This window comes from Dipodomys merriami, unplaced genomic scaffold, assembly GCF_024711535.1.
Source record: "Dipodomys merriami isolate MVZ:Mamm:240054 unplaced genomic scaffold, mDipMer1.0.p SCAF_1, whole genome shotgun sequence".
NCBI lineage: Eukaryota > Metazoa > Chordata > Mammalia > Rodentia > Heteromyidae > Dipodomys > Dipodomys merriami.
Genome location: NW_027202270.1, coordinates 7,817,375 through 7,878,322, shown reverse-complemented (window position 1 = coordinate 7,878,322; position 60,948 = coordinate 7,817,375). Strand labels below are relative to the sequence as shown.

General features: G+C 46.3%; 1 protein-coding gene across 1 annotated transcript; it reads right to left on the bottom strand.

The window, feature by feature from the left end:
- Positions 1-5,072: 5,072 nt before the first annotated feature.
- Positions 5,073-40,745, bottom strand: Slc16a14 (solute carrier family 16 member 14). Its single transcript, XM_070015404.1, has 5 exons — positions 40,232-40,745; positions 33,376-33,647; positions 23,781-23,924; positions 13,785-14,741; positions 5,073-8,624 (listed from the first exon to the last, which is right to left on the bottom strand). Exons 2-5 carry the CDS (start codon positions 33,632-33,634, stop codon positions 8,473-8,475), a joined length of 1,512 nt encoding a protein of 503 aa, XP_069871505.1. The 5' UTR covers positions 33,635-33,647; positions 40,232-40,745; the 3' UTR covers positions 5,073-8,472.
- Positions 40,746-60,948: the final 20,203 nt, after the last annotated feature.

The window sequence follows — 60,948 nt, the reverse complement described above, 5'->3', positions numbered from 1 at the left end:
ACCTGTAATGCTAACTTCACAGGAGGCTGAAAGTGGGAGGGCCACAGTTGGAGGCCAGCCCAGGCATAAAGTTCATGAGACCCCCTTCTCAACCAATTATGTGCAGTGGCACATAATTGTCTCACCTAGCAATATAGGGGGTTGAGATCTGGAGGACCATGGTTCTAGACCAGCCAAGGAAAAAAAGTTTACATTACAGGTGGCTTACACCTATATAATCCTAGCTACTCAGAAGGCTGAGATCTAAGGATCCCAGTTGGAAGCAAAGCCCAGGCAGGAAGGCACATGAGACTCTTTATCTCCAATTAATCACTAAAAAGCCAGAAGTGGAGCTGTGGTGCAAGTGGTAGAGCTCTAGCCTTGAACATAAAAGCCCAGGCCCTGAGATCAATCCCCAGGATCCACACACACACACACACACACACACACACACACACACACACACACACACAAATTTGCATCATTCCATCCCAATGGTAGAACCTGGATGGGAAGGGGGAGGTGGCACACACTCATCACCCCCCTCCCCCCCCCCAGTGATGGAAAGTGTAAAATAGGAGGATCAAGGTCAAGATCTAGGAAAAAAATGAGACCTTATCTTAAAATAGTTCAAAATAGTATATACTGGAGGCATGGTTCAATGAGACAGTACTGCCTAGTTAAGTGCCCCCAAGTGCAAATCCTCATGTGGAAGAAAAAAGATAGATAGATAGATAGATAGATAGATAGATAGATAGATAGATAGATAGATAGACAGACAGATAAAGACAGACAGATAGATAGACAGATATAGAGGTAGCTAGATATTTGTATCTTTTTTTTTTTTTTTTTTTGCCAGTTGTGGGGCCTGAACCCTGGGCCTGGGCACTGTCCCTGAGCGTCTTTTGCTCAAGGCTAGCATTCTATCACCTGAGCCACAGTGTCCACTTCCAACTTTTTTCTGTTTATGTGGTACTAAGGAATCAAAGCCAGGGCTTCATGCATGTTAAGCAAGCACTCTACCACTAAGCCACATTCCCAGCCCTAGATCTTGATATGTATATAGATATATACCAGAGTGAGAGTCCACGGTTAATTCAGCCAAAATCACATTACTACATCAGCTGTTATGTGGCCTATTTCAGTACCTTACTAACTTATTATTTTGTCAGAATTCATACAGTATCATGGACCTAACGTTGTGTCTGTCAGCAGCAGCCTTGGGTAGAAAGGCTTTGCCCTTTCTCTGCTGCCTTCTTTGCCATGTGCTCCTAGGCCCTCATTCCAGCAACAGCACACGTGGGCTGTGCTCACTGTGCCTCTTGACAGCTCTCGTGTGGATGGATAAATCTGCTTGTTTATGATGGATGTAACATTTCAGTGTGAAATGTCACAGCATTTTAGAACCTTGCCCATTCTCATCTTTTTGGTCTACTGTATTTCTACTGTTACCATTTATCATTGAAATTGTAAAAAATAAAATATCAATTTTTTCTGATGGTTCATATATATATGATTGTAAGGACAATGGATTTATTACAGTATTTTTAGTTTCTAGTGCTCAGAATCATGTGTGCATGCTAGGCAAACACTCTATCACTGGGCCTATGCCCCTAGCCCCAAAATATTGACAACAGCAAATGTAAATAGTTATAGACTGAAAAATATTTTGCATAGTGTCAGCTTTTACTACTTTTTTTGTCTTGACAGGGTTGACATAACCCATGTATTACACTTCTAACGTAGAATCAAACTGTTTATTTTACTTGGCCCAAGAAGTTAGGCTGAAATGATCACTTTTAGAAGGGGCAGAAGCAGGGACCAACAATACCCTAGGTTCCATGTGTTTGTTTGGTGAGTCCCCTGAGACGGTGCACACTGGGTCTCATAAAACAATCGTTCCACAAACATGAAACAAGCACACTAGTTTTGTGCTCTACATTTTAGTGTAGGTCATCTTCAGTTTGTATTAACAAAATACAGTCTGAGTGGAGAGCCAAGCTTTCCCACCCTGGCAGTTTATTTTTCTTTTCAAATGATAGGTCTTACCATTTACCCAGGCAGGTCTCAAACTGCTGGGCTCAAGGGATTTTTTTTCCTGGTAGCTTAAGAGATCTTCCAAGTACCTGGGACAAAAAAATATATGTCACTATGCCTGACTCCAGCCTTTCAACTCTGAAGCACTGGTTTCATAGTTGCATGTAAAAAATATAGAGGGAGGGCTGGAAATGTGGCTTAGTGGTAGAGTGCTTGCCTAGTGTGCATGAAGCCCTGGGTTTGATTCCTCAGTACCACATACACAGAAAAAGCTGTGGCTCAAATGGTAGAGTGCTAGCCTTGAGCCAAAAGAAGCTCAAGAACAGTGCCCAGTTCAAGCCCCAAGATGGCATATATATGTACTAAGTGACATCCCTTTGCAGAAACACTGCACCTTAGGTTACAGGCTTATCAATATGGATGAAGTCATTGTACAAAGTGTAACACCTCAGCTTCACATTTCTTCTTCTTCATCCTCTTCCTCCTCCTCTTCCCCCTCCTCCTCCTCCTTTTCTTTCTCCTTCTTCTAGTATGGGCCAGGGCACTGTTCCTTAGCTTTTTCTCTCAAGGCTGGTAATCTACCACTTGAGTCACATCTGCACTTCTAGATTTTTGATGGTTACCTGGAAATAAAAGTCTCATGGAATTTCCTGCCCAGGCTGACTTTGAGCCATGATCCTTGGATCTCAACTTCTTGAGTAGCTAAGGTTACAGGAGTAAGCCCCAAGCCCCCAGCCCCCAGCTCTATTTTCTCTTGAAAAGCAATTGTCCCGAGACTGGGGTGCCACTTGGAGCTCTTGGGGTTAGGAGCTACAGAGGACTTCATTTCCTGCTAATCATGTTCTCAGGAACATAGTTCACCACTAGGGAAAGTTATTTTAGTTGGAAAATCTGCTCTGCCTACTCAAAAGTTCTTAGAGGCATAGACTTATGTTCATAGACTGAGTTGAAGTAACCTTAGAGAGGCTAAGAGCAGCTTCCATCTGTTGTCTGCTCTATGCCTTGAAAGCAACAGGTAGTAACCATTTTACTCTGTACTGCATTCTGTAAGAATGTAAAATGTAAAAATACTTTTATTTTTATTTCAGATTTTGGCAGTTGGAACTCAAGGCCTCATATTCATTACACAGGCACTCGAAGCCTGCTCCACTTACGGCTTTTTGCTGGTCAACTGGAGATAAGAGGCTTGCAGCAGACTTTTCTGCCAGGTTGGCTTTGAACCACAATCCTCAGATCTCAGCCTCCTGAGTAGCTGGGATTATAGGCATGAGCCATTGGTGGCCATTTTTGAAAAATGTCTTTGTATCTTTACTATTACCACAGCAGTTTCATTGCAAAAGGTTCCAACTAAAATTTAGCTTTGTTATTATAGCCACTCTTCGGTGGATGTGGCCCAGCTTTGCTTCTGCACACATCATATGAGCAGTCAGGGACACTGGCACCACCTGCCTGCCCTAGGCTTCAGTTCCAATGCTTTGATCAGAAAACTGCAGACAAAGGTGAATGACTTATATAAATGAAGTATGAACCACTGTGAGCACCCTATAGATAATAATGGACCACAGTCCTACACGAAAGGAAATAATGTGAGTCAGAGTGAATAGTGGAATATTTTGCTTGAATATGCTGAGTGAATCTCCAATGTTATGCATATCAGTTGAGCCAGGCATGAATGTGCATGCCTGTAATCCCAGCCTCTATGAAGCTAAGGCAGGAAGATTGCAAGTTTGAAGGCAGCCTCAAACTTTACAAAGTGAGGCTGTGTCTCAAAAATAAATAAATAAATAAATTGCCAGGCACCAGTGGCTCACATCTGTAATCCTAGCTACTCAGGAGGTTGAAATCTAAGGATTGCGGTTCAAAGCCAGCCTGCCTGGGTAGAAAAGCCCCTGTGAGACTCTTATCTCCAAATTAACCACTCAAAAACCGGAAGTAGAGCTCTGGCTCAAAGTGGTTGAGAGCTAGCCTTGAGTGAAAGAGCTTAGGGACAGTGGCTAGGCCTTGAATTCAAGCCCCACAACTGACAAAAAAGAATTAGGAAGTGGAGCTGTGGCTCAAGTGGTGGAGTGCTCACCTTGAGCTGAAGAGCTGAGGGACAGCGCCCAGGTCCAGAGTTCAAGCCCCAGGATTGGCAAAAAGAAAAAAAATTAAATTGCTAAAGTTACTTAAAAGGCAGATTTGTTGGTCCTAACCTCTATAAGGTTCCAACTCACTAAGGAGGCCCAGGTAGCTACAATTAAAATAATTCTGGATGCAAATTTTAAATTGACATTTTATTAAATAAATTTTGATTTAATTTCAATTAAGATTATATGCATAAAGACACAAAATCCACCCCATCTACCAATTTTTCTCCAGAGCCAACCACTGTTAATTTTCTTATTTCTCAGAAGTCTTCTATTACACACAAACCTGTATTATCAATCACAGAAACCATCAGATTTATATTATATATATTGATCTATTGCTAGTATCCATAGATGATCTCTCACTTGAGCCATGCTTCCAGCCCAGCTTTTTGCTCTTTTTTTTTTTTTTTGGTGCTGGTCCTGGGACTTGAACACCCTGAGCTTTTGTGCTCAAGGCTAGCACTATACCACTTGAGCCACAGCTCCATTTCTGGCTTTTTGGTGGTTAATTGGGAGATAAGATTTTCAGACTTTCCTGCCCGAGCTGGCTTAACTACAATCTTCAGATTTCAGCCTCCTGAGCAGCTAGGATTACAGGCATGATGCACTGGCACATGACCATATTCTTTTCTTTTTAGAACAATATATTCGAAACTGTGTTCTAATTCCACATAGAATTGATCTTTTGTTTTTCTTTTTCAAAGTAATGTCATAAATTCCACAGTATGGAGGTTGGAGGTATGACTTAAATGGTTGAATGCTTGCGTAGCAATCAGAAGGCCCTGAGTTCAAACCCAGAACCACTAATAAAAATATCTATCTATCTGATTGCAGATAAAATAATTAATAATCACTACAATTTAGGAGTATTCCCTTTACAGTCCCTCCCCAAATATTTTTTTCCTATACAAAAACTCATTGATCATCTTTAAAGAGGACAAACTTTATTTAGTTATATTTAAATAAAAATCATTTGAGTCTAGGAAGAGCCACCTCTAAAGCACATGATATAAACATACAACTAAGCCTTTGAAAGTATGTCCGGAGCTTTGCGGATAAGAACAAAAACAGGAAACTTTTATTCTCCTTTGTATTATTGTCCTGATGGTGACACAAATACTACAAGCAATCTTTGTCCCATGGGGGCCTCGATTCCAAAGCCACTACTGCCAAAAACACAGGACGCCAGAAAACAACTGTACAAACAGGACATGAGCATGTGTAACATGCACATAATTAAAGCTAGGTCATTAGATCAAAAGAATTTCTGATGTATAATGAGAGTGGACTAGCCAAGTGAATCGGCTCTAGCACCTCAAAACATTCAACAATTAAGTGGTGCAGTCGGACAAATGAGTATAATGAAGCAAAATGTTTGCTTGGTGTCATCCAATCATCATCCTACATATACACAGCATTGCTTTAGCACTTAAGATCATGGGCTAAAACAAATGGAGTATGGCATGTAGTTTATCTTCTGTAATAATGCACAGGCAATTCTCAAATTATTGGAGCTAATATCAAGTATAATATGTGTGTGCCAGTACTGGGACTTGAACTCAGGGCCTAGATGCTAACTGTCCCTTAGCTTTTCTGCTGAAGGTTGGTGCTTTACCATTTGAGTTATAACTGCCCTTCTGGCCTTTAGTAATTAATAGGAGCTAAGAGGCTTATGGATTTGTCTGCCTGGGATAGTTTTGAACCATGCTTCTTAGATTTCAGCCTCCTGAGCAGCTATGGTTACAGGTGAGAGCCACTAGTACCCAGCTCTGGTGTATTTATTAGAAGTGTTTTCATTTCTCTGTCCTGTTAGCTGCTTCTTATTGTTATTTGGGTGCAGTTTTCATTGTCCCTGTACCCCATTAGACTTTAGAGAGTATTGGAGAAGTAGCCAAAGAAAATTTGTTCTTTCAATCCTTTTTCAGCAGCCAGGGTGAACTCAGAGTGGAACTAAACTGCTGACTGAACAACACTTGAAGGGTTTGGGAATGTGGCTTAGTGGTATGCTTGCCTAGCATGCATGAAGCCCTGGGTTTGATTCCTCAGTACCACATACACAGAAATAGCCAGAAGTGGTGCTGTGGCTCAAGTGGTAGAGTACTAGCCTTGAGTGAAAGAAGCTCAGGGGCAGGGCCCAGGCCCTGAATTCAATCCCCAGGACTGGAAAAAAAAAAAGAAAGAAAGAAAAAAGGAAAAGGAAAAAGAAAAGAAAGAATACTTGTGATTCGAATTTCTAAGAGCGTCGCAGCTTCTGATTATCAAGGATAAATGAGATTATGCCTCGTTCATTTTTAGATACATTTGGCCCATCAACACCGCCAGTGATACTAAGAGATTTATTCTGTGTGATGAGCAGATTTGGAGTATCCATTTCTTGTGTGGTGGTGCTAAGGATAGAACCCAGGGTCTTGGCACATGCTGAGCTTTACTACTCAGCTCTGCTTCTCACCCCATAAATAGAAATTTGCCTAATTTAAGATGTGTATAAACAACTACAGTAGCCAGAAATTTCAAAATGCTTCTGAGAAGAATATTCTGCAGTCTGAAAAGTGTTTGGCTTAGAAAAATAGACTTCTCAGATAAAGACAGGTATATATAGGTCGCAGACAGAGGAAATCGATGAAGAGAACTATTTTTAAAGTCTTGCTGAGCTCAGGCAACTGACTGATCTATATAACAGAAGACACTAGAGATGGGCCATGTACCACCAGTGCCCTAGTGTCCCCTGCAGACAGCCAGACCAAAGGAGTCCTCTCACTGCCTTCATAAGTTTAGCAACACTCTTTAGAAATAACTTAGCCACCAACTTCATATGTTATATGAGGTGGCAGAGTTCTCTATTATACTGATTGGGCAGGAGAAATAATTTTTTTTTTTTTGGTCGGTCGTGGGGCTTGAACTCTGGGCCTGAGCGCTGTCCCTCAGCTCTTCAGCTCAAGGCGAGCGCTCTACCACTTGAGCTACAGTGCCACTTCCGGTTTTCTGGTGGTTTATTGGAGATAGGAGTCTCACGGTCTCTCCTGCCCGGGCTGGCTTTGAACCGCGATCCTCAGATCTCAGCCTCCTGAGTAGCTAGGATTACAGGCGTGAGCCACCAGCGCCCGGCTAGGAGAAATAATTTAAAGACACAGGCCAACAATATGAATAGAAGTGTTTGAATTATAGCCCTTGATTGAATGGTTGTGGGTAAAATACAGGTGGGAAACTCATGATTCATGTTAACTTTATGAAAGAGAGAGAGAGAGAGAGAGAGAGAGAGAGAGAGAATGTGTGTCTGTGTGACAGTAGTGGGGCTTGAACTCACAGCCTCATGCTCTTACTTAGCTTTTTCTGCTCAAGGCTGGCACTCTACCACTTGAGCCACAGCCCCATTTGCCAGTATTTTGCTGGTTATTTGGAGATAAGAGTCTCTCAGATTTGTCTGCCAGGAATGGCTTCAAACCATAATCCTCAGCCTCATGAGTGGCCAGGATTACAGGCGTGAGCTACTAGAGCCCAGCTCATTAAAATTTTTGTTGGTTGTGGGGCTTCAACTCAGGGTCTGGGTGCTGTCCCTGAGCCTCTTTTGCTCAAGGCTAGCACTCTACCACTTGGAGCCACAGCTCCACTTCCGGTTTTCTGGTGGTTTATTGGAGTTAAGAGTCTTGCAGACTTTCCTTCCAGTGCTGGCTTTGAACCATGATCCTCAGATCTCAGCCTCCTTAGTAGCTAGGATTGACAGGCGTGAGCTACCAGTGCCTGGCTGAAGTCATCTTTTGTGACTGGATAATTGAATTGCAATTGATAGCCGATGCTGTCTCTCCCTAACTGCAGAATGCTTTCATAAAAAATATAGACCACGTTTCTTGAATTGCACTAAATTAGATTGTTTTGAAATTAAAGCCTGCCTTTGTTCTATATGGAATATCAGCAACTCCCTGTAATAATTGATTTCGGAAAAGCAGTCATATTCTGTGTGCTTGAAACCCAGTTCTCACTGCATTTTGTGGAAACATGCAGTTTTGTTTCTTTTGCCTGTTGGGTTTGAAAGCTTCCGTTCTCTGTGTGTTTGTAGCTCCTAGCCTAGTCCCAGTGGAGGATGAAAGAGAATGGTTCCCACAAGCGCATCCGTATCAGTTATTTAACAGGCTATAAACACAGTCATCTCTAAAACTTAATGTGGTCCCTGATACGTGGCCCAGCACTGCCACTTACAGCTTCGGCCATCACAGCGGCTCTTAAAAGTGACCCAGCCCAATCCTACAAACCAACCCCATATGGTCAGTCTCCTGACGAGGTAGGTAGGCGTGCAACTAATGAAATCAGAGATGAAATGCATATGGGACTCTCACACGTGTGCGTTGTCTATGTGTTTTCTTCTGGATTGTTCTATAATTCGAATACACGGTTGGATGAGTAAAAAGAGTATTCCTATCATGTAAAGCAATCCACATATATAGAAGGAAAAGTCGTATTTTTGGGTGATGTCGTAGATCCACCCTATAAAACAAAAGAAAATATAATCAGTGTAAGTAGCTGCCCAAACTCAGGAACACAAAGTAAAGATTTGCAAATAGTTCTTTTTTTCTTTTTTTCCTTTTTTAATTTTTTTTTGGGGGGTCTGGTCATGGGGCCTGAACTCTGGGCCTGGGCGCTGTCCCTCAGCTCTTCAGCTCAAGGCTAGCGCTCTACCACTTGAGCCATAGCGCCACTTCTGGCTTTTTTTTTTAAATCTTCTTATGTGGTGCTGAGGAATCGAACCCAGGGCCTCATGCATGCAAGGCAAGCGCTCTACCACTGAGCCACCTTCCCAGCCCCAGTTCTTTTTTTCTTTATTAATTTATTCTTTAATGTTTATTATGACACTTGGGCTTGATCTCTGTGCCTGATATTCTTGCTTGGCTTTTTCCACTCAAGACTCTACCATTTGAGCTACAGTTCTTTTGCCTTTCTACTGGCTAACTGGAGATAAGAGTCTCACAGATTTGTCTGTCAGAGCTGGCTTTGAACTGCAGTCCTCAGATCTTAGCTTCCTGAGTAGCTAGGATGGAAGGCGTGAACCACAGGTGCCAATTGGGCCATTGGGCATCTCCGGAGACATCTGCAGAAGTGGTGACCTGGCTCCATGTCCTGGTTAACCAAGCTGCACAAAAGCAGCAGTGAAAGCTAAATCCAGTGCCTCTGCTTCTCTCTCCCTCTCCCTCTCTCTCCCCCTTCTCTTTCTCGGTTATTGTTATTGGTTGTAGAGCTTGAACTCAGGGCCTGGGCACTGTCATTGAGTTTTTCTGCTCAAGGCTACTGCTCTAATACTCTGAGCCACAGCTCCACGTCCAGTTTTCTGGTGGTTAATTGGAGATAAGAGTCCCACAGACTTTCCTGCCCAAGATGGCTTTGAACCATGATCCCCGGATCTCAGCCTCCTAGGATGACAGGCATGAGCCATAGGCACCTGGCACTGCTGCTGCTGCCTCCTCCCCGTCCCCCCTCCTCCTCTTCCTCCTCCTCTTCTCCTTCTTTTCTTCTTAACAGTATAAACAACAAAACCTTCACGACTTGTATGTGTGTGTGTTTGTATTTGTGTGTGTGCACGCGCGTGCACGCACATGCACTAGTCCTGGGACTTGAACTTAGGGCCTAGGCACTATCCTTGAGCTTTCTGGCTCAAGGCTAACAGGACCACTTGAGCCACAGCTCCATTTATGGCTTTTTGGTGGTTAATTGGAGATGAGTCTCACAGACTTGCCTCGGCTGGTTTGGAACCACGTTCCTCAGATCTCAACCTTCTGAGTTGCTAGGATTATAGACATGAGACACCAACACCTGGACTTTAGAACTTTTAAAAAGATATTTCTAGTATATATCAAAGAGACTGGAAAAAGACAGTTAAATTTCATTCATTCTGAAGTATCTGAGCATCACATAGGTTCTACAATGAACTAAAATTTCCAAGTTTGATAAAAATTCACATTTACAGTTATAAATCTGTATTTATGGGGTGCCCTGTAATGGCATATATTTGTGCATTGTATAATGTTTAAACCAGATATATTTATGTTCTCAAGCACTATTTCTCTCTGATAAAATTTTTCAAAATCCTTTTTTGGCCCTTTCAAATGTACAGCATTTCATTGTCTATAGTTACCCTGCCCTGCAGGTGCACACCAGAATTTGTTGGTCCTACCTAATTGAAACCTTTCTCCAAATATCAATGCTTAATCTTTAAAATGTTATGCTGGATATGGTAGCTCACACCAGTGACCCTAGCAACTCAGGTATAAAGTTCTTGGTTCAAGGCCAGTTCATGCAAAAGCAAGAGACATTATTTGAAAAATAAACAAAAAGCAAACAAAGATTGGGGGTGTGGTTTAAGTGATAGAGCACTTTTTGTTGAGTGCAAAGCCCTGCATTCAGTCTCCACTACCCTCCCCTGCAAAAAATAAAATAAAATTGAAACTCTAAATTGCCAGATACAGAACTAAATGCTGTTATCAGTTCTTTTCAAATGAAGCTTTAACATAAGAATCGAACACATTTATATACATTAGTTTTATATACCAATAAGAAAAAAAAATTCTTGTCAAGTTCATGTTTTCTTGCGACTTTGTAAAATGTATTTCAATTTCAGTGGTATTAAAACGTAGTTCTCAACAACTATGAAACACTTTTTATTTACTTGAGTGACTAATTCTGAGTCAGTCTCTTGTTACAGTTCCCAGATAGCCAAGTATGAAAACTGACAAGACTAAGCTACAGACAAGAATTTCAATTAGGGTAAAATATAAATGCTAAAGACTACGTGTAGTGAGTGGCTCATGCCTGTAATCTCATCTACTCAGGAGGCAGAGGTCAAGGGATCAAAGTTTGTCTCAGTGCCAGCTTTGGGTGGAAAAAAAAAACAAAAACAAGCAAGAGTATAATGACCTGTGTTCAAAGCTCCAGTACTGGCACACACACAAAAATTAGTTTCTCATTAGTCTTTTCATCCCTGACAAAAGTTGACGCTGTCATTCAAGAGTTAAGGTCCTTGTGAGAGTCAACAGTAGTTTTAGAGTCACAAATGCTGACAGTTAAAGTAGCTTGACTATTATTAGTGCTGCTTCACGTTGTATTGGGAAATTGGATGGAATCCCACATGGCTGGCAAAGCCCAGACTGCATTTGGTGCAGTCTGTTGCACTTTCCTTTGAAGTGGTGCTCAGAGCTCAGGGCTCTATGAAGTGGTCTGGTCTCCCTCCCTGATCTGGCCTCACCCAGCCACAGGAGACATTTCATGCAGCTTCAAAAGAATTCCTTGCCTGCTGGTAGCGGCTCACGCCTGTAATCCTAGCTCCTTAGGAGGCTGAGATCTGAGAATCACAATTTGAAGCTAAGAGCAGAAAGCCCATGAGACTCTGGTCTTCAAGTAACCAGCAAAAAGCCAGAATTAGAGCTGTGGCTCAAGTGGTAGAGTGCTAACCTTGAGCACTAACCTTGGGACAATGCCCAGACCCCCTGAGTTCAAGCCTCAGGACCAGTACAAATAAAATAAAAATAAAGAATTCTTCTGTGTTCCCTCCCTCTCTTAGGGGGTCCCTGCTTGGAGAATGCCCTAGATCTCCTTCTCATCACCTACCCCTTATCTTTTCTCTCCAAAACAGAAAAATGTCTTTAAAATATATAAGGGCCTTAAACTAAATTGTATTTTTTCTTTAAATCTCGCATCTGAAAGAGCAGTAGGGTAAACATGACTGAGTAAACTGCATATGTGTATGCAGAAACCTGCTGAGCCCCAGAAATGGGCAAGTGAATAGATGGCAATAAAAATAAAATTAACACTGTACCTTTTCCCTGAAAGTGCAAGCATTAGTGAAACCATCACCACCTGCCCCAAGCCTTAAATAACTCACGTCAATTTTTTTGTGGTGGTTATTGCCACTCCTAGGGCTTAAACTCAAGGCCTGGGCACTGTGCTCAGGCTGGCACTCTACCACTTGAGCCATAGCTCTACTTTCTGGCTTTTTGGTGGTTAATTGGTGATGAGACTCTCACAGACTTTCCTGCCTGGGCCAGCTTCAAATCATGACCCTCAAATCGCAGCCTTGTGAGTAGTTGGGATTAAAGGCATGAGACAGGTGCCCAGCACCACGTGCACTTTCTTTCCAACAATATAGTAGACGTTCTGTCCAGCTCGTCTGGAACTGCAATCCTCCCCAGTTCAGCCTCTCATAGAGCTAGAATGACAGGCACACACCCCTGTGCCCAGGCTGGCCTTGAACTGCAGTCTTCCCATCTCAGCCTCCTAACAGTTGTGATTATCACTGTGAGCCACCAGTGTCTAGCTTGAGAAGTGGAAGCTTTTTCATGTGTGGTGAAATGTGCATACCTAGCTCCTGACAGGAAACACGAATTGTTATTGATTAGGTAGTTGACTTCATGCAAATAGAAGAGACAGGTATGGATTTTGGCCAGCCCAAATCCAAAATTTGGCAGAATTTTGCTAGACTATAAATTGGAAGCATGTAAAAAACTATGTGCTATTATTACATCTTTAAGGGAGAGGTACATGCCCAGCAACAGTATAGCGTAAATTAGATGGAGAAGTTCATGTTGCTAAATGATATTATTCAATTGTATATTCTTCTAAATGGAAATGTGTGATTGTCTGACATAGTACTGAATGGTATGATTTTTCAATGGCAGAAGAACCTTTCTGAAAAATGAGGCCACACCTACTTCTGAACGTACTTATATCAAAAAAGGTAACATAAGCAGCAATTTTCTTTGCAGCATACCCAGCTAAGTAGTCATTTCCAGCCCACCATGAGTTGCTAGCAAGAATGTAATGTAGTTATTCAAGCTCTCACATTGCTGGTCACGGCGACTCTACAGTGCTGGGCTTGCATCTCATTTTGACATTAGCTGCTTGGCCCAGAGAGTTAATGAATAGAACATAATGTAGGCAGCCCGCCAGGCTGCTTCCCTCTTGCACAAGTTCAGTGGAAAGAGAGAAGCCAACAGATACGGAAGGAAAAGCCCTTGTAAGCCCTCTACTAGTGAGTCTAGGAAAGCACATTACTCCCGTTCCCAACTCCCCACAGTTCTAATTAATCGGAGATAAGTGGGATTCTGGTAGAACTAAGCCTTTTCTTCCTTCTTCCTTCCCTGCTATAAGTGATAGTGTAGTGACAGGAGCCACAGTAGGTGCTTTGTGATAGCAGGCAATCAGCATGAGAGCAGAGAGGACTTCAGAGTTCCACCTAGGTCCTCCTGGACTCTATGGGTTATACGACACAATTAACTGGTTCATCTACCATCGTGAAGGTGTTGTAAGTAAAATTATTTGTGTGTGTGTGTGAGCGTGTGTACTTGAACTCAGGGCCTGAATGCTGTCCTGTACCTTTTCATATCAAGGCTGGCGGCGCCCTACCCAGAAGCTCCACTTCTGGCTTTTTTTTTTTTTCTGGTTCATCAGAGATAAGAGTCTCCCAGGCTTTTCTGCTTGCTCTGGCCTTGAAGCTCAATCCTTGCATCTCAGCCTCCTGAGTAGGTAGCTAGGGTTACGGGCGTGAGCAGTGGCCCCTTTCAGAGGCATTTTTTGTAGTTGAGCGTTGGTTGATCAGAGTTCCTGAACCCTGCTGGCGGGGGCGGGGGGTGAGGGGGTGGGAGGAAGGGGGGAGCTCACCCGCGAACGGAGGTCCCAGCAAGGCGGAGATGCCGTTGGCGCAGATGATGATGCCGTAGGCGTTGGCCAGGTGTCGGATGCCCACCAGGTCCTCGGTCACCACGGGCATGAGGGAGAAGTAGCCGCTGGAGAAGCCGATGAGGGCGCAGATGACGGCCAGGCCGGCGTAGGTGCGCAGCAGGGGCAGGAGGAAGATGCTGAGGCCCAGCGTGAGGTTGGCCAGGAGGAAGACGGTCCAGACGCGGACGCCGGGCAGGTCGGCCACGGCGCCCAGCACCACCTTGCCGGCGATGTGCACGATGGCGATGATGGAGGTCAGCGGGAAGACGTCGTTCTGCGCCGACAGGTGGTAGAGGTTGACTATCTCCGGGAGGTGGATGAAGGGGACGACGAAGCTGCTGTAGGCGAACAGCGCCCAGAAAACAAAGGCCACGAACACGTGGTTGGTGAAGAGCGAGGCGGCGCCGAAGTAGCCCGCGTGCCACTCGCGGAAGCCCCGGCGCATGCGCCCCGGCAGCCGGCCGGCCGCCTTCACCAGCCGCAGGGCGCGCGGGCCCCGCCCGGGCCGCGGCGGACCTTGGCGCTCCGGGGCCTGGGGGTCACGCGGCGCCTCCTCGTCGCGGGGCCCGCCTTCCTCCTCCCCGGACCTCACCGAGTCGGCGGAGGGCGCGGGGAGGACCCGGGGCGCCTGGGCTCCCGGCCGGGGTCCGTCCTTCCCCGCGGACAGCGGCCGCATGAGCGCCCCGCACACGCACAGGTTCAAGGACACGGCGCCCTGGATGAACATGGCGTTGCGCCACCCGTACTCCGAGCACAGGTACTTGAGCAAGGCGGTCATCAGGAAGGTGCCGAACCCCGTCCCCGTGGTGCTGAGGCCCTGGGCCAGCGCTCGTCGCTTCTGGAAATACCTCCCCACCGTGACCACGGCGGGCAGGTAGGCCATCCCGCTGCCCAGGCCTGTGGGGGGAGAGGGGAGGCAAAGCACGGCAGCCGGTGAGCAAGGCGCGGCGGCCGGGGAGGGCGCCTGCGCAGCCCGCCCCGCTCCGCTGCTGGGGCTCTGAACCAACCCACTGCGAGAGGGCCCCCCGCGCTGGGGCGCACACCCGAAATCCCAGCCACTCAGGAGGCTGAGATCTGAGGGTGACGGTGCGAAGGCAGCCCTGGCAGAAGTGTCCCCAGGAGACTCTTATCTCCAATTAACTACTCAAAAACTGCACCTGCTGCCATGAAGAAGAAGAGGAGGGGGGAGGAGGGGGAGGAGGAGGAGGAGGAAGAAGAAGAAGAAGAAGAAGAAGAAGAAGAAGAAGAAGAAGAAGAAGAAGAAGAAGAAGAAGAAGAAGAAGAAGAAGACAAAGAAGAAGAAGAAGAAGGAGGAGGAAGAGGGGGAGGAAGAGGGGGAGGGTGCTGGTTGGCTCAGGCCTGTAATCTTAGCTACCCCAAGAGGCTGAGATCTGAGGATGGTGGTTTGAAGCCATGCTGGCAGGAAAGTCGGTGAGACTCTTATCTCCAATAAACTACTCAGAAAAAGCCAGATGTGGGGCTGTGGCTCAAGTGGTAAAGTGTTAGCTTTGAGCAGAAGAAGCTCAGGGACAGTGCCCGAGCCCCAAGTTCAAGCCCCAGGACTGGCAAAAAGAAAAGGGGGGGATGTTGGTTTTTGCTCACAGCTGTGGAGAATTGCAGTCTATGGCAAGTGATGGGAAAGTATGGCAGAACCAAAACGGCTCCCCTCCTGGAGGCCAGAAAGCAGAGAAAATAAAGAGCAGCATCCTAACCACCTCCTCCAGGACAGGCCCCGTGACCTAACTTCCTCCCCAAAGGCCTCAGGCCCTAACATGGAATCCCACAGGATACATGGCACCTTCCACATATGGCCTTTGTGGTTACCTCAGGTCTAAACCACAGTTAACTCCTTTCCTTCTATTAGTGTCTACTTACATTTTCTCTTTCTAATAAAGGAATCATACCAAGAAGAAAAAGAAGCTCTGAGAAGCTTTAAAAAGAGCCTCTGCTGTTTCTGGTCCACTGTTTTTCCTGCCAGGTATTGCAGGACAATTTCCTTTAATGTCACACAAAACATCTCTCTTCCATCAGAACGTGAATTCCTTGGGGACAGGACCATCTCAGTTCCAGCACTGCCTGGCTAGGCCTCACAAAAGTATGTATCTGGAAAATGTTTATGTACAAGGGTACAATTTGCGTAACATTGAGGAATGGTCCAATTGGGTCAGCAACAAGTTGGAAGACTAAAAGGAATTATAAACATAAAATATAGGTAGTTACTGGATATCAAACCCACATAATTTTTGCACCTCTGATTTTCAATCCCATCTTTGGAAAATAGGAACAGTCCACTATTTACATTAACAAACACAATGCTGGCAAGGGATGGATATGTGGGAGGACCAGCAGTGTGTGGAAATTACTGTACTTTCCACTCAGTTTTGCCCAGAAACTACAACTACTCCAATTTCTATTTATTTATTTATTTATTTATTGGTTCTGGGGCCTGAACACTGGGCCTGGGCTCTGTCCCTCAGCTCTTCAGTTCAAGGCTAGCGCTCTTGAGCCACAGCGCCACTTCCAGCCTTTTCTTTTTGCTTATGTGGTGCTGAGGAATAGAACCCAGGGCCTCATGCATGCAAGGCAAGTACTCTACCACTGAGCCACCTTCCCAGCTCCAAAACTTCCTGCCATTTTTTTTGGTCGGTCGTGGGGCTTGAACTCTGGGTCTGAGTACCCTCTCTGGGCAATTCAGCTCAAGAGGAGTGCTCTACCACTTGAATCACAGCACCACTTTACAACTACTCCAAACACACACACAAACCTAAAAATAGACAAAATATATAAAAATAAAAAGTAAAATATATAAAGTGATACACTGTTGGTCAAGCAGGTCTATTCTCATCTTTTAGAGAGAGAAACCATGAGCCTCACTTCAGAGGCCCAGTGGACCCCACTTTTTCCTGATGCTCCAGACCGCTCAACATAAAAGCAGCCTAACAGTATAAAGGACATGTCGACCAGTGTCTCTGTGCAGAGCTGAGCCTTTCTTGTTCAGCATGATGTAACAGGGTGAGAGTTACCTGCATGTGGGAGGGGACAGAGCAGTCGCCATCCACAGAAACAATGGCTCCCATCCTCCCGAGCTCGCCACATGCCTGGTTCCATTTCACACGAACCTTCCCAGGCAGCTGCCGTTTCCCCACTGCTAACAATGGAGCATCAGCCCGAGTTTCTCACAAAAGCCCCAGGAAACACTGGTGCCTCATTTACCTTGGAGCTGAGATGTTGACAGAAACAGAAGCCAGTGATCCTTCTGGCGTAGGGGGTTGGATGGATACCAGTGTTTGCAGAGCAACTGAATGAGCTTTTAAGTGACTCTCAGCAGATGGTAGGAAGTCACGAAGCCTTCTACCAAGCCCCAGTGAGGGCTTCAATATCCCAATAAGAAGCATTAGGGGGAAAATGAGTATGAAAAGGACTGGTAGCAGAACATGGTGGTGTATACCTGTAATCCCAGCCTTTGGGAGGAAGAGGAAGGAAGATGGAGAGTTCAAAATCAGCCTGGCTACACAATGAGACCCTAACTTTCAACCAAACTCCGTATCAGTCTTTTTTTTTTTTGTTGTTATTATTACTACTACTATTTTTACTGCTCCTATTTCATTGCATAATGAGTCCAGTGCATCTTGGGGATTACAGGGATGCGCCATCATGCTTTATGTAGTTATTAAGGTGAACTATTCAAAATCTAATCAAGCTCTAAGTTTCCTTCTGTAGCCTAAACTAAAATTAATTTTTAAAAACATTCCAGCTATTTTTATGTTCCTATTTGGATGTATAGTCTGTTGATTGTTGTGTCTAGGTTTTTTTCTTGTGGGGGTGGTGGTGGTGCTGGGGATTGGATTCAGGGTCTCATACATGTGAGACTCAGAGCAAGTACTTAACTGCTAAGTTATACCCTCAGCCCTATCTAGTGTTTTTGAGACTGCTCTGACTTAAACATCATGAAGGTAAAGGTTTCATATAGGTATATCTGGGCACAGGTAACTCATGCCTGTAATCCTACCTACTCAGGAGGCTGAGATCTGAGGATCTAGGTTCAAAGCTAGCCCAGGCAGGAAAATCTGTGAGACCCTTATCTTCAAGTAACTACCAGAAAAGCAGAAGTGGAGCTGTGGTTCAAAGTGGTATAGCACTACTAGCCTTTGAGCAGAAGAGCTCAAGGACAGTGCACAGGCTGGAGTTCAAGCCCCATAACTGACCAAAAAAAAAAAAAAAGAGGAAGGAGCCAATACCCTCTTCCAGAGCAGGCCCAATGACCTAACTTCCTCCCAGTAGGCCTCACTCCCAAAGGGTTTACTCCCACATTAGTCTACCTTCCACAGACCCAAGAGACATCCTGCTCCATCACTTATATTCTAGAGAGGCCCATCCAGAACATTCTGTTTAAGAGGAAACCTCCCCCTTCTACCACTTCCATTCCCCAAAGCCCCTACCCTACTCTACTTTTCTTTGTTCCTATGGGACTGAGGCATATGGTTTATGTATTTATAATGTGTACTTTATTTGGTGGTATTGGAGTTTGAACTCAGGGCCAAGAGTTTGCTAGACTGGCACACTCTTACTTGAGCCATGCCTTCTTCCCATGGCATCTACTGCTTACGGTCTGCCCAGGCCTCTCTTTGCTAGACTATAATCTTCACAAGGGCAGGGTTTTCTGTTTTGATCGCTGTTCTAGCACACGGCCTGGCACATAGCAGATCAATGGCAGCAAGTTCTATGGCAAGACGCAATGGTCAAATTTTGATATAATAGCAACCTTTTTTTTTTTCAAGCAAGATGAATTTTACATCTTTAAGGCTAAAGTACAAAGAAAGCTGGCTGCAAAATAGGTGCATTTGGAGCTGGTCACCAGTGGCTCACACCTGTCATCCTAGCTACTCGGGCGGCTGAGATCTGAGGATTGTGGTTCAAAGTCAGCCTGGGCAGGAAACTCTGTGAGACTCTATCTCCAACTAAACCCTAAAATTTAGATGTGGAACTGTGGTTCAAGTGATAGAACATTAGTCTAAGGACCAAGCTAAGGACCGTGCCCAGGCCTGGAATTCAGGCCCCAGAACTGGTATACACATATACACACCAGAAAATAGGTGCATCTGTGGCCATTCTTAAAACACCAATTTCAGCCCTGCATTGATTAATGACAGGACTAGTCCTGAGAAATGTGTCCCTAGGCCATTTGTCATTGAGCAAACATCATAAAGGTACTTACACAATGGCAATGTCAGCCAGTGATCCAATCTCATGGGACCAGTCATAGGTACAATCTATCACTGACCCAAATGTCATACAGCCCAGCCTGCATTTATTACAGAACCCACAGATTCTTTGATATTAGGTATGATAGCAGTATTATCAACTCTACGACACTATTGGGAATATACAATAGAAAGAACCCAGATGTCTTGAGTATGAATCCTATTCTGCTTTCCTTAAGGAACATATGACTTTGATCAAGTCAGTTAAACACTCTTTGGCTCAGCTTTCTCATTAGTAAGTCAAAGACAACACCATCTGCTGTTTCTGTGTTGTCCTGAGATACATAGAATTTACATATATTTGCATCTATTACACATGTAAATCATATGTAAATGTAACCTACCTGTGTGGTAACAAAGGATCAATTAGTGTTAATCTCTTACTTCTCACAACAAGCTACTGGCTAATGAAACATTTTAAATCCAATTCAAAGTAAGGTTTTAACAAACAACGATTTAATGAATTTTCATATACCCATCACTTCCACAGTTAGCAACTCAGGACCAATTTTGTTACCACCTCCTCCATATTATTTTGAAGCAAATACTGAATATATTATTTTATGTAGGAATACTTTAGGATAAATCTCCAAATGTCAGAATTATTTAAGCAGCATAATCATATCATCTCATTTGAATAAAAAAATAAACAATTCCTTGATGTCCTCAAATATCCAGAAAATGTTCAAATTTCCAAATGTCTCATAGATAACTATTTATAAAAATACAAGCACTTGTGTGCTTAAATCAGGATCAAAAAGAGACCCACATGCTGCTTTGTTGATACCTATGCTGAGTCTCTGTTGGCTTTTTCTTCTTTTCCTTGCAGTTTGTTTACTGAAGAAACGGGGTCATTTGTCCTGTGGAATTTCCTCACACTCCAGATTTTGCCAACGTCACAAAATAGTTTAATTAAGAACATGATCTATCAATTATGGTCATTAACATCCTACATTGTGTTTTGTTTTTGTTCTTTTTGAAAAAGGCCTTAAACTTGCGATTCTCCTGCCTCAGCCTCCAGAGTGCTGGGATTACAGGCGGCTACCACCATGCTAGTAACACCTTAAATCTCATATAGCTATAGATTTCTAAGCAGCCATAGTATAAAATGACCCATGGGAACAGGACTGATGGGCATGAGCAGAACAATGTTAATTCTACCTGGTATAAAATACATGCTTCCAACAATGCAGCAGTGGCACTCACTAGACACTATGTTGCAAATGAACTATACAACTTGAAGGTGGGGATGGGAGGGAAAAACTGGGAGAGCAAGGGAAAGGGTGACATTTACAAAAAGAAATGTACTCTTCATCTGACTTACGTAACTGTAACCACTCTAGTACATTACCTTTATACCTTTATAATAACAATAAAAGTTTATAAATGTTTCCATGTATGAGGAACAAAATCTGTATCCAGTGTTACATGCATCAGATTTCTGCTATAAAGCCCATTCATGCTTGTACCAGCATCCATCCTCCCCCTTTTTTTTTTTGGTGGTCCTGGAGTTTGAACTCAGGGCTTTGCACTTGCTAGACAATGCTCTACCTCTTGAGACATACCCGAAGCCTTTTTGGCTGCAGTTAATTTCCTTCCTTCCTTCCTTCCTTCCTTCCTTCCTTCCTTCCTTCCTTCCTTCCTTCCTTCCTTCCTTCCTTCCTTCCTTCCTTCCTTCCTTCCCTTCCTTCCTTCCCTTCCCTCCTCCCTCCCTCCCTTCCTCCCTCCCTTCCCTCCTCCCTCCCTCCCTTCCTCCCTCCTCTGTCCCTCCCTCCCTCCCTCCCTCTCTCTCCCTCTCTCCTTCTCTCCCTCTCTCTCTCTCTCCTCTCTCTCTCTCTCTCTCTCTCTCTCTCTCTCTCTCTCTCTCTCTCTCTCTCTCTCTCTCTCTCTCTCTCTCTCTCTCTTTCTTCCTTCTTTCTCTCTTTCTTTCCAAGACTGGGACTCATGCTCGGTATCTGACGCTTCCCCTCCTTGACTAGCTCTTTACTGACAGAGCCACACCCCTGCAGTGGTGACTTGCGACACAGAGTCTTACTCCTAGCCTAGACTGTCCTGGACCAGTCTGGTTATGTGTGAAATAGCGTCTCACTGGTAGCCTGTACAGCCCTGGACCACAGTCTTCTTATTTATACTTCTTACCATAGTTGGGTGCCAGGCAAGCACCATTATATCCAGCCTTTTCTGATGAGATAGTCTTAAGAACTTCTTTTGTTTTTTGGCCTGGATGGCCTAGACTTGTGAGTCTCCTACATATGCCACGATGCCTAGCTATTGGTTGAAGGTTTCACAACCTTTATGCCTGGGCTGACCTCGAGCTACAATCCTCCTCCCCCGCCCCTTCCGCCCCGTCTCCACAGAATAGCTAGGATTATAGACGTGAGGGACTAGTGTGTGACTCTGCTCCCCATAATCAGCACAATTCTCACAAAAGCATAGGGGATATGTAGACTTACTTAAAGCCTCCAAAATATCAGAGCAGGGCTCTGGGCCAACTCTTGAGACACAGTTTAAAGGAGGCATGGAAAAGGCAGGTTGGGCAGGGAGATGTCCAGAGGGAGACAGAATCCTATGGTCCAGGTCAGCACGGACGGAGAGACAGTACCTTTAGGAGCCAGGCAAAGCTTGGCAAAGCTGTAGAAACTTGCCTAGAATTCCATGGCTGAGGCAGGTTGCTCAGAGGGGTGTCCATCTATTTGGTAGGAGGGCATTCCCTGGCAGTTGAATTGTTTAAATACTATATATAATATTTAATATATATAGTAATATATCATTTTATATATATATATATTATATATATATATATATATTACATAGATCTGCTTCAAATGCTCTTTGGAATGAAGAAGACTATCAACAAAGTCTCTCCTAAATGTAAATTGTGTGATTCTTCTTGTCTGTACATAAGAATCAGACACCAGTGGGTCTCACTGATGACCACACAGTGACACTTTGCATAGGGAACCCAAAACTGCTTTGGCTAGGTTTTCCATTTACATATGTGCTGATTCCAGAGGCTTCCTCGGGATTTTCCCTGGCAAAAAAATTTGGCCAGAATAACATCTTTCCAAAAACATCTTTCTAGCTAGGAGCTGGTAGTTCACGCCTGTAACCCTAGTTACTCAAGAGGCTGAGATCTGAAGATCATGGATTGAAACCAGCCCAGGCAAGAAAGTCTTTGAGACGATTAACTTCAGTTAATCAGCAGTTAATCTCCAATTAATCAGCTTTGGCTCAGTGGTAGTCCTCTAAACTTTGAGCACCCGAGCTTAGGAGCTGGTGGCTCACACCTTTAATCCTAGCTACTCAGCAGGCTGAGATCCAAGGATCACAGTTCAAAGCCATGTTGGGCAGGAAAGTCTGTGAGACTCAGAACAGCATCCAAGGGCTGAGTTTGAGCATCAGTACTAGCACCCCCAACAAAAGACCAGAATTCCAAACCAACTCCCCACTCCTCCCCCCCAGTACTGGGGCTTGAACTCAGGGCCTGAGAATTGTCCCTGAGCTTTGGTGCTCAAAGCTAGCACACTCTACCACTTGAGCCACAGTGCCACTTCCTGCTTTTTCTGAGCAGTTTATTAAAGATAAGAGTCTCATGGACTTTACAGCCTGGGCTGGCTTTGAACCATGATCCTCAGATCTCAGCCTCCTGAGTAGCTAGGGTTACAGGCATGAGCCACCAGTGCCTGGCTCAAACCAACTTTTGACACAGGTCCAATGTGTCATTTATCAGGGGGACTGTAGCTCTATATGCAAAAAGGATCAGGCTGGTTCAGGTTCTTTGACACATAATTGCATAGGGAAGTAACTCATTAGGTGTTTGAATGCTGTACCTGTTGATAAAGGAAATTACAGCTGGGAAAACATTTCACAGTACACAGCCAACTACTGGGCAGTCAATTTCAATCTGTCCCTGGGATGACACCTCGCTGAGCTCACGATTTGCTTCTTAGAATCCCTCCTTCCTGCGTGTGTGTGACTTGCTCCTTCATTAATTTCAACTGCCCGGAAAGCAGAGTCATTCTGTGATTCATCCTCCATCTGATTAAATGCAAAAACGGTTTTTCATTTCCTTAACACTTATCTATTCCCTGAACTAAGTGTCCTCAACTCTTCTTTTCCTCTAGGAGAGTGGTCTCACATTTCAAAGCTGGTGTAGGAAGTTTCAGGTTGACGTTGGTTCTTTGAGAGGCCAGGTACACAGTGGTTAGGTCAGTTTCCCACCCTGAAAGCACATGTGACATCAGAGCTATGGGGTGGGGCTGGGGAGCAGAACAGGGATGTGTTAGTGTGTCTCTTTTCTTCACCGCAAAGTCCATGGCCCAAATGCCTAATACAACATATAATACAAATGATAAAAAGAGGGCTTGGGGGCTGGGAAGGTGGCTCAGTGGTAGAGTGCTTGCCTTGCATGCATGAGGCCCTGGGTTCGATTCCTCAGCACCACATAAGCAGAAAAAGCTGGAAGTGGTGCTGTGGCTCAAGTGGTAGAGCGCTAGCCTTGAGCTGAAGAGCTGAGGGACAGCGCACAGGCCCAGAGTTCAGGTCCCACAGAGTGTTTGCCTAGCATGCATGAGAGCCTGGGTTTGATTCCTCAGTACCATATAAACAAACAAAAAAAAACAACAAAACAGCAACTAGCAATCATTTAAACAGATTATAAAAAGAACATGCTTACCAGCGGTCACCCCGAAAGTAATGAAGAGATATTGCACGTTGGCTGCATAGGCGCTCAGCACCCAGCCCAGCGAGTTCAACAGGCCTCCAACAATGGTGGTTTGCCGACACCCACAGGTGTTAATGAACAAGCCGATGAAAGGCCCTGCCACAGAGTATCAGAAAAGAATATGACTAGGTTTCCTGCTGCCTTACGAAATCCTGATGCCAACACAGAATAACACCTTATGAGGGATGTTTTAAATAAGGCAAAAACAAGCCAGGCACTGGTGACTCATGCCTGTGATCCTCGCTACTCAGGAGTCTGAGATCTGAGGATCCTGGTTCAAAGCCAGCCCAGGGTAGATAAATCCAAGAGACTCTTATCTCTAATGAACCACTAAAAAGTCAGAAGGAAAGCTATGGCTCAAGTGGTAGAGCACTGGGCTTGAGCAAAAGAGCTAAAGGACCACTACCCAAGTTCTGAGTTCAAGCCCCAGTACTGGCACCAAAACAAGGAAAAACAAAACAAAAAATGAAAGTATGAAACCCTTTTAACATGCAGAGAGGGAAGGGAGGGAGAGACAGAGAGCCATCAGACAGCAGCGCGAATTGCTAATAAAACACACACACACACACACACACACATACACACACACACACACACACACACACACACACAGGCTCATTCCTCAAGTGGTCGAGGTGCCATGCTCATTCTGTAGATGCATTTTTCTGACTCCAAACAAACTTTGGAAAACGTTTGGAATCAGTTGGCAATATTTAAACAGTAAGAAAAACTCACATAGCAAAACAAAACACTAATGACAACCCAAACCAGCTTTTCACAGAGCTCCAGCCAGCTGGAGCCATGGTGGTTGGTGTATGGCCCTGTTGGGCTGCGTCACAGTCTCGCCCCTTCCCCTGGCCTCATACTCGCCTCCCTGCCTCAGTTGCCTCATTTATTTGCTCTATTTACTTATCTGAGCTTTTGACCCCCCATTCAAAAAGAGTACAAGAAGGGAGTTCTCTGAACTCCTTTGCGTTCGGCCTGTTGTCATGACAACACAAATCAAGCTGTAAAGTACTGATTGTCATTGCTTCAATATTCAGTTCTTGTTGACTTTCCAGGTCCTTGATTGGACCTGTTGTCATGACAACACAAATCAAGCTGTAAAGTACTGATGATCATTGCTTCCACATTCTGTCCCTGTTGACTCTCCAGGTCTTTGACTGGACCCAACAGGCTATGCATTTAAGACAGTGTGGAGACACAGGAACTCACCTTGTAGTGCAAGGATGTACACTACGCAACTGGGTTGCCTAGCAACCAGTTCTATATAATGTACTACATGCTAATCGCTTCCTTAGCTCTTCCGATCTGGTGCCAGTCCTGGAGCTTGAATCTGGAGTCTCATGCTCTTGCTTAGATTTTTTTTGCTCAAGGGTACTGCTCTACCTCTTGGGCCATAGCTACACTGCTAGCTTTTTGCTGGTTTGCAAATAAGAGTTTCTCGGCTTTGTCTACCCAGATTGTCTTGGAACTGCCATGATCCTGAAGATCTCAGCCTCCTGAAATAGCTAGGATTGTAGTCTAGAGCCACTGGGATCTGCCTGCAGCTTTGGTTTTTAAACATGAGTCTCCTTGATTTTTCTCCTTGGTTTTGTGGTGATCTCTGATTTCTTCAAAGCTGAATGTTTGCCTTATGATCAATAGTCTGTGCTCAAATAGCAATCCAGATTTTACCAGTACAACATGATTCAGAAAGATGGCACATTCTGAGCAGCTCCTTATTTTTTATTATTGTGTTGTAGATACTGGGGTGAGAGAAAACTCAAATGCTCTACCAGTTGATCCACACCCCAAACGCTTTGCTTTCAGATTTTCAGGTAAGAGTCTATTACGTTTGCCCAGGCTAGCCCCAGTCACTGGTCCTCCTTACTATAGGACATTACAGGTTTGCACCACCGTGCCTGGCCTGCTGCTGAGATAGTCCCCAACTGAGATCCCACGGTGTCTGCCTCTTGATTGGATACAGGGGGTTACAGGGATGCACCACCATGCTGGGCATCATACTTTATGTAGTTATTTACCTTAACATTAAGGTGAACTAGTCAAAATCTAATCAAGCTCTAAGTTTCCTTCTTTAGTCTAAACTATTTTTTTTAACATTCCAGCTATCTTTATGTTCCTATTTGGATATAGAGTCTGTCAATTATTTTGTCTAGTTTGTTTTTCGGTGCATGTGTGGTGCTGGGGATTGGATTCAAGGTCTCATGCATGTGAGACTCAGAGCAAGTACTTAATTGCTAAGTTATGCCCCCAGCCCTAGCTAGTGTTTTTGAGACTGCTCTATCCTAAACATCTTGAATGTAAAGACTTCTCATATATGCAGCCAGGTACCAGTAGCTCACACCTGCAATCCTAGCTCCTCAGGAGGCTGAGATCTGAGGATCATAGCTCCAAACCAGCCTATGCAGGAAAGTCTATGAGATTTTTTTTTTTTTTTGCCAGTCGTGGGGCCTGAACTCTGGGCCTGGGTGCTGTCCCTCAGCTCTTCAGCTCAAGGCTAGCGCTCTACCACTTAAGCCACAGCACCACTTCCGGCTTTTTCTGCTTATGTGGTACTGAGGAATCAAACCCAGGGCCTCATGCATGCGAGGTAAGCACTCTACCATTGAGCCACCTTCCCAGCCCTCTATGAGATTCTTATCTCCAGTTAACCACCAAAATGCTGGAAGTAGAGCTATGGCTCAAGTAGTAGAACATTAGCTCAAGAACATGGCTCAGGCTCTGAGTTCAAGCCCCAGGACTGGCACACACATACAACAAAGACTTACCATACAGATATGTAAATTAAGCCCATGGATATAAAACTCTGAAGGAATCTGGTGGTTGGGCAATCAAAAATTCCTTAAGTTGAAGGTATTTCTTTCATTTTTCTAAATCCATATTCACTTGACCAAGCCAAACTTGGATGACTGACCATAAAAAGAAAAATGCATGATTCATTGGTGTGCCCTTTCAAGATATGAAAGGTCAAAGGTCACTGTGCAATAGCTCAGTGTTTTTCACATTACGAAAATTTTCTGATGCTGATGTTTGTGAAATACGATACTAACAAGGCATTTGAGGGAGGAAAAAAATCACATCAGTCAGATATATGCAGAGGAGTTTTATAAATCAGACAGAGGGTATTGACTTTACTGATTAAACCATATGTAGTTAACAGTCTGTTGTGTTTATTTTTGTCTGGGCATTATTGGGGATTTGAACACAGGGCCTTGTGCTTGCTGACTAATATTCCACCACCAGACCCAAATTCCCAGCCTTAAACTTTTAAGGTGTGTGTGTGTGTGTGTGTGTGTGTGTGTGTGTGTGTACGTGTGAGTGTGTGTGTGTGTGTGTGTGTGTGTGTGTGTGTGTGTGTGTTGTTTTGTGCCAGTCCTGGCTTAAACTCAGGGCCTGAGCACTGTCCCTGAGCTTTTTTGCTCAAGGCTAGCACTCTGCCACTTGAATCACTGCTCCACTTCTAGCTTTTCAGTGGTTAATTGAACAGAAGAATCTCATAAATTTCCAGCCTAAGCTGGGTTCAAACCCAAATCCTCAGATATCAGTCTCCTGAGTAGCTAGGATTACAGTGTGAGCCTCTGGGCCAGACTGCGTGTAGTTTTAGTTTAGTTTTGTGCTGGCTGGGGGGCTTGAAGCCAGAGCCTTAATGCTGTCCCTGAGCTTCCGTGCTCAAGGCTAGAGCTTTACCACTGGAGTCATACATACTCTCACCTCCAGGGGTTTTTTTTTTTTTGCTGGTTATTTCTAGAAACGCATTTCACAAACTTTCCTGCCCAGGATGGCTTTGAACTCAGATCCTGAGATCCCAACCACCTGAGTAGCAGGATCACCTCCTGGGTGATCTTCCCACTTCCACCTCCTAAGTAGCTGTGATGATAGGTATTCACCACCACACCAAGACCAACAGCTCTTTCATGCTTGGCACGTCAGTTCTTCACGATTTGCAATTGGGCAACCTCAGACCAGAAGTGCTGTTATAAAATAGCACACATGAAAAAAAATAACTCAAAGCCAAGCTTTCTAGCTCTTATTTTCTAACCATTGTTCACTGATGGCCAGCCACAATGCCAAGATCCAATCATAGTTGCAAAATGAAAAGAATTCCCTTCACACTTTCAGTGGGAATAAGGAAAGCGAGAGACAATGCTCTGGCCATGCCTCCCTCTTTGGTGAGCAACTGGATGAATTGGAAGGAGACTGCAAGCATGACTCCAACTCTACAGAAGAAATCTGAGTCTTGGCCATTTCCCACACAGCATGGGGTCCAATGGCTGTAGGAAATTGCTTCAGGAAAGCATCTGACAGGCTGCAAAAAGCACAGGAGAAGAGCAACAAGCTGAGGTTTTCCCTGAACCTTGCCAGTGGTCAGGGCGAAAAGGAAAACCAATCTTTTGAAACCTAGGTCTCTTAGGGTAACTCTTACCTTGGTGATGATTTAAGTACTTAAAAATCAATGGCTCCATCCTTAGCTGAACACTGGAATCACTTAGAAACTTAAAACAAAACAAAACCTTTTTACTATTTGGAGCCTATCTTTGAGGATTCTGGTTTCATGCAGCCTGAGCAACAGGACTTTTGTTTTTGTTGTTGTTTGTGTATGCCAGTACTGGGGTTTGAACTCAGGTCCTGGGCACTGTTCCTTAGCTTTTTCATTCAACTGGTGGTTTACCAGTTGAACCACAGCTCCACCTCCAGCTTTTGAGTGGTTAATTGGAGGAAAGAGTCTCACAGACTTTTCCTGCTTCAGGTTGGCTTCGAACCATGATCCTCAGATCTCAGCCTCCTGAATAGCTAGAATTACAGGTGTGCCAGGCACCGTCAGAATTTTTAAAAGCCTCCCAGGTAGTTCTGATGTACATCCACAACTGGCAACCACATCATCTTTTGTAGCCCAGACTTATTCCAAGAGCCATCTGGCAGAGATAGGAGCTGGTTACATTTTGTGAAAAGGTGGGATACTGGGAAACCCATGCTAGTAAAGAATGAATGAGCCAGGCAATTGTGGCTCACGCCTGAAATCATAGCTACTCAGGAGGCTGAGCTCTGAGGATCATGGTTCAAAACCAGCCCAGGCAGGAAAGTCCGTGACACTCTAATCTCCAATAAAACACCAGAAAACCAGCAGTGGTTGCTGTGGCTCAAGTGAGCGTTGAGCTGAAGAGCTGAATGTCAGCGCCCAGGTCCAGAGTTCAGGCTTCATGACTGACAAAAAAAAAAAAAAAAGAATGAATGCATGCATTTATTAATTGACTGTATGCAAATCACTGACCAAGAAAGAGATGGCTTTCTACTACATTTCTGGATTATTTTTTTTTTTGCTCGATTAGGGCAGCTGCATGCACTAGGTGGACATAGCACAGTGAAACCCCTTTGTGCAACTAATGTATGCTCATAAAAATTGGAGAAAAAGAGGTAACCCCAAACTGCTTCCAGTGATTAGACAATGCAAACAATTTAGCCTTAGTCACTTCAAATCTCTGTCCAGCTCTCACTAGTGGGGGTGGGAGGCAGAAGGCAATGGAGGACCAGCATGGCAGGCCATCCCACTCACTCACTGGCTGACCCCTTTGGGAAGTAACTTAGTGTCTGCGAGCGGCACCTGTTCTTCCTCTGTTAGGTAGAAATGACAGACCGGCCTCCTGCATCTGGATGGAGAGCAGATGCTAAATAAAGGAGAGCCATCATGCTGGTTCCTGAGTTGGAAAAGTTCTGTTTCAACCTATCTGCAGCCAGCTTGTACCAGACCGCTTAGGATAATGAACAGTGATTGCTGGTCACCCTGCTGTGTTAGGATATCAGAGCTCCAGGGCAAACGAGGCTCATCCAGCAGGACGCTAGAAATGTTAGACTAGGCCAGACACCAAGGGCTCACGAGTGTCATCCTAGCTAATCAGGAGGCTGAGATTTGAGGATCTCAATTCAAGGCTAGCCCAGGGCAGATAAATCCAAGAGACTCTTATCTCCAATAAACCAACAAAAAGTAAGAAGTAGAAGTATGGCTCAAGTGGTAGAGCACAGCCATGAGTGAAAAAGCCAAGTAAGAGTGTAAGGCCCAGGGTTCAAGTCCTAGTACAGGCACAGAAAAAAAAATGATCATGCATTTCACCGTTTCTGAGTGCATCTCCAAAACCATGTCCAACCACTTCAGGACTGGATTCTTCCTGCTTCTTTCTATAGCCCATGAAACAAAATTGTATCCAAGACAACCTCATTGGATAATTTGAAAATACTGGCCTGTTCTAGTTTGTTGTTTTTTGTTGTTGTTGTTTGTACATGTATCTATTTCTTAGGTTGATCTATATTTTGTAGAAACATAATGTTTTTTTTCTTCTGTAACCTATGGAGAAGACAGAATGACAACCCACATAAATCCCAGAACATTCCCCATGATAAGATGAACTTGTCTACATTTGTCATATGATAAACACTCCCAGTATTGTGTGTGTGTGTGTGTGTTTGGTATTGGTGTTTGTGCTGGTACTGGGGCTTGACTCAGGGCCTCACATTCCTTGTTTGGCTTTTTCATTCATGGTTGTTGCTGTATTACTAGAGCTACATCTCCTTCTACAAGTCCCAGTGTTATAAAAACCAGCATAGAGTCCAAGGAGTCTGTTAGTAATATTTCAGATAAAAATGATTCATCAGTAATTCTCTCACACCCAAAGTCATGCCCTTAATTTGAAAGCCAGCTCAGTATTAATTTTATTTCTTTTTTTGGGGGGGGGGAATATACACATATTTGCATACCACAGCGTGGAAAATAACCTTTTGTCTTGTTTTCTGTCATTAGCACTGCTGTTGTCATTCATGTTGTTTCATTGACAGAATAACTTATAGTAAATGCCAGCCAAGAGGAACAGCTCTCTGAATTATAATTGAGCAATTAATTAGTAGTGTAGAAATCAAAGATTCCAATCACACATGCATATGCCTGTCTAATACATATTCACAAAGCCAGAGAAGCTCAGGGGGCCTTTAAAAGTTTCCTGTATTAAATAGGAAAATTTTGGCCAGGTACTGATGGCTCACACCTGTAATCTCCTAACTACTCGGGAGGCTGAGATCTGAGGATCCAGGTTTAAAGCCACCCTGAACAGCAAAGTCCAGAATAATCTTTTTTTTTTTTTTTTTTAATGCAAGCTTGCTTGCTTGCCTTTTTTTTTTTTTTTGCCAACCTGGCCACTGTCTCTGAGCTTCTTATGCTCAAGGATAGCACTGTACCATTTGAGCCACAGCACCATTTCCAGCTTTTTCTGTGTATGTGGTACTGAGGAATTGAACCCAGGGCTTCATGCATGCTAGGCAAGCACTCTTCCACTAAGCCACATTCCCAGCCCCCAGAATAATCTTATCTCCAATAAACTACTAAAATAAAAAGTCAGAAGTGGAGCTGTGGATCTAGTGGTAGAGCACTAGCCTTGAACAAAAAAGCTCAGAAACAGCACCTAGGTCTGAGTTCAAGCCCTAGGATTGGCACAAAAAAAAAAAAAAGGAAACTTTTAAATTAAAAAACCTATCAGAATTTTTACTTTCAGGTGAAACAACTGAAGATCATCAGAGAATAGTGGTGATAATGACCTCAGAGGATTGCCAACAGAATGAAATAATAGTAAATGGGACAACATAAGGGAAATGACCACATACGTGATCATTGTTGCCATAATAACATAATAAGTTCCTGGTTTAGAATCTTTACCTATTTAAGATTGCTGAATGGTTAGGCTCATTAGAAAATAAACTAGGCACTGGTGGCTCATGCCTGTAATCCTAGCCAGTCAGGAGGCTGAGATCTGAGGATCATTGTTCAAAGCTAGCTAGGGGCAGGGAAGTCTGTGAGACTCTTTTCAATTAATCAGCAAAAGGCCAGAAAGAGAGGCATGACCCAGGTGGTAAGTGCCAACCTTGAGCCAAAAAGCTAAGCAAGCTTCTGTGCATGCGCGTGCCACGTGTGCACGTGCACATACGCATACGCATGCATATACATACACACACACAGAGCTTTATTCAGGAGCCAGAGCATCAGGACAGGGTTTAGACATGCATGTGAACCTAGGCCCTTCCCCACACATTGTCTGTGTGACTTTGGAGACCAGTCACTTGACTCTCCTAAGCTCTTTTATGAAATGGTTGCAATCATTCTCTCACCATGCTGTTAGGATTAAATGAAATACATCAACTACTACAGCAGACCCTCATACTTATTTTTGTTGTTCATTTTTAATTATGTTTAAACGGCAGGGAAAGAGGAAGCATGGTGAATCTGAAAAAGCACTCATGGTGACTTATTTTCCTCCCAGTTCTGGTTTGGGTTTTGGTAGCTATTAACCACATTAGAAGAAACCCACCATTTTAGCTGCAGGACAAGGAAATTGTGTTCCTGCTCTTCACTCTGCTCATCTTGCTAGGAAATGGCCCCGGTCTGCAGATGGGCAGGGAGAGGCTCTGGCTCCATGCAGGGGCCATGGCGTTTAGTGTCTGGAGTCTACAGATGTGCTACTGACTTTCCTCACAGCCACAAAGAACATTCTTGACAAAGGATTTGATCAATGAAGAAAGGGTTTCAAGATGCAAAATCAAAATCAGAGAAAACTAAGCATAGAAGGTAATATTCAGAAACAACTTTTTAAAAATCCAAATGGAAATAACCGCAGTCTCTATTAGTATATGATTAGCATACACAAACACTACATTATATACTATATATTCATCAATATTAAATAGAACCGGGCATAGTGGCACGTGCCTGCAATCTGAGCACTTATGAGACTGAAGCAGAGGGATTTTGAGATTGAAGGAAGCCTGGGCTACATAGTAAGACCCTGTCTCAAAAACAAAATAAACATTAGAGATAATAATACATGATTATAATGATTCATAACACTTCAGAAATTAGATTTGGGACAAAAGAATGTTTTTAAATGATTACGTTTTAAAATCCTTCCAATATTTACAACATTCAAGTAGTTGCATCACACTGAAATGACAGTGTACCATTCCAATTCCACAGACAATGCCAAGAGACAGGAGATGGAATGGTGCAGCAGGTGGAGTTCAGGTGGGAGTTAGTACTCGGGATGGATGGTGATAGTGGCCACCCACCTTGTGAAGGAATTTAATAGCGCTAAACTATACACCTAAAACATGGCTAAAATGGTGGTGTGTGTGTGTGTGCGCGTGCACTTGCACGCGCACGCATCCATGTGCCAGTCCTAGAGCTTGAACTTAGGGCCTAGGCACTGTCTACGAGCTTTCTTCCAAGGCTAGCACTCCAGTTGAGCCACAACTCCACTTCTGGCTTTTGTGGTGCTTAATTGGTGGTAAGAGTCTCACAGACTTTTCTGCATGGGTTGGCCTTAAACAGCCATCCTCACCTTTCAGCTTCCTGAGTAGCTAGCATTACAGGCATTAACCATGGAGCCTGTATATTTCTATGAGTGACATGGGTAACACCTCCTGTCCAATGGCTCAGCAATAGAGAGCACTCCTGGCAGTGAGGCCTGGCATTCTACAATCCCTGCTCTAAGACAGTTGCCCAGGAACATACCCACGATCAAGGTGATGCCCATGCTCAGAGAGCTGACCCAGGCTGTCAGGCCGCGGCTCTGTTGGAATTCCTCCAGCCACTCCACATTGAGGACTCCAAGGGCCATTTGGGAGCCCATGATGAGAATGTGCACAAAGAAAGAAGAGAGGACCATCATCCAAGCCCAGCCGCCATCAATGTCCGGGTGGGGCTTGAGTGTCTTCTTATCCTTGGGGTCATCTTCAAAATCATAGCCAACATCTTCATGACTTGTATACATGGTCCAAGCTTTTCTGAAATACACAGAGCAAACAATTCCACTGACTGTAAAAACCAAAGAGAATCCCCATCATCTTTGGACACCAGCGCGACCTTCCATCCCCAGCCTGACCTCCCATCACCAGCCTGCCTGACCTCCCATCCCCAGCCCGACCTTCCATCACCAGCCTGACCTTCCATCCCCAGCCCGACCTCCCATCACCAGCCTGACCTCCCATCCCCAGCCCGACCTTCCATCACCAGCCTGACCTTCCATCCCCAGCCCGACCTTCCATCACCAGCCCGACCTCCCATCACCAGCCCGACCTCCCATCATGCGCCAAGTGCCTCCAACAGCACCTGGGGTTCAGCTTCATCACTGCCAAGTGGATTCAGGAATGCTCCTTCTCACAGGTCACGTGCTCTTTATGACACCTGTTTGTTCTTTAGTCATCCCATATATAGGTATCCTATGTAAGCATAGTTGTTTGATTGTGCCCAGTCCTGGGGCTTAAATTCAGGACCTGGGCACCATCCTTGAGCTTTTTTTGCTCAAGGCTAGTGCTCTATCACTTGAGCCATGCCTCCACTTCTGGCTCTTTTGGTGGTTAACTAACAATAAGAGCCTCACACACTTGCCTGCCCAGGCTGGCTTTGAACTGCAATCCTAAGATCTCAAGTAGCAAGGATTACAAGTGTAAGCCACGGGCACCTGGCTATAATCTTGGAAAGACTCAGAGAAAGGAAGTGACTTCCCAAGGAGTAAGAGAAAGAGATGAAGAGAGAGGGAGAGAAAGAAGGAAGGAGAAAGGGAAAGGAGAAAGAGAGAAAAACAGATAGTGACTTCAGATACTCAACAAGTAGGATGGAGAGGAACATAGTTCAAGTTTAAGCTAGGCAAAACACCGCACCCAATCTCAACAAACAAACTGGGAGTGGTGGTTCACACCTATTGTCCTCAGTTTCATGGAAAGGTAGGAAGATCCTGGTCCAAGGTTGGTTCTGTAGAAAAGGAAAGAGAGACCATCTAAAAATTAATGAAAGCAAAAAGGGGGTGTAGCTGAACCTGCCTAGCAAGTGTGTGGCATATCTCAGTTCCGCCAGAGAGGGAAGGAGAGAAGGGAGGGAGGGAATGAAGACGTGAAGACAACAATGATACCAACTGATTCTGGAGCCCATGGGCTGTGTTAGTCTTGATCAGGAGGAGCGATGGCAGAGGAAGGCCAGATGGAGCTAAGATGGCAGACTGTCACTGGTGAACAAGGGAGTTAGGCCACTGCGGGGGCCTCCATGTTCAGGAAGTGATACTGCCTAGAAAAGTACATGATCGCTGGGCAGTTCCAAAGACCCCACGGTGGGCTACAGGTGGGCTGCACGGTGCCAGCCAAGGGCACTGCCCCACACCTTGCAATAGTCAGGTGTGTAGCGCACTCCAGCCTGCATGCGCCTCAGTTGTTCTGCTTTGCTTCATTAAGTGCCAGCAGCTCTAGACAGTCACGGGGTGAATGCCCCCTCCTCATGAAACAGTGCTTTGCTGGTCTAAGTTCCAAACAAGCATGTTGAGTTTCACACGTCTTCTTGGGCTCTTTCATTCATCTTTTTTTGTTGTTGTTGGTCGTGGAGCTTGAACTCTGGGCCTGAGCGCTGTCCCTGAGTGGAGCCGCAACTCCACTTCCAGTTTTCTGGTGGTTCATTGGAGATAAAAATCTCAAGGACTTTCCTGCACCGGCCAGCTTTGAACCTTGATCCTCAGCTCTCAGCCTCCTGAGTAGCTATGGTGACAGGCGTGAGCCACCAGCGCCCATCTCATTCAATGCAAATTAAATACCTATTCCAGTGCTCTGCTGTTCCCAAGTAAATAGTATTCTTTGGAGAATTTCTGTTTTCACTTTAGACAGGAGGATTGAATTGCATTACATTGCACAGTGCGTATAGTAGTGTCGGCGCATCTGGCACCTGGGCTAAAACTTACAATCACTTTTTTTTTTTTTGCCTATAGGCGGCAGCACAGCATGTTATGGTTGTGACAAAATAAAAGTGATCTCACCTCCACCACTCCGCCCCACTTAAAGATTTCATTTCTGCTGAAGGTTTAAAGTAGTAAAACCTAGTACAAGGCTGGGAGGTATAAACCTGGTGTGGAAACGTAGCAGGCCTTGTACTCAGGGCCTTGTGACCTTGCTTGGCTTTTTCTGCTCGAGACTGCTACTCTACTACATGAGCCATACCTCCACTTCCAGCTTTTTGCTGGTTAACTGGAGATTAGAGTTTTAACCTGGGCTGGCTTCTAACCTTGATCCTCAGCTCTCAGCCTCCTGAGTAGGTAGAATTACAGGCATGAGCCACCATTTCTGGGCTTATACTCCCCCCTTCCCCATTCTAGGGCTTGAACTCAGGGCCTCATGATTTCAGTTGGCTTTTTGTTGTTGTTGTTGTTCATGGGGCTTGAACTCTAGGCCTAGGTTCTTCATCTAGGCCTGGGTTCTTCAGCTCAAGGCCAGCGCTCTACCACTTACGCCACAGAGCCACTGCCAGTTTTCTGGTGGTTCATTGGAAATGAGTCTCACGGACTTTCCTGCCCCGGCTGGCTTTGAACCTTGATCCTCAGATCTCAGCCTCTTGAGGAGCTGGGATTACAGGCGTGAGCCACTGTGCCCAGCTCAGTTGGCTTTTTCTGCTCAAGGCTGGTACTCTACCTCTTGAGCCATGCCTCCACTTCTGGATTTTTGCTAGTTATTCAGAGAGAAGAATCTTACAGATGTCTGGCTAGGATGGCTTCAAATCTTAATCTTCAGATCTTGACCTTCTGTGTAGTCTCTTACACTTCAAGCGTCAACTAGGTTAACCAGGCACAGGGGTTCATGCCTGTAATCCTAGCTACTCAGGAGGAAAAAATGAGGAGGATCATGGTTTGAGGCTAGTCTAGGCAAAAGTTGGAGAGATACCATCTCAACCAATAAAAAGTAGGGTATGGTAGTAAGACTTGCCATTCTAACAACATAGGAAGAGTGTGTAAGTGGCTAGAAGTATCGGTTAGCCCAAGCATAAATGTGAGAACCGGCTTGAATAATGATGAAAGCAAAAAGGGTTGGGGTTGCAGCTCATGTAGTAGAGCACCTGCCCAACATGTGCAGGGTTCTGAATTCAAATCCCAGTGCTGCCAAAAAAGAAAAGAAAAAATATCCAACTGAACTTCTAAGAGTATAACCTTGCAATAATAAAAACAACCAACCTGAAAGCATTGCTAACACCCAACACCAAGGTACTGTGCCTGTTAAACCAACCAATTATGAGCTAGCTCAACAATGCATCTGTGAAGATAAGAGAAAGGCCAAGCCAAGGTGGAACTCGGGGCAGAGATTACAAGATGTGCAGATGCCACACCTCCTTCCCTGTGGAGCTGTGGTCCAAACCTATCTGCAGAAAAGCAGCCGAGAGCCACACCAGGAGAATGGTCCCAGGGATTAGTCTCTCCATGGAGATGGTCTTTCAGGAAATGTCTCCCTTCTTCTTACTTATTAGCAAAAAGAAAAATAAATGTATATTGTTAAGCAAATAGGAAAATGGAGGTTCCTTTCCATCTTTGAAAAATCTAAGTCTTTTGCTTCTAAATAATTAGCTTAATCATAAAAGAGAGAAAAACGATATAATTCAAGAGACATTTGTCTTTAGAAGTCTTCCAGTCTATCTTGGGTTTGAGGCTGGAGTCGATGTGTGTATATGTGTGTGCAAGCATGTGTGTGTGTGCGCGTGTACGCTCTTGTGTGTGCCCCTAGCTCCTTCCAAAAGTGGGAGCCTGCCTAGGGCTAGAAAGGGAGTCAGAGCCAGGTGCGGGTGGCTCTTGCTTATAATCCTACTCAGGAGGATGAGATCTAAAGGATCATGGTTCAAAGCCAGCCCAGGCAGGAAAGTCCATGAGACTCTGATCTCCAACTAACCACTAGAAAACCAGAAGTGGAACTGCAGCTCAAAGTGGTTGAGCACAAGCCTTGAATGAAAAAACTCAGAAAGCCAGGCACCAGTGGCTCATGCCTATAATCCTAGCTACTCAGGAGGCTGAGATCTGAGGATCAAGGTTCAAAGCCAGCCTGGCAGGAAAGTCCGTGTGACTCTTATCTCCAATGAACCACCAGAAAACCAGAAGTAGTGCTGTGGCTTAAGTGGTAGAGTGTTAGCCTTGAGCTGAAGAGCTCAGGCACAGCGCCCAAGCCCAGAGTTCAAGCCCCAATTCCAAAAAAACCCCAAAAAACAAAAAACTCAGAGACAGCACCAGGGCCCTTAGTCACTACTGATGGGGGAGAGAGGAGGAGGGGGGGAGGGGAGGTGGTAATCTTAGTTCTCACCAGTTACATGTAGAATCCCAAGGAACAAGAACAAGAGGTGGACAGCTTGACACAGCTCTCCAAGCCCCTTGTGAATGACTGTGTCAACTTACAATAGAAGGCAAGGCTCAGCTGTATTGAAGAAGATATTTTCTCAAGTCCATTTACAACTAAAAAAAAAAAAGTCTGCAATACTGCTCCTGCTATAAAGTTGCAGCTTTTCAACCCACAGAAAAGTATTTGATGTATAAGCACTTTCCTTGAAATAGTAAGTGCTTTTCTAAGGCAATGTGACGAACTTTATATTCTTCCTGAATTATTTATTTTATGGGTTAGGAGGTACAGTTGCCATCAGAATGTTCTGGGCATTTCCAGTTATCTGTTCATAAATTAATGACATTGAATATCACTTAGCAGACCATTTTTACTTAAGAGGCGTACCAATGGGTTCTAGCCAGTCTCCACTGCAGCCTGCTAGAGACGGATAGGATGGGCAGGAAGGTCTTTCAAGATAGTTGTTTGCATTTTACTCCTTCACGGGACACAGGGCTGCAGTGGCTTCACCTGTGCCCTCATCCCCCCCCCCAACCGGCCCCTGTATTGGGGATTGAATTCCCCCCCATATATATAGTATATTTAATATATAATATGTACAACATAATACATATGCATATATAGTATATGTATATATTTCGAATTCGTATATAGCTAGTATATGTACAACACATATGCTATATTACATATTATAAATATCTTTAAATGCTTGCACAAAGGTGTTTCAGTTCAACATCAGTTTGTGAGCCCAATCATTGGATCAGTGTCACCCCTTTATTGTTGTCCCTTATCTCTCCCAACCCCACCCATCCCCTCAATTTACCTAGTTCCATTTTCACATGTATACATTGAATATTATGACTGTATTTGACCACTTTTCCTCTCTCCATTCATCTGCCCCACCCCGTCCCTTGGCCGAACCCACGTTCCAGCGTTCTGGTATTCATTCTGTCAAGCTTTAAGTTAGTTGTTCAAAGGGGTTCACTATTAGAACCCTCCCCTGCATACACCACACTGTAATTACTGTGTCTGGGTGGATAGACATATGACCCTGCATATGGCCACACATGTATGTATAATTTAGGTCTATTCTTGGCCTCCAGTCTGTAACGCAAACGCTGCGCAACTTGGGCCACACCCCGTACTTTTTCTTCTGTTTTGTGTTTTAGACAGGGCCTCATTTTTGAGTGACATCCGACCCGCTACCTTTTGCCACAGGTATTTTGGCCAGTAGAGGGCGCGCGCGGGGCCCAGCGCCCCGGTGGCAGGAGCCGCGGGATCCCGGCTGGGACGGCGCTGCAGTACCCGGCCCACCCGGCTGCGCGCAGAGGGTCTAGAAGAAGCGACCCCGCGGGTCAGGACGGTGCCGGAAGGCCTCTCCACTACCATCCTGTCCAAACGTCTCCATTTCACCGAGGAACCGGAGCCAATGGTCCGATGGAAACCCTGGCCAGACTGTCAGGAGCGGGGCCCACATCCGAACCCAGGTCTGCAGGATTCCAGGGCTGTCGCCATCTGTCCACCGACCTGTCCATCCGTCCATCCATCTATCCATCCAGCCACACGCACACACGCACACATACACACACTTGCACACGCACTCACACTCGCACACGTGCGCGCGTGCGCGGCGAACGCGGGTCTCCCGCTGCCCGTGCGCGGTCCCCCCTCCCCGCAGCCACCCTGGGGGCCGAGCCCGCACCCAGGACTTCCTCGGTGAGCCGCGCGGGGCCCCTCCGACGCCGGCGGGCTGAGGGAACCGGCAGCCCCGGCCTGGCCGTCCGGGTCGTCCGCCACATTTTTGTCCCTCGCCCCACGTGGGTGCCTCCTCCGATCCCCGGTCTTCGCCCCGCGGGACCCCGGCGCCCGCATCCCCACCCCGGGCGCCCCGCAGCCCGGCAGCGCCGCGGAGAGCCCGAGCCATTCACACCGCCCGCAGCTAGTGGGGGAGCCAGCCCGTGCACCCCAGCACCACCCTCCTCCCGCTCTCCTCTCCGCCTCGGCCCTGTCATGTCGGGGTCCCCAGCTAGGGCCTGGCGCGCGGCGGGGAGCGAGCCCGGGGGGGCGCAGAGCGCGCGGGGGTGGGGGCAGCCGGTCCTCGCTGCCCGGCACCCCACCGCTGCGCCCCTCGCCCTGCCAGCCCCTCCCCGCGCCCCTTGACCCCCTCACCTCCCTCGATCCCTCGCCCCCCCCGCCACGCCGCCCTGGGCTCGCCCCGCGCCGCTCCATCCGGGGGTACTCACCGCCCGCGCCGCGCGGGGCTGCGGCCTCACTCGGCTCCCGGCCCCGACCCCCGAACTGGCTCGGCTCCGAGCCCCCCGGGCGGCTGGCAGTGGAGATTCGTCGGCAGGTGGCCAATCATCCTGAGGTGCGGGGCGCGGGCGGCCGGGGTCTGCACCCGGCTCGGGGCGCGGGGCTCCCGGGCTCGCTCGCTCGCTCGCGGCGCGGCCCGGCGAACGTGGGGCGGCGCGCGGCGCCGGGGGTCCGGGTGGCTTTAAAACGGGTGCGTTCGGCGGGGCCCGCGCCTACCGCCGGCTCTCTTCCAATCGGCGCGATTTCAGCCCTCCTCGCCGGTTCCTTCTCATACCGGCTAATTCTGGTTTGGCCGGGGGGAGGGGGGTGCGGGCACCTCACCGGCACACTCTTGTGGCCAGCTGAGGCGCGTCGCCTTGGCTGAGACGGCCCGGAGGCTCCCCGAGCTCCAACCCGAGCCGACGACCAGACACCCAGCCCGGGCGCAGGGGAGCCGACGCCCGGCCTTCCTCCCTCCGCGACGGGAGAGGCGCCACGACCCTCGGCCCGAGTCCTAGCCGCAAAATACCGCCCTCGGGTGGGGCGGATCCCAGAGCGCCTGGCTTCACTCGGGCCGAAGAGGCCGGGGAGACCCCGCATCAGAGCTGCGCTTCCTAGTTTTCCCTCCGAATCCATGTTACCTCCGGGCGTGAGCTCGAGGCGCACGTTTGGTCTCTTGATTCCACCTTGGCTCTCCACGGGGCCCTCCCCTCAACCCAAATGCTTTGCCCTTGGAAAGTTCTCGTTTTTCCTCCAGTCAATGTGTGGATGATAACTCCAGGGCTCTCGCCCACCGTCTGAAGAACCATTGTGGTGGTTACAAATTACTCTGTAAACTCGGTGGCTGGAAGAGGCACGGTGTTTTACAGTTCTGGAGGTCAGGGGTCACTGGAGGTCAGGGGTCAGAAATGGACTGGCTGGGCTGGACTCACAATGGTTGCCCCCCCACCCCCAAGGCTGGCTTCTTCTATGGCTCTAGGAGAGAGCCACCAGATCCTGGGGGCGGCACACAGGCCTTGGCTTGCAGACACATAACTCATCTTCAAACGCTGCCATGTTTTGTTTTCCCGTGTCTGCCTTTCATACATGGCCCTCACCTCTTCAAGATTATTCTGGGCCTACCAGCATATCCTACCTAGACAGTCTCTTTTTTTTTTCCATGCCAGTCCTAGGGTTTGAACTCAGGGCCTTGGTACCATTTCTGAGCCTTTTGCTTTAACCACTTGAGGCACAGCTCTACTTCTGGCTTTTAGTTAGAGATAAGAGTCTCTGAAACTTTCCTGCCCAGCTGGCTTCAAACTGTGATCCTCAGTTCTCAGCCTCCTGAGTAGCTAGGATTACAGACATGAGCCACTGGTGTCTGGTATAGCTTACTTTATTATATCTGCCACTTGATTGGTGATATAGTACAGGTTCCAAGGATTACGATGTGTATCTCTTCTGTTTACTAAAATTTTCATCTTCTCTCTTTCCCCTTCCTTTCCTTTTATTTTGGAAAAAAATGGTCATATATAGTCTCTATTTTTTTTACATCAATATTTGTTGGCCCTGCTTTCCTTCTCTTTTCTTTTTACAGTGCCCTGAGGCACTGGAAGTATCCATGGGTCATCCTAAGGCTTTGGAAATCATAGAAAGAGAACTGTCATTTGCTCAGAGATGGGAAGTTGCCAGAGACGGTTGAGCTCAACAGTGATATGAGTAGATCAACATTTGCTAAGATTCTATTAACAAAGAAATCATTTGAGGAGGGACAGGGGCAGAAACACACCAACTTAGGAGATAATGACAACAATCCAGGTGTTTGATGTGTGCTTGAGGCCTAGTGGTGAGAGGGAATTGAATTCTGAATGTGCTTTGAAGGCAGAATCCAGAAACTCTCTCACCAAACGGATGTAGGGTGAGGAAGGAAACAGTCCAGGGTGACTCCAAGGATTTGGCGCTCATGATGAGTGGATCTGTCATTAGCCACAACAGGAAGGCTGCAGGAAGTACTGACCGGGTAAATTTGAGTTCAGATTTGGGCTTGTTAAGATTTTGCTTTAATATGGCTCACATAATAGGCAGACATTTAAATACTGTACAGCAATGAAAAGGCCCAATCCCATCAACATACTCTAATATCTTTTTTAATCTTAGCAATCAAATATTCTTAAATATGTTGTTTATTTATTTTTGTCCCTTGTGAGGCTTGAACTCTGGTGCTCTTCAGCTCAAGGCAAGCACTCTACCACTTGAGCTACAGCGCCACTTCCTGTTTTCTGGTGGTTAATTGGAGATAAGAGTCTCACAGACTGCCTGCCTGAGCTGGCTTTCAACCGTGATCCTCAAATCTCAGCCTTCTGAGTAGCTAGGATTACAGACATGAGCCACCAGCGCCCGGCTTGTTTTCATTGTTATTATAAAGTGATGTACAGCAGAATTACAGCTTCAAAGTCAGGTATAGTCATTGCATTTCCTCTTGGACAATGTCACCCCTTCCTTCTCTCTCTCCCAGTTTTCCCCTCCCATTCCCACCCTCATTTTCCACATAGTGTCTAGTGAATACCACTGCTGCATTTATTCACCCTTTGCCCCTCCATTTCTGTGCACCCAGCAATCAAATACTAAGTGGGGAAAGGGCACCGTTTTTATATACATTTTAAGGAGCTAAGACTTAAATTAAGTCCAAGTATGTTTAGGAATATACCTCGATGCAGTGAAACTTTCTACAGAGCGGAGGCAGGGAATGATGAACATGAGACCTAAAGTGATAGCTTATCAGAGTGATGGACAGGAAAATGGCATGGCTGTTCTGTTCTTGATTGTCATGCTCCTAACTTTTGTGTGGGTGTTGAGTTCATGGACACTTCATTTCTAAAATATAAAAGCTGGGCATGGTGGTACATGCCTATAGAATCCCAGTGCTCTGGAGAATGAGGCAGGAGGATTGAAAATTGGAGATCAGCTTGGGCTATACAGGAAGACCCTGTCTCAAAACACCAAGGGCTGGGGCTAGAGTTCAGCAGTAACACACTTGACTAACATTCAAAAGGCCTTGGGTTCAATTCCCAGCGAGAATGTGCATGTCCACACACCAATAACAACCACAACCACCACAACAACCAAACTTCCTGTGATCAAGTGGGACTAGTTCCAGTAATGCAAAGTTGGATTGATATCTGAAGATCAGTTCATGTGATGCACTCTGTCAGTAGGATGATGTGTCTCAATAGACACAGAAAACCATTCAACAAAATTTAATATCATTTCAGGATGAAAACACCCAGTGGGAATAGCAGAGTTGGGGGAGGGGCCATTGGGGCTCAAATGCTAAAGTGCTTTCCTAATGGGCTGGGAAACCCTGGTTTCAATCCCCAGTACCAGACTCCCCTTACCCCACAAAGAAGTGGAATAACCACATAAGGGAACTCCCTCATCCCAAGAGAGGGCCTCAGAGAGAGCCCAGGGCCGCAGGTCACACTTGATGAGAGGTGAGAAGCAGAATGCCCCCTGGGAGGAGAAGGATGTCTACTCTTTGCTCCTGTCTGCTGCTGTGCTAGAAGTTCCAAACAAGGCAGTGAAACATCACAGTTAATTACTTTTTTTTGGGGGGGGGTGTAACTTTTTATTACATTGCAAAATAATCAAACATTCCTTTGTGGCAAACACAAAAACAATAGATAACGTTTTCATCTTCTCACATCTCTAAAATCTACGATCAGCATTCACCCTTTTTTCCTTTTAAAGAATTTGGCAGGGGTTGAGAAGGTGGCTCAGTGGTAGAGTGCTTGCCTTGCAAGCATGAGGCCCTGGGTTCGATTCCTTAGTACCACATAAACAGAAAAGGCCAGAAGTGGTGCTGTGGCTCAAGCTGAGGAGCTGAGGGACAGCTCCCAGGCATAAAGTTCAAGCCCCACAACCGACCAAAAAAAAAAAAAATTGGCATTTTTCCAGCGTGCATTGACACTTCTGGATTTTCAATATTCCATTGATACTCATATCAAGATTACAGTCTAGATTAAAAAAAAAAGATTGGGCTGAGATGCCAATAATGGTCAATTACTTTTTAAAACGTTATTTTTTACAAAAAATAGAAAAGGAAATAAAGGGCATACAGAGTGGAAAGGAAAAAAAACCCAACCATTTCTAGCTGTGTGCAAGTGGTTCACACCTATAATCCTAGCTACTCAGGCTAAGATCTGAGGATCAAGGTTCGAATCCAGCCTGGGGCTGGGTCCCTGCTGGGCTTTTACCTCTCTGCATGAGAAGATGCAGCAGTGTGAGTGCCTGGAGGAGGCGTGCCAGGGGGACAATTTCAGCGCTGTGTAGTCAGGGACGAGGAAATCTATTCCCTGTGGCAAAGCAAGAGCCTTGTGTGGTGGAACACAGGTGTTTTACATTCTTGTAGGCTAGACTTGAGCTAGACAGGCTGCACAACCTTTGTTCAGGCCCTCCCTTCAAGAAGCTGAGTCAAGTGGCTGGGAATGTGACTCAGTGGTAGGGGGCTTGACTGGCATGCGTGAGGCCCTGGTTCTCATCCCCAGCACAGAGAAAGAAAGAAAAAGCAAGCAAGCAAGCAAGCAAGCAAGCAAGAAAGAAAGAAAGAAAAGAAAAGAAAGAAAGAAAGGAAGAAAGAAAGGGGGAGAGAGAGGGGGAGAGAGAGGGAGGAAGAGAGGGAGGGAGGAAGAGAGGGAGGGAGGGAGGGAAAGAGAGAAAGAAAAAGGAAGGAAGGAAGGGAGAAAGAGGAAGGAAGGAAGGAAGAAAGGTAAGAAAGAAGAAAGAAAGAAAGAAAGAAAGAAAGAAAGAAAGAAAGAAAGAAAGAAAGAAAGAAAGAAAGAAAAGAAAGAAAAAAGAAAAAGAAAGAGGAAGGAAGGAAGGAAGGAAGGAAGGGGCTGGGAATATGGCTTAGTGGTAAAGTGCTTGCCTAGCATGTATGAAGCCCTGGGTTCTATTCCTCAATACCACAGACACAGAAAAAGCCAGAAGTATCTCTGTGGCTCAAGTGGTAGAGCTAGCCTTGAGTAAAAGCAGCTCAGGGGCAGTGCCCAGGCTGAGTTCAAGCCCCATGAATGGCAAGAATGGAAGGAAGGAAGGAAGGAAGGAAGGAAGGAAGGGAAAAGGTAGGAGTCAGTATGATGAAAGACAGGTTCAGGAAGGGTACAGGTTAAGGGAGATGAGAGAGACATGACCTTTTAAAGCAATGGATGACCTTGGCTTGCTTTTCCCCAATTATAGTGGGACTACTAGCTCAATGTGATGAAGGTCTGGAGATTAGGTAATAGAACTGTAACTTTGTTAGCTTTTGGAGCTTGGAAAGCAGACAATGGAGTACTGTGGTATATAAAAGGAAGCTTTTAAAATTTTTAAAAATCTTTTAGGAAATGTCCAATTAGGAGACTTAGGAGAAAAGGGTAATGTATGAAGGATGCTATGAGGTTCTTAGAATAATGTGGATGCCTAGGTCTAACATGGATGTTTGCTGCTGTTTTCAGCATTTCTGAAGAACTGAATTCGGTGTAGTATCAAACTGTGCTTTTGTGACCTTTCAACAACAATGTTGCAGGAAACTGGGGAGAATCTTAACTACTTTTCTTTTCCTGTTTTCTAGCATTTGGCTTTGGATTTTGTGTCCTTTCAGAAAATACAGGAAAACTCCAAGGACTTTGCTTGGCTCACAGTGGCACACCTCCCCACCCCTTGGTTCCCCCTGCTTGTGGTTCAGTTTTGGACTCTGAGACCATAGACAGCCCACCTGTAGTCCTAGGTGGTTAGGACCCCTCCACCCTGACAGAGCCACCCTGTGCACCACACAGAGACAGTGGCTCTCAGAAAGATGTCATTTAAACCGTCTGTTTTGGTTCCCTCTACCCTATGGATGCTGGATTCACTGGGTGGTAAATAAAAATGCCTGTCTAAACCATGGGCTTATTCTTGATTCGTCGTGTGAACAGCTCTCCAGGGACCCAAGTTGCCAGGCAAGAGCAAAAGAGTTTATCTTTCAAAATCTGCAGTGTGGTAGTGCACACCTATATTCCCAGCACTTGGGAGATTAAGGCAAGAGGATGAGGAATTCAGGTCCAGCCTGGACTATGTAATGAGATCAGGTCTCAAAAACCAAACTGAAAGAAAAGAAATCCTTGTCATGCACGGATAGTTCAATCCTAAAGCCAGCCCTCCGGTGACTTTTGTCTTGGGATGAGCTAAGCACATGGCTGGGATTACCTTGGTCGGGATACAGATGAAAAGGACCCACCTACTCCCTGGAGTGCTGAGACAATGAAGCATTATCAGAGCACTATTAAATATGCCAAAAGCACGATTCCTGATAAGACTGTATTGTAATCACCCCTTACATTGTTTTATTATTTTTTAAAAATATGTTGGGATATTCAGGGCTGGGGAAATGTAACCCTCTACATGAGAGCTGTGAGGCTCCTCCCAGAGACTCTGGCAGCTGTGAGCGGAGGATTATCAGCCAGTCAGCCAGTGGGATTGGCCTCCCATCGGCCTTGGTTGCTTTGAACATTGCAAAGACATGATGAGGAAGTTATGCAACCCCAGCTTGCTACTGAAGCACAGCTCTGGCTCCTGAAGGCACTGTCTCAGCAAATTACAGATGCCAATTTTTTTTTCTTGCCACCACAAGCCTCAGTGAGTTCTAGATGACCCTGCAGCCATTTGCACCCAGGCCAGAGAGGAAGATGCTTCTTCTGGTGGCCCAGCAGAAGTTCTGTGATGGAGGCAAATGAAGTCCTTCAATTGTGTCAGGGACTGTGGCCATGGCTGGTGGTGAGGACTGGGGTCAATTGCTCCACTGGAGTGAGGGGACTGCCAAGATTGGTGTCACACCCTCTTTCTGGCTGTGTAATTGAGCCATTTAGCTCACTTTGTGAGTCATCTGGGAAGGAGGCAGCATCCTGTGCTGCTCCCTGGTTTGCAAAACCAGGTCAACAGATGCTTCCTTGGGTGGTGTGTGTGTGTGTGTGTGTGTGTGTGTGTGTGTGTGAGTATGTGTGTGTGTGTGTGTGTGTGTGTGTATGCACGCACCCTGCCAAAACTGGGCTTGAACTCAGGGCCTCATACTTTCATTTAGCTTTTATTGCTCAAAGCTGGTGCTCTGTCAAATGAGCCACACTCTACTTCTGGCTTTTTTGCTGGTTCATTGGAAATAGGAGTCTCATGGGCTTTTCGGCCCAGGTTTCCTTTGAACCTTGATCCTCAGATCTCAGCCTACGGAGCAGCCTCAATGACAGGCGTGAGTCACCAGCATGGGATTTGAGTGGTCTTTCCTGCCTGTTTCTAATTCACATCATTCATAGAGCTTCTGAGCACAGGGACATGAAGAAGAGACGAAGCCATGACAGATCCAGCAGCCATGACAGAGGCTTAGGGGCTGTAGCCAGGGCTGCTCAGGGTCTAGCCCTGAGGCCAGCACAGCAGGTGATAGAGCCCCCCCTCCCCCATTTTGCCTATGCCACAGCCACTGTTGCTCACTCAGATTGCAAACATCTCCCCCCCCCCCAATCCTCCCCTCTCCTGGCCAGGGCCTGGGCCTGGAATAACTACAGGAAGTTCTCCTCACTGTCCCATGATCTCTATACCTCCAGGAGGAATGAAGGACTCCAGCCAGCTAGTTTATGCCAGTTATTTGACTGCTCCTAAATGAAATACAACAATCAAGCTTCATGAAGTACAGATGTGTAACTAGCCCGAGGCCCCTTCACCTGGAAGGCAGGAAGGTCTTCAGAATACTCAGAGTCAAAACAAAACCACAATAAAATGTACTTCAGATGGGTTTAAACCTCTTTTCTGCCAATGGGAAGAATGAAAACAAAATGATCTCAGGATCATGGTTCAAAGGTAGCCTGGGCAGATAAATCCTTGAGACTCTTATTCGATTAACTAGCAAAAAGAAGTGGAGCTGTGGTTCAGATGGTAGAGGGCTAACCTTGAACAAAAGAGTCAAGTGAAAGATGAGGTTCTAAGTTCCAGCCCAGTACCTACACATGTGTATGCACACACACAATGTCTTGGGCATTCTGAGTTTGTATGTACCTTAGAGGGAGCAGAAGCAAATTGTTCATGGAAGCCATTCTCCCTGGAAAAGCAGGAGGGAGAGCTTCTTGGCTTGCAGGACTGGTGTCAGAATGATTTGGAGCAATGTCTCCCAGCGGGAGATGTGAGCACTGGAGACTTGAGCATTAGCAGCACCAACACAGCTTCCTTCTCACAAGACAGCAACTCCAACTTCATGTTTCTCACCAAGCAGTGGAGACACAGGCATTTCCAGTTCTTTTTCACTCTGTTGACTAGCCAAGGAGAAAAAAAAAATCTCTTGCAGAATTCAAAGGTCTTCAACATGTATCTACTTTGTGAAGGGAGAGAGCAGACTTAAGCTTAGAGTCACCAACAAGTAGGCCTCCCTGGATGGAACTTGCTCATTGTGTTCATTCGTGTGAGTGATTCCACTAATAATGCTTTCCTATATAAAAACCAAGTTCATCTTCCCTTGAATTCTTTCTTATCTTTCTTTGGTAAAACTAAGAAGCTACCATCCATCTCCCAGAATGATAGAAAGAGGTTAGTTGGTTAATGAATCTCATGGACTTTCCTGCCTAGACTAGCTTTGAACCGTTATCCTCAGATCTCAGATTCCTGAGTAGCTAGGATGACAGCCGTGAGCTGGCTAGGGGTCAGGTTCTCAAAGCTAGCCCCGAAGATGGCAGAATAGCTACTTCTCGAAGCTCCAGGCTGAGGGGAAAGGGGTTGGGGGAACTCAAGGATCCTGGAGCTTTTTTTTTTTTCTCCTGGGGTTTCAACTCAGAGCCTGGGTGCTGTCCCTGAGCTTTTGTGCTCAAGGCTACTGCTTTACCACAGAGCCACAGCTCTACTTCTGGCTTTTTGGGTGGTTCATTGGAGATCAGAGTCTTAGGATCTTTCCTGCCTGTGATCCTCAGATCTCAGCCTCCTGAGTAGCTAGGATTACAGTTATGAGTGGCCAGCACCCAGCTTGATCCTGGAAGTTTTATAGAGAGGGAAAGAGGAGTGGTCAGGAAGGCTCTGTGCTGATCACGGTCTTTTTCATCCAGGACACGTGTTTCCTTTCTCCTTATCTGATGGAACCTTTCAGTGGACCGTGACCTCGTGTCATCAGTTCCTGTGCTTCTCTTAAACCACACATATTAATTTCCTGCAAAACATCACAGCAATTTCGAGAACTAGAGACCAAGGAAGGGCATTACAAAGGTCATCAGATGTTTTCCATTCTATAAGTCCAAAGTAAGATTTAGCATTTTTGTGCACAAGTGTGTGTGTGTGTGTGTGTGTGTGTGTGTGTGTGTGTGTGTGTGTGTGTGTGTGCGTGTGTGTGCTGGAGCTTGAACTCAGGGCTTAAGTACTATCCCTGAGCATTTTTTTTTTGTCAGTTGTGGGGCTTGAACTCTGGGCCTGGGCGCTGTCCCTGAGCTCTTCAGCTTAAGGCGAGCACTACCATTTGAGCCACAGCACCACTTCTAGTTTTCTGGTGGTCAGCTGGAGATAAGAGCCTCGGATGGCTATGACCCTCGATCCTCAGCTTTCAGCCTCCTGAGTAGGTAGGATTACAGGTGCGAGCCACCAGTACCTGGCTCTCTCAGCTTTTTTAAAGATCAAGAATAGCACTCTGCCACTTGAACCACAGCGCCACTTGCCACATTTTTAGTATTAAATTGGAGATAAGAGTCTCACAGACTTTCCTTCTCCAGGGCTGGATTTGAACTGTGATCCTCAGATATCAGCTTTTTTTTTTTTTTAATTGTGAGAATACCGTACAGAGGGGTTATAATTACATGGACAAGACAACGAGTACATTTCTTATCAAGCATTGTTGCCTCCTCTTTGTTTCCCCTTCCCATCCCTTCCCATACTCCCCTCCTCCCCCCACACGACCCTTCCCCCCCCACCAAAGTTGTAAAGTTTTTTGACATAACAACTTGTACATCTCATTGTTGCAATGGGTCCACCTGTATCCCTAGTTAAACGATTTGTTTTTTCTCTTCCCCTCCACAAATTATACCAACATCAAATACAGTGAAAGCAGGAGTTATACCGTGGGGGAGGGACATACAAAGCAACATAGAAATCATTGCAGCATTATTTACCATAGCTAAGATATGGAACCAACCCAGATGCCCCTCAGTAGATGAATGGATCAAGAAAATGTGGTATATATACACAATGGAATTCTATGCCTCCATCAGAAAGAATGATATTGCCCCATTTGTTAGGAAATGGAAAGACTTGGAAAAAATTCAATTAAGTGAAGTAAGCCAGGCCCAAAGAAACATATGTCCCATGATTTCCCTTATTTGCAATAACTAGTATATGTCTGAGTCAAGCAGAAAAGGTCAGATAAGGTGAGGTTAGGGGAATGAACCCCAAGATAAGTATTCAAATGTTTTTTGGTTTTTTTTCTCTTTTGTTTCTAACATATTTATAAGACGTCAGCTTTCTGAGTAGCTAGGATCACAGGTGTGAGCCGCCCGTGCCTCTCACACAGTCACCATCTTAAAGATTTAGATGAGACTTCACTTTAGAATGCTGGGCAAAAGAAAGAAAAGGGCAAGTCTGGCAAAGGGATTCGGGAGGGGAAGGGCAGAGGGAGGGCAAGGTAAGGAACTGCCGGGCTTCCCAGGTATAATCTGCTGCTCTTGTCTTCTGCACATCCTTCTCTGTAAATCAGACTTTTTGCCAGTGACAAAATAGTTGTAGTGGGAAAACCTCTTTGCCTAAGTTTAGTCAGAGCCAGCCTTGTCTAGGGAAACTCCACCCTGGGAATTAGAAGGGTGCACATATCTCTCCAAGTTTGTCACAGGAGTTTTGTTTTGTTTTTTTAATTTAACTAAACATTGTTTTCTAGAGTAGATACATTAGTTATTGTTGATTTGACAGCACTGGGAATCAAACTCAGGGCCTTCACCCATGCCAGGCAGGCACTCTACCACTGAAGACATAGCACTTCCAGACCTCTGCTGCAGAGTTTAAAACATCATCACAGATGCCGGGCACCGGTGGCTCACACCTGTAATCCTAGCTACTCAGGAGGCTGAGATCTGAGGAACACGGTTCAAAGTACAGGCAGGAAAGTCTGTGACATTTTTGTTGTTGGTGGTGGTGGTGGTCATGGGGCTTGATCTCAGGGCTTGGGTGCTATCCCTGAGCTTTTGGCTCAAGGCTAGCACTCTACCATTTTGAGCCACAGATCCACTTCTGGTTTGGAGGTGGGTACAATGTAGATGAGAGTCTCATGGGCTTTTGTTCCCTGGGTGGCTTTGAATGGTGATCCTCAGATCTCCGCCTCCTGAGTAACTAAGTTTATAGGCATGAGCTACCAGCTCCTGGCTGTCTATGAGACTCTTGTCTCCAATCAATTACACACACACACACACACACACACACACACATACACACACACACACACACACACACACACACACCAGAAGTGAGTTGTGGCTCAGGTGGTAGAACACTAGCCTTGAGGAAAAACAAACGCAGGGACAGCACTCAGGCCCTGAGTCCTAGCAAGAAACATCATCATAAATCAGGAGTAGAAAAGCGTCTGCATTTTGTTGAATTGATGAAGACATGTAGGAATTTATGAAGAATTTATGAGGCGTGCGGAAGTCGGGCGTGGAGGCAGCCATTTGCCGGACAGGGAGGAGGAGGAGAAAGTCTCAGCACAGAAGTCTGAGGCTCAGACCTGCTAACAGAGACACTTGGGAGCAGAGCGGGAAAGCACAGGGAGCCTTTGGAGCCCAGCCTGTCCCCTTCTCTCTCCTCTCTGCTCCTGTCTGGAGGCCTCTGGCCCGGCCAACCGCCTGGCCGCAGGCCCCTCGCCCTGCCCCCTTCCCACTCGCTTCCCTGAGGGTGTTGGCAGGGACCGTCCTCATTAGCTCTCTTGAGGGCAGCTCCCGAGTTCCCAGGGTCTCGGTGGTAGCAGGCACCCAGCTGCCACCTGGCTATGTCACGTGGCTTTCAGAGGAACCACTCGTGTGGCTCCATCCCTGCGAGTCAAGTCACCACCTTCTCTCCTCACCCGTGTCCTGGCTGCCAGCCAGCCTCTCTCCTCTCTGCCTCCTCTCTGCCGGCCTCCGTCCATGTGGATGTGCTCTGTCATACAACCCCACCCGCCAGCCTGCATGCCCCCTGGTTTCCTGCTGGGCTTTCCTGGATCTTGACACCCTGACTGTGTCCTGTATCCGCTGTAGGAGGGCTCCCCTAAACCCTGGCTAACTGACCCATCCCTTGGTCTGCTCTGTCAGAGCGCATGTCCAGTTCTAGCTTGTGGTCCAGCGATCTGTAGTCACGTTTCCTTTACAACCTGCACAGGCTTCTTTCAGCAATCGGCCTTGATTTGTCTTTGCAAAGCTGTGCGGAGGTAAGTTTGGCATCAGCTTACAGGAGTCTGCAGCTCAGCCCTGCCACTCACTCGCTTGTAGGCCCCTGTCTCGTTTCTTTTCCTTCCTTCCTTCCTTCCTTCCTTCCTTCCTTCCTTCCTTCCTTCCTTCCTTCTTTCTTTCTTTTTTTTTTTTTTTTTTTTTTTTTTTGTTGGTCGTGGGGCCTGAACTCTGGGCCTGAGCGCTGTCCCTCAGCTCTTCAGCTCAAGGCTAGCGCTCTACCACTTGAGCTACAGTGCCACTTCCGGTCTTCTAGTGGTTTATTGGAGATAAGAGTTTCATGGACTTTTCTGCCTGGGCTGGCTTGGAACCTCAATCCTCAGATCTCAGCCTCCTGAGTAGGCAGGATTACAGGTGTGAGCCACCAGCGCTCAGCTCCTTCCTTTCTTCTTTCTTTCCTCCCTTCCTTCCTTCTCCCTCCCCCTCTCCTTCCTTTCTCCCTCCCCTTCCTTTCTCTCCCTCCCTTCTTCCTCCTCTCACCCTTCTCTCATTCCCTTCTTCCTTCCTTCTTTCTTGAACTTTTATTTTTATTTTTATTTGTTTGCTAGGGCAAGCCTGGACCTGAGATCCTCGAGCTCTCATCCTCCTGTGCCTGGTTAGCTCTTTCTTTACTGTGGTATTAAGGGATGAATTTGGGGCCTCATATGTTGCTAGACAGGAACTCTACCACTTGAACTATACTTTCTTAGTCTTAGATTTTTTTTTCTTGGTAAATGCAAATAATAATAGCACGTGACTCATTGGATAACTATAAGAATAAAATAAGATAATTTATGTAAAGAGACCAGAGCAGTGCCTCAGTGTCGCTGCTTATAGTGCTGACTTCATCATCTTCATTGTCATCATTACCGCAACCACCCTCACCACCACCACCACCACCACGACGACCACCACCATCACTACCACCACCACCACCACCATCACCACCATCACCACCACCACCACCACCACCATCACCACCACCACCACCATCACCACCACCACCATCACCACCACCACCACCACCATCACCACCACCACCACCACCACCACCATCACCACCACCACCACCACCATCACCACCACCACCACCACCATCACCATCACCATCACCATTACCATCACCACCACCACCACCACCACCATCATCATCATGGACAATATTTGTAGAATGCCATTGGGCCAGCCTCTGCTCTAGACAGGGGGGTTACAGGAAGAAACCAGGCCGGGCCTCTGCCCTCACGAGGGTCCTGCTGGAGAAGGGAAAGGACAGAAGTACGCAGACAGATGTTGACCTTCAGAGGGTGAGCCACAGAGAAGGGAGAGGGAGAGGGCAGCAAGGGTCCTGACGAAGAGGGACGCAGGGGCGGCCAGAGGGGAATCTGATCATTCCCATGATACACATTGTAGATGTCTTGCGGAGTCTCCAAGACATGTGTGGACAACGAATAGATGTGTGAACCACAGTTTCCCCTGGGTTGTGTTGGTTCTTGTTGACTCTGGAATCCTGAGGTTAGATTCAATGGATCTAGGGAATCTGCTGGAAGGTGAGGTGGAAGGAGGCTCTGTTGAGACTAAGTGATTCCAGTCCGTTGATCAAATGATCAAAGTCACTCTGATCATCTTCATCCTTCCTCATCATCTTCTCTGTTCACCCCTCCCTTTCCTGCTGATCCCCCCTCCACTGTCAGTTCCCCCTTTAACTTTATGTCATCCCCCTTTTTTTGGTCAGATTTAGATTTTTACATATGAGAGAAAACACGTGATATTTGTCTTTCTGAGTTTGACATTTCACGTAACATGATGATCTCCAGTTCCTCCCATTTTCTACAAATGACATAGTTTCATTCTTTGTGGCTAAAGAATATCTCTATCTGTCTGTCTGTCTATCTATCTATCTATCTATCTATCTATCTATCTATCTATCTATCTATCTATCTGTCTATCTATCACCTTTTCTTTATTCATCCATTGATGGATGACTAGGTTGATCCCCTAGCTGGCTGTAGTGGGTAGTACTGCAAGTGTTGAGTGTTGACTTGCATTCCTTTCGGTACGCATCCAAGAGAGTAGAGCAGGATCAAATGAGGCACCATCTTTCCTTTTCTCTCTGTAGGTTTGAGACTAGCATTCAAGCTCAGTACCTGACTGTTGGCTCATTGGCTAGCGCTCTACCGACTAAGCCTTGCCTCCAATCCTGAGATGCCATCTTCCTTTTTTTTTTTGGTCATTTGTGGGGCTTGAACTCTGGGCTTGGGCGCTATCCTTGCGCTCTTCAGCTCAAGGCAAGCGCTCTACCGTTTGAGCCACAGCACCACTTCTGGTTTTCTAGTGATTTATTGGAGATAAGAGTATCACGGACTTTCCTGCCTGGGCTGGCTTTGAACCACGATCCTCAGATCTCAGCCTCCTGAGTAGCTAGGATTACAGGTGTGAGCCACTGGTGCCCGGCTTAGATGCCATCTTCCATATGAAGCCGCTAAACCAGTTCCATCACTCGACTTTATCACAAAGCAGGAAGTCAGAGCCAGGAAAGGATGTTTTCATAGGAGATGGACATGTCAGGAGCTGGGCCTCTCCAAGGTGGACAACAGAGGCATCTCTGCTAGGAACAGCATGACTAAAATAGACTATCAGGGCTGACGGAGACCAAGGCCAGGAAAAAGTGAGTGTGGGGGGAGGGGGAGGAAGAAGCAGCCAGCCTGGCTAAGTCAGGTCCTAGCTTGCCAGAGCCGAGCCATGCTGTAAAGCAGATGTGGATTGGTAGATTTATGAATTGCAGTAGTATTAATTTATGTATATTATTAATTTTTGGGGGGTGCTGGTTCTGGGCCTTGAACTCAAGATGTAAGCACTGTCCCTGAGCTTTTGTGCTCAAGGCTAGAGCTCTACCACTTGAGCCACAGCTCTACTTCTGGATTTTTGGTGTTTGGTTGGAGATGAGACCCTCATGGACTCTCCTGCCCGGGCTGGCTTTGAACCACGATCTTCAGATCTCAGCCCCCCGAGTAGCTACGGTTACAGGGGTTTGCCCCTGGAGCCTGGCTCAATTACAGTCTAATACTTCATGCAAATGGAACTAAGAAACTTGGGGGATGGAATGGGATCTATGGGAGGGGGGACAATAGAGGGATGACACAAATATCTTTTACAAATAAATGGAAGTGTTAAATTGAAACCTCTTTGCAAAACTATTTGAAGATAATAAAAAGAATATATATATATGTTTCAGAAATAAAAATGAAATTATATCTTTTTTTTTGTTGGTCATGAGACTGGAACTCAGGGCCTGGGCTCTGCCCCTGAGCTCTCCTGCTGAAGGCTAGTGCTCTACCAGTTTGAGCTAGAGTGCCATTTCTAGTTTTCTGGAGGTTAATTGGAGATAAGAGTCTCTCAGACTTTCTAGCCTGGGCTGGCTTTGAACCATGATCCTCAGATCTCGGCTTCCTGAGTAGCTAGGATTATAGGTGTGAGCTACCAGCACCCAGCTCATGAAATTTTATCTTTTGCAGGTAAATGAAACCCATTATATTAAACAAAGTAAGCCAGGTTCAGAAGGACATGTTTCCTGTCAAATATATACCTGTGACTATACATATCTGAAACATATACACAATATGTATAAATATTTTGTGTGCATGAGTGTGTTACCAGGATGAAATCCCTTTGAAATTAACATGCACTTAAGCACAAAAACAAATATCAGGAACCTGCCTGGGGTCTTGTAAGGGATGAAAATAACAGTAGAGGAGCTAAAGAGGAGAAGATGGAGGTGACCAAACTATTTTATGTACATGCGTGAAAATGGCACAATGAAGCTTGCTTTGACTGGTTTGGGATGCGGAGGAGCGGGGAGGGAAGGGGAAGGAGGGAGGAGGAGGGAGGGGATGACTGACAGACGCTCTATACACAGACAGGTTAAAACAAAACTGCTTCTTCCAAGTAATTGATGCGAAGGACGAGGAAGTTTTCTATTCTTTCTGTTCCTTCGTTTCTCTTCTCAGTAGCTTCTGTGCAGTGGCCCCACTGGAGCCGCTGGGCACAGCCTGGCTCGCCTGTGACACCGAACATCCGTCTGCTGGAGCCTCAGTGGCAGTGCGGCTTCGTTCCCCTGCACTTCGCTGCTACATGCGTGACTTCGCATACTTGCTTTCTGGGCTGCGTGTTGCTCAACAGCTTTGTTTTCCTGATGCTTGTTCTTGGGTTGGATGGCTACAGAGGGCAAATTATCATCTTCTGGAAGGCCTTTTGGAAATGTTCTAAAAGCTGTGAATTCTCATTCCCCTGCTCTCCATACAAAGTGGCCCATGAACTCCAAAAATGCCATGAGCTCTGGATGTGGGGCAGGCCTGGCCCCTGCTGCCCGGCCTGGCACAGCCTCTGGTCCAGCGCCTGTGTGTGTGTGTGTGTGTGTGTGTGTGTGTGTGTGTGTGTGTGTGTGTGTGTGTGTATGTGTGTAGGGAGGGGGTCCTGACTCCTCTCGCTCCCCTTCCCTTCTGTTCACGGCCACGCTATTGGTTCTTAGAGTTTTTGAGTCCTTGCTTTGGGGAAAAACAATCCTTGTTTCTTTGGTATGGAAGTTGGAGTTAGGACCTTGTGATTTCTAGGGTAGGGTTTTCCCATCTGAGCTACACTTCTAGCCTTGTTTTGCTTTAGGTTATTTTTAGATAGGTTCTTGCTTTTTGCTCAGATTGAACTAGGATGCACCTGATTTCTCTGTCTTTTAAGTAGCTGGATTTCCACAGAGCCTAGTGGAAGACAGTTCTTATTTATTTATTTTTATTATATTTATTTTATTTTTTGTTTTAGTGCTGAAGCTTGAACTCAGGGCCTTAAGCTCTCACTTCACTTTTTATTTATTGTTTTCAAGACTGGCATACACATCTGGCATTTTGCTGGATAGAAGAGTATCTCAGACATTTTTGTTTGGGCTGGCTTTAAACCATGATCCCCAGAAAGCAGCCTCCTGAGTAGCAGGATTGCAGGCATGAGCCATTGGCTGGAAGAAAAGTTTTAATGCAAAAGTATATACAACCATGAATCATTTCAATATTTTCCAACCTGGGGGCTGGGAATGTGGCTTGGTGGTAAAGGCCCTAGCATACACAAGTCCCTAGGTTTGATTCCTTGGTACCACATAAAACATTAATAGAATTAAAAGAAAACAAACCCATTAAAGTAAATATATATTTGTAACCTGTACCAGCAGCTCCAGTGCCTGGCAGAGCTGCTCAGGGAATCAGTGCAGAGCCTGATTTGGTGAGAGGAATAGCTTACTACTGATAAGTATCTTATTCATCCTTCCTAGATGACTAAGCTGCTTTGTAATCTGATATAATTCAGGTCCACATCAGAGTCAAGGGGATTTATAACGTGCGGCAGTGTGTTTTCTGAAGGCATCAGACAAATGTCCGTGTGGGAGAGAACACCCCCCCACCCCGCCCTGCCCCTCAGAGCCCTGCCATTACCCCTGGAGTTGCTCCTTTCGGCTAGTCTGCTGTCTGCTGAGTCAGCTAGTCGGCCTCTTCTTGGTTTTCCTCCCAAAGCACATCTCCCTCCACTCACTGTCACGCGCTAGTCCTGGCTGCCGGTCAGCCCATCCAGGCAGCAGGGAGATGTTGTTTTCGGGCTGGTCACATCTAACATCGAATTTATTGCATCCTGGAGTTGAGGAGGCATTTTCTTAGGCTCTAAATACACTCAAGTATTATTTGCATGAAAACCTTTGCAAGTGTTAGTTAAAACACAGCTCCGCAAGCTGTATCCCTATGCCAGTGGGGTTGCAGTCTCCTCTCAGGAAGTCTCCTGTGGAGGTTTAGGGTGGGCTGTGGGAGACTTTACTACCAGCTTGGAACCCTCCTGCCTTTCCCTGCTGCCCACTGAGTCTCCACGCCGACCACTCTCATGATAAGATTCTGCTTTCTCCTGAGTTGTGCTCTAATTATCTGTGTGTGTGTGTGTGTGTGTGTGTGTGTGTGTGTGTGTGTGTGTGTGTGTGTGCGTGTGCGTGTGAATGAAAGGGGTGGGGGAGGAAGAGACCTCCTCTATTGTCCAGTATAAACCTGATCAGCCTGAAGGCCAGGGGTGGAATTGGGCCAAAGCAAACAGCAGTTCACGATCTTCAAGTCTTCCTTCGTCTTTGTGGCACCTGAGAAATGAGCTGGCATTGAAGAGGGCATCTCCAGGGAGGTGACAGGAAGTAGAGATCTCCCTTCCTCAAAGCAAGAGAGGTGAGACGTTTCTTCCTCGGAGTTCAAGGAAGACTTAGGATCACCCTGATGAAAGGCTCTGTGGCCTCTGGGACTGAGCATCTTTGACTTTAACGTGTCCACCACAAAACACAAAACCAGGGCTCTTGTTAAAATGCTGCACGGCTCAGCACCTCCGCGTGGGGCTGGGAGTGTTTCCAGCACCATGCCAGGGGGTTCCATGCGGCTGAGCCTTGGAAGGTGACTAAATGCTGGAATCCCTCCTTTCTTCCTCCCTTCCCTCCCCCCTTCCTTCCTCCCTCCCTTCTTCTTTCCTTCTCCATTCCTCCTTCCTTCCCTCTCTGACTTACTTTCTTTTCTTTTCTCCTTCCTTCCTTCTCCCTTCCTTTTTATAATGGCGATGACAGGAAGGTTTAGTAGGAAAACGATTCACTTTCAGTCTCCTGCACACGGGTCGTGGCTGGGGTGAGATGGCGTGAGCGTCTGGCAGTGCTGAGCAGAATGAGCTTTCAAACAAGCCCGCGTGGGTGACAGAATGCATTTGGGAACTGAAGCCTCTTGAGTCCATTTTGCTCCACCAAATCAAGAATTAGGAAGCGGGAAAGGTGGGAGAAAGTGAATCAGGCACCAGGGAAGTCGAGGAAAGGCGTTTGGCTACTGGCAACTTGGTATAAGCTCCTCACCAGCACGCTTGTCTGAGAGCGCTGCGTCATGCCATGTGAGGCTCTGTCCACCTGCTTCCTGGGCAGGCGGGGGAGGGGAGGTAGAGGGGGGAGGGGGGAGGGAAGAGGAGGGGGGACAAGGGAAGGAGGGGAAGGGGGAAGGAGCATAGACTTCTTGAGGCAAGAGAGCAAGAAGTGGAACCAGAAAATGGCAGTACCCATGGGCTGTCCTATGCACATCCCCTTTGGGCGCGTCCCAGCTGCTCTGGCAGCTGGTTGGCTCACTGTCTACCTCTCCCCGAGGGGCAGGGCACCATCCCCTGCACGGGTCAGCTCAGGGTCGTGAGGGACGTTGGCTGTTTCTGTCCAGGTCGCTGTCTCAGTTCCACCCATCCCTCGGTACTGAACACAGTCATTGCTTCACAGTGGCCTTTACCTGCTCCATTGCTGGAAACTACGGCTAGCTCACCAATGACTCCCAGTGCCGTGGACATAGTCAAGCATGTCATCGGTGTCCATGCTTGTTGAGTGACTAATGCTCAGTTTCTGTGTTCTCCCCTTCCCTATCCTGCTGCCCAGGTAGAAAGCTGCCTTGACTCCATGGGAAGGAGAGAGAATGCCAGAAATAAGAGTGCAGGGCTGGCAGCACCCACCACCCACCCATCACCAGGCCATCCAGCACGTGTCAGCCATCAACGGATGATGAGCTCCAATGCCAGCTCCATCCCCCTGCTTGACTTGACCTACCGTGTCCACGTCCAGACAGCCTGGAAACATCTCCTCTGCTAGACTCTCCCCTGTGGCTGGAGTCAGCTATCCACCTGATACCAAGATTGCACCTTGAACTAGCTCTGCATTTTGACAGCACCCAGCCTCAACTGGTCTGTGATGGGGTTGCTCACTAGCGTCTTCCGTAACCATGGTTACAGATGCTCATGTGTGTGTGTGTGTGTGTGTGTGTGTGTGTGTGTGTGTGTGTGTGTGCAGGCGCGCGCGCGCGTGTGCTTTCTCTCTCTCTCTCTCTCTCTCTCTCTCTCTCTCTCTCTGCCTGTGCTGCATTGCCTATGGATTATTATTGTCATGTGTGATCGAGTTAATAATAATAAATTAACTTAAAAATACATGATAACAAATTAAAGCATTGTAATCCTAGCTACTCAGAAGGCTGAGATTTGAGGATCTCGGTTCAAAGCCAGCCCGGGCAGGAGAGACCGTGAGACTCCTATCTCCAATAAACCACCAGGAAACCGGAAGTGGCGCTGTAGCTCAAGTGGTAGAGCGCTTGCCTTGAGCTGAAGAGCTGAGGGACAGCGCCCAGGCCCAGAGTTCAAGCCCCACGACCGACCAAAAAAAAAAAAAAAGCATTGTAGTGCATGAAGATGTATACAGGACTCTAGGCATCCAC

Coding starts and splice junctions, on each gene's coding strand:
- Slc16a14 (XM_070015404.1), bottom strand. CDS start 33,634: ATGTATACAAGTCATGAAGATGTTGGCTATGATTTTGAAGATGACCCC. Junction 14,742..23,780: donor TACTTTCGGGGTGACCGCTG/GTAAGCATGTTC, acceptor CTCCCCCCACAG/GCCTGGGCAGCGGGATGGCC. Junction 8,625..13,784: donor GCTGGGACCTCCGTTCGCGG/GTGAGCTCCCCC, acceptor TTTGTTTTATAG/GGTGGATCTACGACATCACC.